This window comes from Sminthopsis crassicaudata, chromosome 4, assembly GCF_048593235.1.
Source record: "Sminthopsis crassicaudata isolate SCR6 chromosome 4, ASM4859323v1, whole genome shotgun sequence".
Lineage (NCBI taxonomy): Eukaryota > Metazoa > Chordata > Mammalia > Dasyuromorphia > Dasyuridae > Sminthopsis > Sminthopsis crassicaudata.
In genome coordinates, this window is record NC_133620.1 from 352,276,507 (window position 1) to 352,348,595 (window position 72,089).

Sequence of the window (72,089 nt, forward strand, 5' to 3'; positions counted from 1 at the left end):
ATCAGTTATTGGACAATTATCCCACCTACTTCCTTTAAGGTGACTCCAAAGTAAATTCCAGAACAATTATGGTCAACTTAGTTTGTAACCAAGGAAGCAGTGCTCTTTCCTTCTGGGCCTCAGATCCATTTCCTTGGCTGAAACACAAAACCTCTGTGTCATCAACCACTTGTGCCATTACTAGCAAGTTTTCCTGTTCTTCATCTAATGAGAAAAATCTTCCTCAATTGGTCAGCCTTCTTATAGGCATCAACATACACACACACACACACACACACACAAACACACACAAACACACACACATATACACACAACAACAACAAGGAGGGGAATGTATTTCTCAATTTATTTCCCCAAGAAGGAAGCATTGACAATCCATGAGAAATCTCTTGGATGCTGAAGCAAACTGCCATTGTGAGGCTGGGAAGTAGGTTTGTTCTCCCTCGCCCCAGAGGCCAAAGCTAGGGGGATGAGCTTGAAGAGAGGCATCTTTAGGCTTTAGAGAGGGAAAAAGCTTCCCCAGGAGAGCTGTCCACATAAGGATGAAATGCTTTAAGGAGCATATCACAGAGGAGGGGTGACTCAGCAATAAACCATACCTTGGAAAATCATTATGTGGAAAGTCATTACCTTTAAAACATTTCAGGTAAAATTTGGCACTTACTAATATGGTCATCACGTTTTCTTCAAAAAACAAGGAAATAAATAGGACCTGGCACCAGCAACTGCTGAGAAGGTGGGTATAAAAGAGGTCTCTGAGACCAGAGAACATCCAAACTCAAGAACCTCCCTCAGCTGCAAACCAACCCAGAACCTCAATCCACCAACACCATGGTCAGCTCCTGTTGTGGCTCCACCTGCAGTGGCCAAGGCTGTGGCTCTGGCTGCTGTGGCTCCCGCTGCTGCTGCCAGCCTTGCTGCCGCCCCAGCTGCTGCATTTCTAGCTGCTGTCAGCCATGCTGCTGCCGCCCCAGCTGCTGTACTTCTAGCTGCTGCCAGCCCTGCTGCCGCCCCAGCTGCTGCATTTCTAGCTGCTGCCGCCCCTGCTGTTGCCGCCCCAGCTGCTGTACTTCTAGCTGCTGCCAGCCCTGCTGCCGCCCCAGCTGCTGCATTTCTAGCTGCTGCCGCCCCTGCTGTTGCCGCCCCAGCTGCTGTACTTCTAGCTGCTGCCACCCCTGCTGCCGCCCATCTTGTTGCCAGCCATGCTGCCGCCCCATCTGCTGCCAGACCACTTGCTGCAGAACCACCTGCTGCCGCCCAACCTGCTGTGGCTCTTGCTGCTGAGCTCTGCTGACCTCTCACACCATTCTGCATAGGCCCAGCCTCCCCATACACTCTCAGACAGACAGCACAGCTTTTCTTCCACTGATTTCCTTCCCAAAGACCTTCTTAAGGACAAACAGAATTACACCTTCTGTCTGAAGGGACCATTCCCAGAGATCACTACCTACTCAACATCCAACTGCCATCTTTCTCTTGCCTTCTTCCTCTTACAAAGATACCAAATTCCCATTTGATTATATCTATGCAACACCATGTTTCACAATTCCCCCGAACCTCCTTGTCTTCCTCACTGACTTTGGTCACAAAGTGTTGCTCCTTGAGAAGAACAAAATCCACCATGGGTTTAGCTCACAATGAGCTTTTCTTACTGAGCTTGCAATAGTATTTCTGATTAGTCTTTGTCTTAATGTTTGTGCAATTCCAAATAAAGTTTCCTGGAAATGAAAGGATTCCAATGCCTTGGTGAATTCTCTTTCTCTCTTTGTCTTCTTGGTCAATGAAAGGGCAACTCTCAAAATCACAGAATTGCACATTTCTAAGGGTCTCCCACTGCCTTTCTCTTCAGCCACTACCCCAACAGAATATTCCCTGTATTCACCACTTCATAAGTGGTCATCCTGCCTTTGCATCCTATCACGTGTTTTTTATAAAGACACCAAAATTCCACTTTGTTTTTGTTCTAGCCTACTCATTCCAATACAAAGAAATATGTTTTGGGAATCCCTTTTGATTCTACTCAGGACGTGAGCTAGATGGATGATTGAGTGACTTATAATCTTCCATGGATCATTTCCTCTTGCTTTTGCATCAGTCAGCCAGGGAGAGAGTAGATGAATGTTCACTGTGGGTTGAAGTTCCTTGATATAATCAGGGAGGCAAGTGGATCATTTCAGAATGACAAAATTCTGATGTGTGTAGGAGAATTGATATTCTCCTTCAATTATGAACGGTGCTTGAGAGTGCAGCTTCAAATATGATCAACAGAGTATGGAGAATCAGGAAATCAGAATTCATTACACATTCAAGAGGTTAGGCTTAATTGCTAATTCCTTCCAGTGCATACCTTGAAAATGTTGTCAAGGAATCAGTATTGCTTCAGAGCAGGGCTTAAACTTGTGTAGAGAACACAAGTGATCTCCCAAGGAACAACTTTTAGGTGGGATGTGAGAATATGGATTTATATAAATTTAAGGTAGACAAGTTCACCCTTCATGCTGTGCAGATATTTGTTGGGTACCATTCACATTGCATGGGTTGTCTATCAGATTAGGGACAGAGGTGAACAGAGACAGAAGGGAAACATGGTTGATTAGAAATCCTATATCTGTTGAATCCTCAACCAAGTTGGAATTGCTATAGAGGTTTCTATGACTGATTGTTTCTTACCATCAGAGATACATGGAAGATCAAGTAGACCTCCCTGCTTCTCCCTGTAATCCTTGCCATGACTTCAACCCCAAATTGAGCTCTAGCCTGAAGAGACCTGTTGTTTCTCTACTGGTCCAGGGACTGTTCTCTGTCTTCAGGAACGTGTGGCTTTCCATGAGGATAGTGCCAAAGTTTCCCTTCACTACCCTTCGGGGAATGATTAGATCCAATGGGAGTCCACCAGAACTTTGTTCCCCTCTCCCCATTCCTAGTGGCTGCATCCCAGTTGAGTTCCTCCCCATCCCAACTCTACCAGGCTCTTCTTCTCTCTACTACCACACCCTTAACTCCTTAGAAAATAGCTTCTTTCTATCTGCTGACTCCACCACACAGGGGCAAGTATTTCATGATTTTAATCTTTTCTGCAACAGTTTCCATGTGGTCTTGTTCCATGGTGTTTTTCACCCTAGGGTAAAGGATGCACAAAAATGTAAGATGCTCTCTGGGTTTGCAAGGCATTTTGTCAATGTATGAGCCATGGGATTGGGGAGGGTCCTGATGAGTTCTTAACACTTATGCCCTTACTAGGAAGGTTTCCTGTTCTTCATCCAATGAGAAAAATCTTCCTCAATTAGTCAGCCTTCTTGTGGGCAAGACCCAGAAACACAAGAAGGAGAGGAATGTATTGTTCAATTTATTTACCCAACAGAAGGCATTGACAATCCATGAGAAATCTCTTCAAAGCTGAAGCACACTCCCACTATGAATGATGCCTATGTACCCTGGTTGCAAGCCAGTCTACTAACAGAATAGTTATAAGACATCCAACACACATACACTCTTCAAATAGTGATCTCCTAATGCCAAAATTTCAAGGGACATGGTCTTGTCCATCCAGCACAGGAAGTTAATCAGCCCTGACCTAGAGCATCTTTTGCTGCTTGTACAGAAAGCTTGGACAATCTCCACCCTTCCCCAAAAGCACATTTCATGCCCCCAAAATCAGCAAAGAACACAGAAAGATCTCTGCGCATAGATATTTTCATGTGGAAAGAGAAGAACAGATTTCAAAACCTGAGGTCACCCAAAGCAGCTCATCTTCAGGTGAACCCTCAAAGGGTGATTTAAATTGGTCTCCATCTCACAAGACTTTCTTGAAAGAAATTAAAAAGCAACAACACAGAGATGGACAGAGACAGGAAGTGAGACACAAAGGGAATCATGGTTTACCAGAAATCCTGAATCTGTTGAATCCTAAACCAAAACGGAACTGATGCAAGGGTTTCTATGACTGATGGAGTCTTATCATCAGAGACACATGCAAGGTCAACTTGACTCTGTCCTCTCTCCAAGGACATTGAAATTGTCATAGCATTGGCAGAAGGAGAAATAATTTTACTAGTAATGAAGGAATTGTTAATCGTTGCTGTGATTCCAACCCCAATTAAATCTCTAACCGGAAGAGATCTGATGTGTTCATTACTGGTCCATGGACTGCTCTGTGTCCCCAGGTGCCTGTGGCTTTCCATGAAGACAATTCAAAAGTTTTCAGGGATTCCTGAATCTTGCTAAAGTACTCAGTTTCTGGAAATACCAATTTTGTTATTTTTTAACATTTATTTATTTATTTTTGTGATTTGGAGGTGATCCAGGCTGTGTAAAATTTATGCTAGTGGAGTATCTAGCTTAGTCAGGTCTAGCACTCTGCATTGGACTTGTCGGGCTTACCTGAACTTTTTTCTTTTTCCCGCTGGCCCCAAAGTAGCTCAGGAAGGAATAGGGAGTGTACCACCTTGCCTCAAGTCTTGAAGCAAATCCCTCTGCTTATTCAACTTCCAGGCAATATGGCCCTATCCTGTACTCAACATGAGACTCAACATACATCCCTGTTTCCTGTTCATCACTCTGCTATCCGAGAAATTCCTTTATTCACAAGACTTAAGGATGCTTTCAGAGCAGTAGTAAGAAACTCTAAACTGAGAGATATACAATACCAATAGAATAAGTGACTAGAGTCTATGGTGTTATCTCTAAAAGGAGAACATAGAACAGTGGCTGCCTTCCATGAATCATGACACAGCCTACTTAAGTCCTAGGGGAGTTTGCTAGGAAGGAACAAAATGCCTCCTGAGGCCTCCTGAGTTTTTGATATAATTCAGCCACCTCTCAGGTGGGAAATGGCACCCAAGAAAACAGAAAATATTTCAAGGATTCGAGGATCCAGATTAAGAATTAGCCAGGACCAAATAGTTTTGATGATCATTGCTTCATAATATAGTTTTAGATGTGATACAGCTAGGCCATCTCCATTTGCTTTTCATTAATTCTTTTGAAATTCTTGGCATTTTTTTCTTCCAGATGAATTTTGATGTTATTTTTCTAGGTCATTTAAAAAAGTTTCTTGGTAGTTTGATTGGTATAACATTAAATAAATATATAAGTTTAGGGAGTATTGTCATTGTTATTATATTTGTTCAACCTATCCATGAGCACTTGCTATTTTTCCAATTGCTTAGATCTGACTTTATTTGTGTGGAAAATGTTTTGTAGTTTTGTTTATATAGATCCTAACTTTCCCTTAGCAGATAAATTCCCAAATATTTTCTATTATCAACTGTTATTTTAAATGGAATTTCTTTTTGTATCACTTGCTATTGAATTTTGCATGTGATGTGTAAGAATGCTGATAATTTATGTGGATTTATTTTGTATGCTGCAACTTTCCTAAAGTTAAGGATTATCTCTAGTAGCTTTTTAGTTGATTCTCTGGGGTTCTCTAAGTATACCATCATATCATCTTCAATGAGTGGCAATTTGGTTTCCTCATTACATACTCTAATTCTTTTAATCTCTTTTTCTTCTCTTATTGCCAAGGGTAATATTTCTAATGCAATATTGAATAGCAATGATGATAATGGGCAACCTTTTTCACCCCTCGTCTTATTGGGAATAGCTCTAGTTTGTCATCATTACATATAATGCCTGCTGATGCTTTTAAATAGATGGCACCATTTTAAGGAAAAGTTCATTTATTCCTATGTAAATAGGAATTTTAATAGGAATGGGTTTTGGATTTCTGCATATATTGAGAAAATCATATGGGTTTTGTTAATTTGGTTATTGATATAGTCAATTATGCTAATAATGAACCAAGCCTGCATTCCTGGCATAAATCTTACTTGGTCATGGTGTATTATCCTGGGGGGTGATTATCTGCAATTTCTTTGCTAATATTTTATTTAAGATTTTTGCATCACTATTCATTAGGGAGATTGGTTTATAATTTTTTTTTTGTTTTCATTCTACCTGATTTAGGTATCAGTACAATGTGTATGTCATAAAAAGAATTTGCTAGGAGTCCTTCATTCCCTATTTTTTCAAATAGTTTATATAATATTGGAGTTAATTGTTCTTTAAATGTTTGATAGAATTCACATGTAAATCCATCTGATCCTGGGGATTTTTTTTTTTAGGGAGTTGATTAATAGTTTGTTTTATTTATTTTTCTAAAATGGGACTGTTTGACTAATTAATTTCCTCTTCTGTTAATTTGGGCAATCTATATTTTTCTAGGTATTCCTCCATTTTATGTAGGTTATCAAATTTATTGGCATAAAGTTGGGCAAAGTAGCTCTTGATAATTGCTCTAGTTTCCTCTTTATTGATGGATAGCTCTTCCTTTTCATTTTAAAGACTAACAATTTGATTTTACTCTTTCCTTTTTCTAATCAAATTAACTAAAGATTTAAGTATTTTGTTGATTTTTTTCATAAAACTAACTCTTAGTTTTATTTATTGATTCAATAGTGTTTTTTTTTTTTTGCTTTCAATTGTATTTTTAAAATTTCAAGTTTGTTATTTAGTTTGGGGTTTTTAATTTGTTCTTTTTGTAGCTTTTTTTAGGTGCAAGACCAATTTATTTATCTTCTCTCTCTATTTTATGCAAGTAAGCAGCTAGAGATATAAAATTTCCCATTATTAATGCTTTGGCTGCATCTCACAAATTTTGCTATGTTGTTCCATTATTGCCATTCTCTTGGATGAAATTATTGATTGTGTCTATGATTTGCTGTTTCACCCATTCATTCTTTAGGATGAGATTACTTAGTTTCTAACTACTTCTTGGTCTATTTTCCCCTGGCCCTATATTGAATGTAATGTTTATTGCATCATGATCTGAAAAAAATGCATTTACTATTCTGCCTTTCTGCATTTGATTTGGGAGGGGGGGTTATGCCCTAACACATAGTCCACTTTTGTATAAGTTCCATGAACTGCTGAGAAAAAAGTAACCTTTCTGTCTTCATTTAATTTTCTCCAAATATATAACATACTTAACTTGTTTAACATTGTGTTTACCTCCTTAATTTCTTTCTTATTTATTTTGTGGTTTGATTTATCTAGTTCTGAGAGAGCAAGGCTGAGATCCCCCACTAGTATAGTTTTGCTGTCTATTTCTTCTTGCATCTCTGTTAACTTCTCCTCTAGGAATTTCCATGCTATACCACTTGGTGCATATATGTTTAGGTTTGATATTGCTTCATTTTTAATGGTACCCTTTAGTAAGATATAGTTTTCTTCCTTATCTCTTTTAATTAGATCTATCTTTGCTTTTAATTGATCTGAGATCAAGATTGCTACCCCTGATTTTTTTCTTCACCTGAAGAATAATATATTCTACTCTAGCTCTTTACCTTTACTCTGTATGTATCACAATGCTTTAAATGTGTTTCTTGTAAACAACATGTCCAGTCCATTATCCACTTCCATTTTGTAGGGGAGTTCATCCCATTCACTTTCACAATTAAAATGACTAATTCTGTATTGCCTGCCATCTTATTTACCCTAGATTAAGCTTTTCTCTTTCCTATTCCTCTTCTTTTTCCCCCAGTATTTTGTTTTTGATGACCACCTTTCTCAAACAATCCTCCCCCTTTAGAGTCCCTCCCCCTTTTTTACATCTTTCCCCTAATTCTTCTGTTTTTCCTTCTATTAGTCTTTCCCTTTCTTTACCTCTTTTCACTCCTACTTCTCTATAAGGTGAGATAAATTTCTTTGTGATATAAAATATGTCTGATATTCTCTCTTAGAGTCAAATCTGATGAGAGTAAGATTCACACAGTGTTCACCCCCTTCCTTCTTTCCCTCAATTACCATAGGTTTTCTTTGCCTCTTTCTGAGATGTAATTTCCCTTATTATACCTCCTTTTTCCTCTTCTTCTAATATGATCTCCTTTCCACGTCTAGTTTCTTTTTTATATTATCATAATGAAATCAAATTATACCCACATTCTCTAAATACATCCATAACAGAAATATAGTTCTCAAGAGTTTTTTTTCCTTTTTTCCTTTTTTTATGTTTCTCTTGAGTTCTATGTTTGAAGACCTAATTTTTTTTTGTTTGTTTAGTACTGGTCTTTTCATTAGAAATAGGTTAAATTCACCTATATCATTTAATGTTCAACTTTTTCCCTGAAAGATAATACTCATTTTAGCTTATTCTTGGCTGTAATCCCAATTTATTTGCTTTTCAGAATATCAGATTCCAGGCCCTTTAATCCTTTAAGATGGAAGCTGCTAGGTCCTAGGTAATTCTTATTGTGGTTCTGCAGTATTTTAATTGTTTCTTCTTGGCTGCTTGCAATATCTTTTCCTTGGTATGATAGCTTTGAAATTTAGTGATGATATTCCTTGGGGATTTAATTTTGGGGTCTCTTTCAGGAGGTGATTGGTGCATTCCTTTGATTTTATTTTGCCTTCTAATTCTAAAATATCAGGGCATTTTAAAAATTATTTCCTGTAAGATAATGTCCAAGTTCTTCTTCTTTTCAGGAAGCCCAATAATCCTTAGATTATCTCTCCCAGATCTATTTTTCAGGTCAGTTGTTTTTCCTAAGAGCTATTTCATATTTTCTTCTATTTCTTTCATTTTTTATTTTTTTTTTAGTTTTTGCTTGACTGATTCTTGAAGTCTTATTGAGCCATTCACTTCCACTTGTTCAATTCTAATTTTTAGTGTATTGTTTTCTTCAGTTTCCTTTTTTAGCTCCTTTTGCAATTGGCCAATTAAATTTTTTTTGTTCATTGCAAGCATTTTCCATTTTTTTCATTCCTTCTTGCAATGGTCTTATTTCATTTCTCCATTTTTCTTCAAAACATACAATATAAACACACTTCAAACATACAATATAATTCAACTGACTTTAGGAAATTATATAAATTATAGAATAAGGAAAAAGAAGAAGGAGCAAAATGGGGAGGTGTCAACTAAACTAGGTGAAAACAGTGAATCAGATAACAATGGAGTTAAGTATAATTCTGAGCAACAGGAGCATTTCCCATCTCCTCCCTCAATTAACCCTTCAGGGATGGAGGAAGAAGGAGGAGGGGAAGAATCACCTGTGAAGCAGCCTATGAAAGATTAGAAAACTCATTGATTAAGGCTAAGAGAGAGGGATAGGATGTAAGTGACTTTATACATGCATATCCTGTGATTGAATAGATTGGCTCTTTAGGTCAAAAAAAGAGAAGATATACACTTTTAGATTTGAATAAAATTAAGGATTTGAAAAATGGTTGAACCCTTTATGGAGCTACATCCTCTTATGTTAAAATGTTACTAGATGGTTTGTCTTATGAAATCCTAACCCCAAATGATTAAAAATCTATAGCTAGGGCATGTTTAGAACCTAGACAAAACCTGTTGTGGCTTTCGGAGTTTCATGAATTATGTAAGATCCAAGTCAGATGCAATATGGAAACAGGAGTTAACACACAATTCACTTTTGAGCAATTAGCTGGTGAAGGTCAGTATGGAGAGAATTCAGAACAGATTAATTATCCCATGAGAGTGTATGAGCAAATTTCTAAGGCTGCAATAAGAGCTTGGGGTTCCTTCCCTGGACAGAAAGATCGAGGGGAGGCTTTCACTAAAATAGAGCAAGGTCCCAATGAACCTTTTGTGGATTTTGTGGGACATCTGCAAACTTCTGTCAAAAGAACTATTGAAGAAAATGCAGCTACAGAAATAATGACCAGACATTTGGCTATGGAAAATGCCAATGAGGTTTGCAAGAGAATTATATGGGGTCTAGACAAAGATGCTTCTTTAGAGGAGATCATAAAATTCTGTGCTACAGTGGGAACAAATACTTTTTACACCCAGACTATGATGAACATGGAAAGACAGGGTCCCTCCTGGCAAGGAACTTCTAGAGAAACTCGTCGATGTTTTCAACGTGGAAAAGATGGACATCTAAGAGCTCAATATAGATATGGAGATAGAGTGAGAAGACAGGATGAGAGAAGACCTAAAATTCCATGTCCAAAATGTCACAAGGGCTTCCATTGGGCCTCTGAATGTAGATTGATCCAGGGAAATGAGAGGTGGAGCCCAGCTCCAAAATATAAATCAAAAGATAGGTGGAGCATGATGGCAACTGAGGTTATACCCAAAGAGCCTTTAGAAGGTCAGGACTCTGATTTGATCAACCAGCTGAAAAGTAATCACATGGCAGAAAGGGATTACCTGATAAGTCAGCCAAAAAGCAATCAGATAGCAGAAATGGATTACACTTTGGGAGAATACAGGCCTTTTAAACCAACAGGGCAGTATCCAGTGCAAACAGCTCCAAGGTAATTACCAGATTATAAGAAGAGTTTAGAAAGTGGTAAATAGAGGGAAATTAGATAGGTTAACTGCATGGGAGAGAGGGTTTGCTTGTATTTGAACAGACAGAAGGAAACAGATGGAGAAGGAAACAGATGGGTGGCAACAAGCACCTGGAGAGAGACAGAAAAAGAGAACAACCTCAAAACAAAGGAGAAGATCTAAGAAACATCTGACACTGAAAAAGCATGCAGATAAGGAGACTGTTAAAGAACTTTAAAACCAGCAGGAATCATTGGATTTCCTAACACAAGATGAGACTATTGTAAGACTTTAAAACTTGCAGGAATTATTGGATTTCTGGCACATGAACTAATGGACAATGGACTTATGGACATGTATAAATTCTCAATTTATGATTATTTGATCATGTTATTTATTACATCACTTCTAGCATGTGTTATGTTACTATGTGTTTATGTAATTTATGTAATTATGTTTAATACCTCCCATATTGATGGATTTATGTTTCAAGGTCATAACCACCCTATGTTCTAAATCAAAAGAAAGGGGAAGATGTTAGGTTCTTACTAAGTTGGTAATGAACAATTCTCTAGCTCAGAATTCACAGCTTTAGTTCACACCTTTTAAAGGAGTATACACCTTTAAACTCTGAAAAGAGTTTACACATTTAAAGGAGTTTACACCTTTAAAAGGAGCTTGCTCATTGGTCAGTAAGTAGTTCCCATAAGCCCCTGGGTGTACCCACAAGCCCATTCTCTGGGAGGATATAAGGAGCGACCAAGGCTACTTCCCAGGACATTGAGTTTGGAAGGCAATCTGAAAGGAACAGTCGGGATTGGGGAAGGACAAGACTTAGAGAGAAAACTTCAGGGAAGCTGGAGGAGATTCAAAGCCAGGATTCAGGAAGAAGAGGATTTGAGATTCTACCTTCACTCTGGCTGGAGGCTCAGAAGCCTCCCAAAGAAACCTACTCATAGAGAAAAGGATTTAGGGAAAATAAAACTCCTCCCAGAGAAGGATTACAGTTGAGAGACAACAGAATATTTACACTCTCTTTTAAGATCCTTTATGCAATCTTCGAAAAAAGCCATGTGATAAAGAAGATCCAAATCACTTCCAGTTGATCAATGATGGACAGAGGTAGCTACACCCAGAGAAGAAACACTGGGAAGTGAATGTAAATTGTTAGCACTAATATCTGTCTGCCCAGGTTGCATGTACCTTTGGATTCTAATGTTTATTGTGTAACAAGAAAATGATATTCACACACATGTATTGTACCTAGACTATATTGTAACACATGTAAAATGTATGGGATTGCCTGTCATCGGGGGAGAGGGAATAGAGGGAGGGGGGGTAATTTGGAAAAATGAATACAAGGGATAATATTATAAAAATATATATATATATAATAAAAAAAATAATATTAAAAAAAAAAAAGAAAAAAGCCATGTGAAATGAGGAACAGCTCATATCTCTTTTGGGGGCTTCTTCTGGAAGCTTGTCTTGTCTTGCTTTGTCTTTAGAAACCTCAGAATTTGAGGTTGTTCTTTATATGTATAAAAGCTGTCTATGGTAGGACTCTTTTTTGTTTTTTATTCATTTTTTGAAGGTTTGATGTCTATTTAATGGCAAAGGAGCAACAGCTGTTTTAATTTTCCTGGGGTAGTTCTGCTCATTGATTTCCAGTGCTGGGTAATGTCCAGTTACATTTCTATGGGACTCAGTGGTTTATAATTTGTCTTTTACAAAAGGCAAATCTGCCAAACTACCTGCTTACAACTAGAACAGAGTGGCTTAAGAAACTCACAAAAGTTTTCCAGGTTCATGGAAGCTACAACACTCTGACTCCCACCCCACGCTTCTTCCCCCTGTCACCTTATGCTGTGGTCTGGGTTCGGCAGACTGTCCCCCTGCCCAATTGAAACGAACCAGCTCTGAAGTTCTTCCAAGGTATCTTCTTCTAGAAATGTCTTGTACTCCAAATATTTATTGATTCGTTGACTTCAAAACCAGTTTTGAGGCTTAATCTGCTGTTGTTTTGAGAGAAGTTAGAGGAGGCTACAGAGAGTCTTGCTTGCTATCCGCCATCTGGGGTTGGCCCCTAGAAGACCCCAACTTCTTATTTCTTCTCTTACATATCTTTCCATTCCCTGCAAATCTTCTCCCTTCCATTACCTAATCTTCGTTTTACTCCTTTCCTTTCAGTGCTATCAGCTTCCTTTCCCACATTTCCAGCGGTTCCCCTGTCTTGACTTTCCTATCTCCTCTTTTCTCCTCTACTCTGCTCAGCTCTTCTGTTCTTTCATCTGCTCTTCTATTTTCTTTTCTCTCACACAACTCCCTCTATTTTGGCATATCTTAAGACCATAATCAATCTTTGGACAATTATATCTCTCACTTCCCTGATATTGACTACAAAGTAAGTTCCAGACGAATTATGTTCAATTCAATTTGTAACCAGAAACCACTACTCATTCATTCTGTTCCTTCAGTCCATTTCCTTGTTTGGAGCACAAAACTTCTCTGTCATCAACCACTTGTGCCCTTATTAGGAAGTTTTCCTGTTTTTCATCCAATGAGAAAAATCTTCCTCAATTGGTCAGCCTTCTTGTGGGCATCAACCCAAAAACACAAAAAGGAGAGAAATGTGTTCTTTCTTTTTTTTTAATTTTATTTATAAATTTTTTTGACATTATATATGTGTGAGTAATTTTTTTAATAACATTATCCCTTTTATTCATTTTTCCAAATTATCCCCTCCCTCCCTCTACTTCCTCCCCTTGATGACAGGCCATCCCATATATTTTACATGTGTTACAATATAACCTAGATACAATATATGTGTGTAAATACCATTTTCTTGTTGCACATTAAGTATTAGATTCCTAAGGTATAAATAACCTGGGTAGATAGACAGTAGTTCTAACAGTTTACATTCACTTCCCAGTGTTCCTTCTCTGGGTGTAGTTGTTTCTGTCCATCATTGATCAACTGGAAGTGAGTTGGATCTTCTTAATGTTGAAGATATCCACTTCCATCAGAATACATCTTCATACAACATTGAAGTGTACAGAAATCTTCTGGTTCTATTCATTTCACTCAGCATCAGTTGATGTAAGTCTCTCCAAGCCTCTCTGTATTGGTTCTGCTGGTCATTTCTTACAGAGCAATAATATTCTATAACCTTCATATACCATAATTTACCCAACCATTCTCCAATTGATGGACATCCATTCATCTTCCAGTTTCTGGCCACTACGAAAAGAGCTGCCACAAACATTTTGGCACATAAAGGTCCCTTTCCCCTCCTCAGTATTTCTTTGGGATATAAGCCCAATAGCAGCAATGCTGGATCAAAGGGTATGCACAGTTTGATAACTTTTGGGGCATAGTTCCAAATTGCTCTCCAGAATGGTTGGATTCTTTCACAACTCCACCAATAATGCATTAGTGTCCCAGTTTTCCCACATCCCCTCCAACATTCATCATTATTTGTTCCTGTCATCTTAGCCAATCTGACAGGTGTGTAGTGGTATCTCAGAGTTGTCTTAATTTGCATTTTTCTGATCAGTAGTGATTTGGAACACTTTCATATGAGTGGATATAATTTCAATATCATCATCTGAGAATTGTCTGTTCATATCCTTTGACCATTTATAAATTGGAGAATGGTTTGATTTCTTATAAATTAGGGTCAGTTCTCTATATATTTTGGAAATGAGACCTTTGTCAGAAACTTTAACTTTAAAAATATTTTCCCGATTTGTTACTTCCCTTCTAATCTTGTTTGCAATAGTATTGTTTATACAGAAACTTTTTAGTTTGATGTAATCGAAATCTTCTATTTGGTGATCAATAATGATCTCTAGTTCTCCTCTGGTCATAAATTCCTTCCTCTTCCACAGGTCTGAGAGGTAGACTATTCTCTGTTCCTCTAATCTATTATCTCATTCTTTATACCTAAATCATGGACCCATTTTGATCTTATCTTGGTATATGGTGTTAAGTGTGGATCCATATCTAATTTCTGCCATACTAATTTCCAGTTTTCCCAACAGTTTTTTCCAAATAATGAATTTTTATCCCTAATGTTGGTATCTTTGGGTTTGTCAAAGACTAGATTGCTATAGATGTACCCTTTTTTGTCCTTTGTATCTAATCTGTTCCACTGATCGACTGGTCTATTTCTTAGCCAATACCAAATGGTTTTGGTGCCTGCTGCTATATAATATAGCTTTAGATCAGGTACACCTAGACCACCTTCATCTGACTTTTTTTTCATTAGTTCCCTTGCAATTCTCGACCTTTTATTCTTCCATATGAATTTTGTTGTTATTTTTCTAGGTCATTAAAATAGTTTATTGGGAGTCTGATTGGTATAGCACTAAATAAATAGATTAGTTTGGGGAGTATTGTCATCTTTATTATATTCACTCGGCCTATCCAAGAGCACTGAATGTCTTTCCAATTATTTAAATCTGACTTTATTTTTGTGGCAAGTGTTTCGTAATTTTTCTCATATAATTCCTGACTATTCTTTGGTAGATGGATTCCCAAATATTTTATACTCTCAACATTTGCTTGAAATGGAATTTCTCTTTGTATTTCTTGCTGTTTCATTTTGTTGGTGGTATAAAAAAATGCTGAGGATTTATGTGGATTTATTTTGTATCCTGCAACTTTGCTAAAATTCTGAATTATTTCTGATAGCTTTTTTAGCAGAGTCTTTGGGGTTGAGAGAAATGTTTTCATCAATTTCATTACCCAAGAGAAAGCATTGATGATCCACGAGAAATATCTTGGATGCTGAAGCCAACTGATATGCTGAGGCTGGGAAATAGGTTCATTTTTGCTGGCCCAAGAGGACAGAGCCAGGGGGATGAGCTCCAAGAGAAGCATCTTTAGGCTTCAGAGAAGGAAAAAGGTCCCAAGGAGAGCTGTCCAAATAAGGATGAAATGCTTTAAGGTGAACATCATACAAGAGGGGTGACTCAGCAATAAAACATACATTGGAAAATCATAATGGAAAAAGTCATTACAATAAAAATTTATGAAGTCTGTGATAGTGAATATTCTATTGGGATCATGGTTAAACTGAAAAAAAGGGTCTCCAATAGCCTATCAGTTTAACCATGATCCCAATAGAATATTCACTATCACAGACTTCATAAATGCTCATCCTGCCTTTGCATTGTATAAGGAAACCAAAATTCTTTTTTTTCCCTGTTTTCCCTTACTCATTCCAACATATAGGAATCTTCTTCAGACACCCATTATGATTCTTCTCAGGCAGAAAGTTAGCCAAGTGATTGAGTGACTTACAGTCTTCCCATGGATCATTTCCTCGTGTTTTCATGTCAGTCAGTTAGGGATAAATTTGGTAAATAGTCATTGTTTATCAAAGACCCTTGCTATGATCAAGGAGGGGAGAGGATCATTTCAGAATGACAAAATTCTGATGTGTGTAGGACAGAAAAGAATAGGTTATTCTGCTTCACTGATGAACAATGGATGAGAGTCTAGCTCCAACAGAGAATGGAGAATCAGGGAATCAGAATTCACAGGACATTCCAAGTGGGCTTGATTGCAAATTCCCTGCAATGCTTGCCTAGAAAATGTTGTCAAGGTATTATTATTGCTTTAGAACAGGGCTTAGACTCTGTGTAGAGAACACAAGTGATCTCCTAAAGAACAATATTTATGGTGAGTTTGTGAAAATATCAATTCACATCATTTTAAGAAAAGACAAGTTCTCATTTTGTGCCATGCAGATATTTGTTGGGTAACAATCACTTTTTATAGACTGCCTTTGGGATTTGGGACAGAGATGGACAGGGACAGGATTGAGACCTGAAGGGAAATATAGTTGATTAGAAACCTGTTGATGGAAATTAAATTGATGCAAAGGTTTCTGTGATTCTTGTTTGCTTACCTTCAGAGTCACAAGAATGGTCAACTAGACCTATCCCCCCTTTCGAAAGAACTCTGAAAGTGCCATGGTTTTTTGCAGCAGCAAAAATACTTTTGCCTATACCAACAAATGACTTCACCCCCAAATTCAGTTCTAGCCTAAAGAGATCTGATATTTCTCTTCTGGTCCGTGGACCATTCTGTGTCCTCAAGTACTTGTGCATTGCCATGAGGATAATGCAAATGTTGCCCCATAACCACCCCTCAGAGAATTATTAGAAAAAATGGAATCCACCAGAAGGAAGCTCCACTCCACCAACTCCCATGACTGACTTCCAGTTGAGTTCCTCCCCAAATGATTCTGAATTACCCTTCTTCTCCTTACCACTACACATTATTCTCCTTAGAAATAGTTTCCTACTATCTGCTGGCTCCACCCAAAAGGGGCAAGGGGCAAATGTCTAAAGAGTTTTTTTTTTTCTTTCCTGAAACAGTTTCCACATGGTCTTCTCCCATGGACTTGAGGGCATATATGTTACTCACCCTGTGGGAATGGATGTTATGAAGCTATCTCTCTGTTATGTTAGCTTATGTTATGAAGCTTATGAAGCTATCTCTCTGTTTGCAAGGCATTTTCTCAATGTATGAGCAATGGGAGCAGAGAAGGTACAGATATACTCGTTAGTCAACTAATGTGAGTTCAGATCACAGGGCAGACATTAAATCAGTGAACAAGGCACATTGCCTTCAGGGAAGAAACACATCTTCACACTATTTTTTTTTTCTGGACGAGTATGATATCTTTGCAGATTGATGTAATTCAGGCAAGAGGTGTTAGACACTGAGCCACTACATTCATGCCTCTGCATTAAATACCACACTGCCTGTGAATCTGGCCTTTCAAAGACAAAAAAAAATCTGCAATGAAAGTTTTATATCTGCATCATTATTGGAAAACAGATGATTCGAATGATAAGCCCCATTAAAATAATCCTTGAACCACTGACAAAACAATGACCAAAAACCACCAGAGACATCATAAAAGGAAGAGTGGAAATAAAACAGCAAAATTCATTTTTACTGTCAACAGGAGAATATCATGACTGGTCATAAATTCTTCAGGCACCAAAATGGTTAGGCCTTGCTTTGGAGATGGCCATAGTTTCAAGAACATAAACCACTTTCAGTACTGCAAAAAAGGAAGATAATGTGAAAGAAGTATTATGGTCTTTTTCATGGCCAAATATATATCCTAAGTTCCCAAGGGGCTTTAGCAAAGCATTTTGTGGCATGAATTCTGACAGAAATGAACCTAAAAGCCAGTGAATCATTAGGATTGATACATCAGTGGCAGATATGAATTGCTGAAAAGAAAACTAAAGGAAAACAAGTGAAGTACAATTGAAGTACTTATATTCCATCAACCAATGGTCATCATGTCTTTCCCAACCTCTGCTATACAACTTTTGCCATGCAAGATTCATCGCTTCCATCTATACTACTAAAAAGGAGAATTAGTTGCCCAGTTTCTAAATTGAAGAAAAGTTGTTCAATAGAAAACTTGTGGTACAGGGATTTCAAGTGAGTTCACCAAAGGGAAGTAACAAAGCTTTTCCAGGGATTCTGGAATCTTGGCAGAGAACTCTGTGCATGGAAATATCCATTTCATTGTTTTTAAATGTCCATTATTTGTGATTTGGAGGAAATTCAGGCTATGTAAAGGCTCCTGGAATTTCAAATTTACTAAGATTTATCACTAGGATTGGCCTGGTCAGTCTTATCTGGACTTTTTTCTTTTTCCCATTGGCCAAAGTGGGTGGGGAAGGAATAGGGAGTGTACCACCTTGCCTTAAGCACTGAAGCAAATTCCTCTGCTTGTTCAACTTCCAAGCAATCTGGCCACATCTTATCCTCAACATTAGAGTCCTTATACATAAACATAAAACCATAAACTTATACATAAACATAGAACATAAAACCTCTCTGTCATCAATCACTTGTGCCCTTCCTCACTAAGAAGTTTTCCTGTTATTCATCCAATTTGAAAAATCTTCCTGAATTGGTCAGGCTTCTTGTAGCCATAGACCCAAAAACACAAGAAGGAGAAAAATCTTTGCATTCCATCCCAAAGCTTTCAAATCTAGGCTAAAGTGGGACTTTTCCAGCAGAGTGGAACAGGCACCCTTCTGATTTTCAGAATTTGGGGGGTGATTCTTTTTTAAGCCATGTCCTTGGACCTGCAAGTACCTGGTCCTTGCAAGGTGGTATGATTTCAGGAAAGCCATGTTTATGGCTCTCAGGTACTGTGCTCTGGTCTGTGAGTTGCCGCAAGCACTGTTACACACCTTACAACTAACTATGTGCAGGCTCCCAGTTCCCTTGAGGGCACATGTTATACTACACTAATGCTCCACATTGTCCTGAGCCTGAGGCCCAAGAGTGATACCCAAATCCCAGGATTGGTGCTGAAATGGACTCCTGCCCTAAGGGTCAGCAAATGGCTCCTCATCATCTCTTTCTACCTATTTGTCTGGATCCTCTTACTGTGCCTTAGAAGTCCAAGAATTGCCACTTCTACCCCAGATGCAATTGATCCCAAGGACGACCACCATCTTGCTAGGGCACAGCCAGTCCTGGATTGTAATCTTCTTTTGCTTGGGTTCCAAATATTTTTCTTCTCACCCTTCAAAATTGTCTTGGGTGGGAAACTATGTTTTTCCCTTCCTCTGGTAGGTTCCTCCATTTCACAGTTGGTGTAGCAGCATTACTGGAAACAGATTGCAGGGCTGTAGGGCAGAACTCAGGGGGCACCCTGCTTTGTCTCCAGCAACATGCCAGAACTTAAAAGTTCACAAATTTATCTTGATATCATTTGGATCAACATCACTCATAAATGGACTTCCCTCTTTTTGTATATAATTGACCAACTCAAGGAATACAAATGAAAAGCAAAAGGACAGTGGTCATCAAAATTAGGACACCTTGTAATCAGTTTAAAAGCCATATTCAGTCCTTCTGAGCCTTTGGTCCATTTCCCTGGTTGGAGCACAAAACTGCTCTATCATCAACCACTTGTATCTTTACTAGGTAGTTTTCCTGTTCTTCATCCAATGAGAAAAATCTTCCTCAATCAATGTGGGCATCCTCCCAAAAACAAAAGGAGAGAAGTATTCTCATCAATTTCTTTACCAAAGAGAAGGCATTGATGATCCATAAGAAATTTCTTCCATGCTGAAGCAAACTGCCATTGTGAGGCTGGGAAGTAGGTTTGTTCTCCGTGGCCTCAGAGGACAAAACCAGAGGAAGGAGGTTCAGGAGAGGTATCTTTAGGCTTCAGAGGAGGAAAAAGCTTCCCAAGGAGAGCTGTCCAAATAATGAAGAAATGCTTTAAAGTGCACATCACAGAGGAGGGGTGACTCAGCAACAAACCATACATTGGAAAATCATAACGGGAAAAGTCATTACAATAAAAACATTTCAGGTAAAAATTGCACTGACTAATTTGGTGATCACATTTTCATCTAACAAAAAAAAAAAAAAAAAAAAAAAAAAAAGGAAATGAACAGGACCTGGCACCAGCAACTGCTGAGAATGTGGGTATAAAAGAGATCTCTAAGATCAGGGGACATCCAAACTCAAGAACCTCCCTCACTTGAAAACCAACCCAGAACCTCAATCCACCAACACCATAGTCAGCTCCTGTTGTGGCTCCACCTGCAGTGGCCAAGGCTGTGGCTCTGGCTGTTTTGGCTCCCATTGCTACTGTCAGCCCTACTGCTGCATTTCTAGTTGCTGTCAGCCATGCTACTTCTGCCGCAGCTGCTGTACTAGCTGCTGCCGCCCCTGTTGCTGCCAGCCATGCTGCTGCCGCCCCATCTGCTTCCAGACCACTTGCTGCAGAACTACCTGCTGCCGCACAACCTGCTATGGCTCTTGCTGCTGAGCCCTGCTGACCTCTCACCCTGATCTACAAATGCCCAGCCTCCCCATGCTCTCTCTCAGACAGGCACCACATGTTTTCTTCCACTGATTTCATTAAAATCCTTCTTCGGGGCAAACCAAATCACACATTCATCCACACGAGACTATTTCCAATGAACACTACCTACTCAACATCCCACTGTCATCTTTCTCTTGCCTTCATCCTCTTACATGAACACCAAATGCTTATTTAATTTATATCCATCCAATATGATTCATCACAATTCCCCCACATCCTCATTGTCACTGAAGAAGACAATATCGACCATGTGCTTAGCTCACAATTGGCTTAGCTTGCAATGAGGTTTCTTTCTCAATTGGCCAATCATACAGATTTGTCTTTGTCTTAGTGTTTGTCCAATTCCAAATAAAACTTCCTGGCAATTAAAGGAATCCAATTCCTTGGTGAATTCTCTTTCTTTTTGTTTTCTTTGTCAATGTTAGAGCACTTCTCACAATCACAGAATCACCCATTTCAAAGGGTCTCCCACTGCCTTTCCCTTTAATCACTGCCCCACCGGAATGTACACTAGAATAGACTTCATAAATGGTCATCCTACTTTTGCATCCTATCACATGTTTTGTACACTAAAATTCAATTTTTTCCCCTCTTCTCCCCTACTCATTCCAGCACATAGGAACCTTCTTCAGGTACCCTTTAGGATTCTTCTAAGGCAGAGAGCTAGCCAGATGATTGAGTGATTTACAGCCTTCCATGCATTATTTCCTCTTATCTTTGTGTCAGTTAGTCAGGGATGGACTTGATGAGTTGTCATTGTGAACTGAAGATCCTTGCTATGATCAAAGAGGGGAGAGGATCCTTTCAGAATAACAAAATTCTGATGTATGTGGGACAGAAAAGAATATAGCTTATTCTGCTTCACTAAGGAACACTGGATGAGAGTCTAGCTCCCACAGAATATGGAGAATAAGGGAATCAGAATTCACAGGATATTCCAAGTTGGCTTGATTGCTAATTCCCTCTAATATTTGCCTTGAAAATGTTGTAAGTGAATCACTCTTGCTTCAGAACAGGGCTTTGACCCTGTGTAGAGAACACAAGGGATATCCTAAAGCACAAGACTTAGGTTGGGTTTATGAGAATGTCACTTCACATCATTTTAAGAGTAGACAAGGTCACCCTTTGTGCCATGTGGATATTTGTTGTATAACAATCACTATTCATAGGCTGCCTTTGGTATCCAGGAGAGAAAAGGACAGAGAGAGAATCTGAGATATGAAGGGAAATGTGTTTTATCAGAAACCCAGCATCTGTTGATGAAAATTGAATTGATGCAGGAGTTTCTATGATTTATGTTTGCTTACCACCAGAGATACCAGGATGACCTACTAGAACTCTCAACCTCCCTTCTGAAGAACTCTGAAAGTCTTAGGGCATTGGCAGCAGTAGGGGCTTCAGCAGAACTTTTGGTGGCATGAATTTGGACAGAAATGAACCTAAAAGCTAGTGAATCATTCAGCTTGGCTCATCAGTGGCAGGAAAGAATTGCTGAAGAAGAAGGTAAAGGGAAACAAGTGGAGGATAATTGAAGTACTTATGTTTCATCAACCAAAAGTAGTCATGCCCTTCCCAACCTCTACTACACAACTTTTGTCATATCATATTCATCACCTCCATCTACACTACTCAAAATGAGAATGATTTCCCGAGTATCTATGTTGGAAAAGAAATCATTCCATAGAAGACTTATGGTACAGAGATGTCAAGAGAGTTCCCCAAAGAGAAGCTAAAAAGGCTTTTCAGGGATTCTGGGATCTTGGCAGAGAACTCTGTGCATGGAAATGTCCATTTCATTATTTTTAAACTCCTATTTTTCATGATTTGGAAGTCATCTAGGCTACATAAAGGTTATGCTAGTGGAGTATCAGGCTTAGAAGGTCTATCACTATGGATTGGCCTTGTCAGACTTACCTGGACTTTTTCTTTTTCCTGTTGGCCAAAGTGGGTAGGGAAGGAATAGGGAGTGTACCATCTTGCCTTAAATACTGAAGCAAATGCCTCTGCTTGTTCAACTTTCAAACAATCTGACCATATCCTGTGCTCAACATTAGAGTCCTTATACATCCATGTTTCCTGTAGATCATTCTGCAATCCATGACATTCATTTATTCACAAGACATAAGGATTTTTTCAAGAGTTTGTGTTGGAAACTCTAAACTGAGAGATATGCGGTATTTATCATTGTCACTCTAAGACTAATAGTCTCAATGGTAGTACATATAATTTAACTTGCTACTTCACAAATAACTGCTTGGCACAGAAAATGAACTTGTCTAGTGTTAAAAAATATATGCATTATTATTCGCACATCTCCCATATACTTCTTGCCTCAGGAGATCCCTTGTCTTATTTATGGAAGGTATAATCTCTGCTCAGAAGAGCAGACAACATCCTCAACTACAGTTGATGGCAAGAATGGGAAGAAATTGTCAGTGAAGTCCAACTTGGAATGTCTTATGAGTTTTTATTCCTTGATTCTCAATACTCTGTTGATCATATATGGGCTACAATTTGTTTCATTGTTCATAAGTGAACCTTAATAATTTATTTTTTCTGTCATTTCCATATCAGAATACTGTCTTTCTGAAATGATCTTTCGCCTCCTTGATAATAGCAAGGAGGTTCAATACATAATGATCATTAACTAGCTCTATCCATGAGATGACACAAAGACATGACAAAATGATCCATGGAAGACTGAAAGTCACACAATTAAATGGATAGCTCTATGAATAAGAAAGCATGTTTAGTATAGTTTTGTATGGGAATGAGTTGCAGGCAAAAGAAAAAATGTTGAAAATTTTTGACTTTATACAAAAGACCTTGTAGTATGCAGAGGCAGGATGAACACCTACCAAGCTTGTGAAAGTATTCTGTTGGGGCATGGGTTAAACTGAAGGGCAACTGAAGAAGAATATACAATTCTGTGATTTCCCGACTTGCTCTAGCATTGGCAAAGAAGACAAAAAGAGAAATAATTCATCAAGCTGGTGAATTCATTTAATTGTCAGGAGGTTTTATTTGGAATTGAAGGAACACTAAATCAAAGAGAAATCCATGTGATGGAAACTTGAGAAAGAAACATCATTGCAACCTCATTGTTAACATCTCAATGTGAACTAAACCCATGTTCAGTATTGTTTTTCTCAAAAGAGCAAAACTTGGTAATGGAAGGTCAGGAAGAAAGACAGAGAAAGTATAGAGGGGAAGGTTGTCCAGTTTTATTTAATGGATTCAAATTAAATAAAAACTTGGTGTCCGAATAAGAGAATGAAGGCAACAAAAAAATGATAGTTGGATGTTGAGTTGCTGGTGATCACTTCAAAATGGGTCTCACGCAGATGAATTTGTTACTGTTTGTTGTGAATAAAGTCTTCCTCTACTTCAGTAGAGGAAGAAAAGATCTTCTGCCTGACTTCGACAGCATGTGAATGGTAGGCATTTGCAGACAGGTGTGAGAGTTCAGTAAAACTCAGCAGCAAGAGCCACAGCAGGTTGGGCGGCAGCAGTTGGTTCTACAGCAAGTTGTATAGCAGCAAGGATGGCAGCAGCAGGGGGCGGCAGCAGGGCTGGCAGCAGCTAGAAGTACAGCAGCTGGGGCGGCAGCAGGGCTGGCAGCAGCTGGAAATGCAGCAGCTGGGGCGGCAGCAGGGCTGGCAGCAGCTGGAAATGCAGCAGCTGGGGCGGCAGCAGGGCTGGCAGCAGCTGGAAATGCAGCAGCTGGGGCGGCAGCAGGACTGGCAGCAGCTAGAAGTACAGCAGCTGGGGCGGCAGCAGCATGGCTGACAGCAGCTGGAAATGCAGCAGCTGGGGCGGCAGCAAGGCTGGCAGCAGCAGCGGGAGACACAGCAGCCAGAGCCACAGCCTTGGCCACCACAGGTGGAGCCACAACAGGAGCTGACCATGGTGTTGATGGATTGAGGTTCTGGGTTGGTTTGCAGGTGAGGGAAGTTCTTAAGTTTGGTTGCCCCCTGGTCTCAGAGACCTCTTTTATATCCACCTTCACAGCAGTGCTGTGCCAGGTACTATTTATTTCCTTATTTTTTTAAAGAAGAAAATGTGATAATCAAATTAGTCAGTGCAATTTTTACTTGAATTGGTTTTTAGTTATAATTACTTTTCCTGTTATTATTTTCCAATGCATTTTTTATTCCTGAGTCACTGCTTGTCTCTTTTCCATTTATTATTTCCACCTTAAAGCATTCCATCCTATATGGACAGTTCCAATTGGGAATATTTTCCTTCTCTCAAGTCTAAATCTGCCTCTCTTCAATATATTCCCAAAACTTCTCTTTCTGGCCTCTTTGGCTAAGTAGAATCAACAGAGTTCTGGCTTCAACATGTTAATGTTTTTCAGCATTGAATCCTTTTCATGAATTCCCCAGTGCTATTCTCTTCTTACATATTGTTTGTAATTAATTTTCTTGTATGATATATGCCAGAAAGCACTTGATCAATTGATGAAAAAAAAATTGTCAATCCATGGAGAATAGGAAAACTTCCTAGTTAAGGTACAAGTAGTCCATGACTGAATGCTTTTGCCCAGTAATGAAGGAAATGGTCATGAGGTTCAGAAGGAAGGAGCACCATTTCCTTCATTTCAAATGGAATTGAAATAATTAGTCTAGTTCTTATTTTGGTAACAACAAAATAGAAGTGAGAGAGATAATTATCTAAATTCCTATTATAGTGTTAAGATGTGCTAAATCAAAATGAGCAATATGTTTTTATTCATAACTAACTCCCTTCATAGTGTTTGTTTCAGGTTCTCCAAAGAGGTCACAATAGTTTTTGTTTGAATGAATCATTTGTGGACTCCTATGTGACTCCTTTAGATGCATGGTTATTTCTGGTTTAATCATGAGAAATATTATAAGGCTTTGGAGGTGATTGCTCTTAATTTCAAGAACACAAGAAATTTGTCTAAGTAATTGGGACAACCTTCTGTTTGGATCTACTTGGCCTTACATAGACATTGGTATGAATTATAGTCTTTGAAAATTCTGTAATTAAAGAGTTCCCAAGGTGCAGCCAAGATGGCAAAGTCAGGAAACTGCTCAATCTCTCCCAGTTTCCCTTAAAAACCACATGAAACTAAGCCCCTGAACAGGATCTGATGGAATGAAAGGATTCTCCAGCTCAAAATAGACTGAAAAGAAAACCTCAAGAAATGTCAGTTTCACCAGGGTGAAAAGGATGTTCAGCCAGGTCAGATAGGCTCTAGAAAGCTGGTAAGAGGGTCTTAATCACAGCCAATCAGTAATTAAGACCCCTCCTCCTGGCTCAGAAGAGGAGCAAATAAGGGGGAACAGCATCCAGTCCCAGCTCAGAAGGCAAACTCTTGGAAACCAGGCTGTTTCCTGAAAAGAAGAGCAAAGCAACACCCCTCCCAGACACAATTGGTCCTTTTGCTCAAAGCCAAGGTGCAAAGCTGAATAGGAAGCTTGGGACAGTGCCAACTTTACCCCAGGAGCAGAGGTCTATCTTAAAAGTAAAAAAGAGGAAATACCAAAAGAAAAGGAAAGAAAATGAGCAAGCAAGGAAAAAAGAACCTTCACCATAGAAAACTACTATAGTGAAAGAATAGATCAAATTACAAACTTGGAGGCAGACAGTGTGTCCATAGAAAAAAATCTCAAAGAATGAGGTAAATTGGTCTCAAACCCAAAGAGCCCTCTTGGAAATGCTAATGAAAGACTTCAAAATGCAAATGAGAGAAGTAAAAGAAAAAAATTAGAAAAGAAATTAGAGGTATCCATGAGAGAGTGAACAATTTGAAAATTTAAGGAAAACAATTGTCTGAAGAGAACAGCTCTTTAAAAAGCAGAATAAGCTGAATGGAAAAACAAATACAAAAGCTGACTGAAGAAAATCTCACATTAAATACTAGAAAAGGCCATATGGAAGCTAATGACTTTGTGACATAGCAAGAATCAATCAAACCACTACAATGAATGAAAAAGTGGAAGAAAATATGAACTACCTCATTGGAAAAAAAATAGTCCACCTGGAAATTAGATCCAGAAAAGATAATTTTAAAAGTACTGGCCTATCTGAAGGCCATGACCAAAAAAAAAAGAGTTTTGATGTCATTCTGCAAGAGGTCTTTAAGGAAAACTGCCCCAGTATTTTAGAAAAGGAGGGGGAATATTTATTGAAAAGATCCATTGATCACTTCTGTAAAGACCCCAAGGAACATTTTTATGAAATTCCAAAAGCATAATCGCAAAGAAAACATATAACAAGCTGCCAGACAAAATATATTCAAATATCAAGGGGAATAGTGAGAATCACTCAGCATCTGGCAGCTACTATCATAAAGGATTGGAGGGCCTGGAATAACATATTCTGGGAGGCAAAGGAACTGGGGTTACAACAAAGAATTAACTATCCAGAAGGACTCATCACCATCTTTCAGGGGAGAAAAATGTATCTTCACTGAAGTAAGAGACTTTCAATCAATTCTCTTGTAAAAACAATATCCAAGCAGGAAATTTAATCTAAAAAAACAGGACTCAAGAGAAACATAGAAAGGTAAACATGGAAAAAAATATATATATATAAAAGTTAAACTGTTTACATCCCTATATTTACATCCCTATCTGACACTGTGATCGACAAAGGGGGCTAATGGACTCTGATGTGATGACATCAAATAAGAAGACATTAAGGGGTGGAAAAGTGTCTGTACTGGAAAAAGAGAAAAGAGGAGATATAATGGGACAAAATGTTCACATGACAAGGTGCAAAAGACCTATTACAATGGAAACAAATAAGGGAGAGGGATGAGCATTATCTGAAGCTTGATCTCCTCAGTTTGAGCTTTAAAAGGGAATAACTTAATCATTCAGTTGGGTATAGAAATTTATTTAACTCTATAAAGAAATGAGAAGATGAAACACTAGGGTAAAAGGTAGGTGAATTCCGGGGGCAGAGCCAAGATAGCGGAGAAGATACCCATTTCTTTCTGACCTTCTCCTACAATTCTCAGAGTAGTTAGCAAAACCAGCCTCTGAATTAGCTCTGGAGCAGAAGAACCCATGAATCTTGGGAGTGCAACAAATTACCAACAGAAGATAATTTTGAAGATTGCCAGAAAAGGTCTGTTTCAATTGGAAATAGTAGGGAGGCAGTCAAGCACAAGCAGCTGAGCACAAATGCCAGCATAGACAGAATAGAGTCACAAGGCAGTACAGACTCTGTGGTGCAGACTCCATGTGGTGGAGAATCTACAGGGAAGAATCTATAGGAATGTACAGCAGTGTCGACCACTCTGCCTTGGTTGTAAGCCAGTAGATCAACAGAGAAGTTATAAAACATCCAACATAAACTCCAAAGGTAAATAGTGAATCCCAAAATTTCAGAATCTCATAAGGACCTGGCCATGCCCACCCAGCACCAGGACTGAGTCAGAATTGACTTATAGAGTGAGCTACTGGGTGTAAAGGAAGCTTGGAAAACCTCCTTTGCCCTAAAAGAAGACCTTAATTAAAAAAAAAAATAAGTAAAAAAGTAAAGATAACTCTGATGATAGACAGCTTTTATGGTGAAAGAGAAGAACAAATTTCAAACCCTGAGGAGACAAAAGGCAGACTGTCTCCAAATGAAGCCCCAAAAGGTTATATATCCTGGTCCTCATCCACAAGGCTCTCCTAGAAAAAATTTAAAAGAATCTTAAAAGAGAGTTAAAAGAAAAATGGGAAAAGGAAATTAAAACTTTAAAAAAAAGATTTGGAAAAGGCATATAACTCATTAAAAGATAGATTTGATTAAATAGCAAAAGAAAACAACTCCCAGACAAACAGAATTGGTGAAACATAAAAAGAAAATAACTCCTTAAAAATAGAATTTGTGAAATGGAAAAAGAAAATAACTCTTTAAAAAACAGAATTTGTGAAATGAAAAAAAAAATTCCATAGAACAATATAACTTATTTAAAAATTCAAAAATATAAAAAATACAAAAATAACTAAAAAGAAGTAAATGAAGAAAATAATTCACTAAAAATTAGAACTGAACAAATGTAAATGAATGACTCAATGAGACAATAAGAATAAGTCAAATAAAACCAAAACAATGATAAAATAGAAAAAATGTAAAATACCTAATTGGGAAAACAACCAGCCTGGAAAATAGATTTAGGAGAGATAATCTAAGGATTATTGGCCTCCCTAAAATCCATGATAAAAAAGAGCCTAGACACTATTTTTCAGGAAATAATCAAAGAGAACTCCCCAGATGTCATAGAATCAGAAGGTAAAATGACCATTGAAAGAGTTCACCAGACACCTCCTGAAAGACATTCCAAAATTAAAACCCTAAGGAATATCATGGCTAAATTTCAGAACTATCAGACAAAGGAAAAAATATTATAAGCAGTCAGAAAGAAACAATTCAAATACAGATGAGCCACAATAAGGATTACTCAGGGCCTAGCAGTTGTCACTTTAAAGGATAGAAGGCCTGGAATGTGATATTCTGAATGGTGAAGGAATTTGGAATGCAGCCAAGAATAAATGCTAAACTGCTAAACTGAGCATTTTCTTTCAGGGAAGAAAATGGACATTCAATGAAACTGGTGAATTCCACTTATTTTTAATGAAAAGACTTGAGCTAAACAAAAAAATTGACTTCCAAATATAGAACTCAAGAAAAGCATAAAAAAGCAAAAAGAAAAAAGAAAAGAAAAAACCTCTTGAGGACCATTATGGGTATACATAGAGAATACATGCATAATCTGAATTTACTATTATAATATATAAAAGAGACTAGAGTTGGAAAGGGGATTGTAACAGAAAAAAAGGCGGAAAGGAGTGGTAAAGTGAGGGAAATTATATCTCAGGAAGAGATAAAGAAAACCTATTATAATTGAGGAAAAGAAGAGAGAGTGAGGAAGATTATGTGAATCTTACTCTCATCAGATTTGGCTCAAAGAAAGAATATTAGATATATTAGGTTTCACCAAAAAACTTCTTTCACTTTATAGAAAAGTGAGAGGTGAAAGGGGAAAAGGGAAGGGGTAAGCTAAACAGAAGGGAAAACAGAAAAAGTAGGGGAAAGGTATAAGAAAGGGAGAGGGTCTATAAAAGGAGAGGAGTGCTTGAGGCAAGTAGTGCTCATAAGTAAAAAATTGGGCAGGAAGGAAAGGTGAAAAGGAAAAAGAAAAGTATAATTAAAATAGTAGTAAGAGAAGTAAGGAAGGAGTGATAGGAGAGAAGGTAATGGGTGGATTGGGTAAAAAAACATAAGACTAAGGACAGAGTAGAATGAGAAAACAAAAGTATATACAAGGGAGAAAATAGGATTCAGGAAAATACAGAGCTAGTAATCATAATTGTGAATGACAATGGGATGATCTCTCCCAAAAAAGTGAAGCAAATAGCAGAGTGAATTAGAAAACAGAATCCTACATTATGTTGTATACAGGAAACAGACTTGACACAGAGAGACACACACAGAGTAAAAGTTTAAAAAAAAATGGAACAGAATTTATTTTGCTTTAGCTGAAGTAAAAAACAAAAAAACAAAAAATAGGGATAGCAATTCTGATCTCTAATAAAGCAAAACTAAAAATTCATCTTATTAAAAGAGATAAGGATGGAACATACATCTTGGTAAATGGTACTGTAAATAATAAAGTAGTAATGATACTAAATTTGTATGCACCAAATGGGAGAGCAGGCAAATTCCTAGGGAAGGTTTTAAGCCAGTTACAGTAAGCAATAGCAAAGCTATTCTAGTGGGGTACCTCAACATTTTTCTCTCAGAATCAGAAAAATCTAACCACAAAATAAGCAAGAAAGAAACTAGGGAGGTTAATAAGATTCTAGAAAACCCAGATATGATAGATATTTGGAGAAAACTGAATAGGGACCGAAAGGAATGCAACTTTTTTCTAGGCAGTAAATGGCACCTACACAAAAACTGACCATATGTTAGTGCATAAAAATTACACATTCAAATGCAAAAAGGCAGAAATACTAAATGCTTCCTTTTCAATTGGAAATTAAATAACATAATTCTAAAGAACCACAGGGTCAAACAACAGATCACTGGAACAATCTATAATTTCATCCAAGAAAATGGCAATAATAAGACAACATACCAAAACCTATAAGATGCAACCAAGGTAGTTCTTAGAAGAAAGTTTATATCTCTAAGTAGCTACATAAATAAATTAGAGAAAGAGATCAATGAATTAGGCATAAAACTAAAAAAATAAAATAAAATAAAAAATAAAATAAAGAAACCTAGAAAAAGGTAAAATTAAAAACCTTCAATTAAATACAAAATTATAAATTTATAAACTCAAAGGAGAGATTAATAAAATTGAAACTAGGAAATGAAACTAAGACTTGGCTTTATGAAAAAAATAGATAAACCTTTGTTTTAATTTGGTTAATTTGATCAGAAAAAAACCGTCAAACATGAAAGGAGGAAAGTTATCACCAGTGAAAAAGAAACTATAGAAGAAATTAGGAGATATTTTGTCCAATCTATGGCAGCAATTCTGAAAATCTAACCAAAATGGATGAATATTTACAAAAATATAAATTGCCCAGTTTAACAGAAAAGGAAATAAAATACTTAAATAGTCTGATTTTTAAAAAAGAAATTAAACAAATAATCAATGAACTCCCTAAGAAAAAATCTCCTTGACTAAATGGATTCAGAAGAGAATTGTAGCAAACATTTAAAGAACAATTAATTCTTTTTTTTTGTTTGTTTGGTTTTGTTTGTTTGTTTGTTTTTTTGTTTTGTTTTTCCTGAGGCTAGGGTTAAGTGACTTGCCCAGAGTCACACAGCTAGGATGTGTTAAGTGTCTGAGACCATATTTGAACTTGGATCCTCCTGAATTCATGGCTGGTGCTCTATCCACTGTGCCACCTAGCTTCCCCAAGAACAATTAATTCTAATACTATGTAAACTATATGGAAAAATAAGTAAAGAAAGAGTACTGCCAAATTGCTTCTATGACACAAATATGGCACTGATACCTAAATCAGGAGGGACCAAAACAGAGAAAGAAAATTGCACTCTAATCTCTGTAATGAACATTGGTGCAAAAATTTTAAATAAAATGCTAGCAAGGAGATTATAGCAATTGATCAGGAAGAAAATACACTATGACCAAGTGAGATTTGTTCTAGGAATGCAGAGCTGGTTCAATATCAGGAAAACTATTACCACAATTACCAACATAAATTATATTCTAATCTCAATAGATGCAGAAAAATCTTTTGACAAAATACAGCACCCATGCTTAAAAAAAAACACTAGAGAGCATAGGGATAATGGAGTTTTCCTTAAATAATAAGCAGTATCTATCTAAAACCTGTAGCAAGCATTACTTGTAATAGAAGCTGGACACATTCCTAATAAGATCAGGACTGAAACATTATCATCATTATTATTCAGCATTCTACTAGAAATGCTGGCTTTAGTAATAAGAAAAGAAAAAGAAATTAAAAGAATTAGAATAGGCAATGAGCAGATGATATGATGATATACTTAGAGAATTCTAGAAAATCATCCAAAATCTATTGGAAGAAATTCATAGCTTTAGCAAAGTTTCAGGATATAAAATAAAGTCTCACAAACCATCAGCATTTCTATGTTACTGACAAACATTTGAGCAAAGAGATACAAAGAGAAATTCCATTTAAAATTATACGATAATGATTATAAAATATTTCTCACATCATCTGTGAACAATTGGAAAAACATAAATTGTTCATGGTTAGGATGAGATAATATAATAAAAATGACAATTCTACCTAAATTGACCTACTTCTTTAGTGCCATGCCAATCAATCTGTAAAACATTATTTTATAAAACTAGAAAAAATCATAACAAAATTCATCTTGAAGAACAAAAGGTCAAGAATATCAAGGAAATTAATGAAAAAAAAAATACAAAGGATAGTGTCTTTGTAATACCAGACCTAAAACTCTATTATAAAGCAGCAGTCATCAAAACCATTTGATAGTGGCTAAAAAATAGAATGGAGGATCAGTGGGATAGATTAGATACACATGACACAAAAAGCAAGGTCTACAATAATCTAGTATTCAGTAAATTCCCAGACTCCAGCTTCTGGAACAAGAACTCACTATTTGACAAAAATTGCTAAAAAAAACTTGAAAATAATGTTAGAAACTCGGCATAGATCTTCATCTCATACCTCCTGCCAAAATAAGATCAAAGTGGACACATAATTTGAGCATAAAGTGTGATACCTTAACCAAATTAGGAGAACAAGGGATAATTTACCCATGCGTTCTTTGGGAAAAGAAAAAAAAAATTGTGACCAAAGAATAACTAGAGATTATTATAAAAGGCAAAATGGACAACTGTGATTACATTAAATTAAAAAGGTTTTGAAGAAAGAAAAGCAACAGAAACAAGTTTAAAAGGGAAAATTTACAAAGGTGGGAAAATATCTTTATAGCCAATATTTCAGGTAAAGTTCACATTTCTAAAATATTCAAAGAAATGTATCAAATTTATAAGAATACATGTCATTCCCCACTTGATAAATGATGAAAGGATATGAACAGATAATTTCAGATGATGAAATTAATAAGCCATTTATAGTTATATGAATGAATGCTCTAAATCAGTATTGATTAGAGAAATGAAAATGAAACCAATTCTGAGTTTCCACTTCATACCTATTAGATTGACCAATATGAAAAGAAAAGATAATGATAAATATTGGAGAGGATGTAGAAAAACAGGGATAGTAATGCATTGTTGGTGGAGTCGTGAAATGATCCAACCATTCTGGAGAGCAATCTGGAACTATAGCTGAAGGTTTATAAAACTCTGCATACCCTTTGACCTAGCAATGCCACTACGGGGTCTTTATCCCAAGGAAATCACAAATGAGAAAAAAGAACCCACATGTGCAAAAATGTTTGTAGCAGCTCTTTTTGTGATAGCAAACAACTGGAAAAGGAGTGGATACTCATCAGCTGGGGAACAGCTGAAAAAGTTGTAGTACATGAAGGTAATGGATTATTATTGTTCTATAAAAATGATGAACAAACTGATTATATAAAGACCTCGAAAGATGTACATGAATGGATACTGAGTGAACCAAGCAGAACCAGGAATACCACAGTAACAACAAGAATTTGCTATGATCAACTTTGAATGGCTTGGTTTTTCTCAATAATTCAGGAATCCTAATAGATACAAAGGAATTCTAATAGACTTTGGACAGAAATTTCATCTGTACCTATTGAAAGAACTTAGGAGACTGAATGTAAATTAATACATTCTATGTTCACTTCTTTTTTCTTTTTTTTTTTGTCTCTCCTATGCTATTTCTCATTTGCTCTGATTTTTGTTTCCCAACATGATTCAAAAACAATGTGTATTAAAAATAAACTAAAAGAAAAAAAAAGAAAACTCTTTGTATAATCACATTTATTTCATTTGGTTTCTATTGATGTGGATTTCCATCAGATTTGGATTAGATTTTGTAGTATCCTGGTTAGCTATCTGGAGGTCTTGGGACCAGCCTTATTTTCAGCAGAATAATCATCATGAAAATAGCCAGGAATAAAGTCTTTATTGTCTTCTTCACATTCTGTCTCCTTTGCCTGGTGCTCAGCTAGCTTTTTCTTGGGCCTTGGTCTCAGTGGAGAAATGAAGGAGGACAGGCCAGCAACCACTATGGTGGGAGATGGAATGTCCTTCTCCCAGTCCTTGTTAGCTCTTATATACTCTATTATAAGTACATCATTGTAGGTGTCAATCTTGTAGAACTATACTAAGTACTAAATACATGTAAACTAGAGAATCATTGTCTCATCAATTATTCTGAATTAACACCTTATTTCAAGTATACTTCTCTAGAGTTCTGGCTCTCTACAAGACTTTATGATCTGAAATTTCCTATCCGAGGGAAATCCAGATTTCCACCATCCCCACTAAAGCAGTTCAACACCAAAGGGGTAAATTGATATTGAAAAAAGAGACTATGAGCTATAATATGATTCACAAAATCCTTTTTCATAACGGGTTATTTATATAGAGACTGGCTGGGGTAGTAGGCAGAATATTCAGTGTATCCCCATAACAGACTCCCCAAAATATCCATTATAATTACAGAACTCAGTCAAAATGAGGAGTATCTGTAGTACGTGATGCATACATTGAGATAGTTTGACTAATAGATAAGTTTATTACATGGAAATTTGGTTAGATTTCTAGGACCCGAGTGAAAGGTCAGTTCAAGTGATCAAATCTTCAGACACAGAAGGCCAGGTAAGGGTCAGTTTGAATAAGTTCATAGATATACATAGTTTTCTGTTTGACACAGAACCCTGGGAATGGCTTTTACTCCCTTGTTTTTGCTTTCACCTCCTTTACTAAAGCTTTCACTTTCACCCTATAGGGACCACATATGCCACCTGTGAAACCCTCTTTTCAGGCTATCTCCAATGGGATCCACAGAGTGGCATTCTCAAACAGTTTTGCCTGAAAAGGTAGGAGAAAAAGAGCATGACAAGTTTACTATCTTTTGTCAATAAATACAGCACCTTAAAGCATGATAAAAATGGTGACTTTGTACAAAACACCATGTAGTATACAGAGGCAGGATGAGCACCTACTGAGCTTGTGAAAGTACTCTGTTGGAGCATGAGTTAAACCAAAGGGAAACTGAAGAGGAAATATGCAATTCTGTGATTTTCTGAATAGTTCTAGCTTTAATGAAGAAGACAAAAAGAAAGAATTCACCAAGCCGGTAAATTTGTTTCATTGTCAGGAAGTTTTGTTTGGAATTGAAGGAACGCTAAGACAAACAGAAATCCATGTGATGGAAAATTGAGAAAGAGACATCATTGCAACCTCATGGTTAATATCTCAATGTGAACTAAACCCATGGTCAATATTGTTGTTCTCAAAGCACAAAATGTGGTGATGGAAGGTCAGGAAGAAAGACAGAGAAAATGTGGGGGAATATTGTGCAGTTTTATTTCATGGATTCAAATTAAATAAAAACTTGGTGTCCACATAAGAGAATGGAGGCAACAAAAAAAAACGATAGTTGGATGTTGAATTGCTGGCGATCACTTCAAAATGGGTTTCAGGCGGATAAATTTGTTACTGTTTGTTGTGAACAATGTCTCCCTCTATTTCAGCAGAGAAAGAAAAGATCTTTTGCCTGACTGAGAGAGCATGGGGTTGGTGGGCATTTGCAGACATGTGTGAGAGTTCAGTAGAGCTCAGCAGCAAGAGCCACAGCAGGCTGGGCGGCAGCAGTTGGTTCTACAGCAAGTTGTGTAGCAGCAGGGACGGCAGCAGCAGGGGCGGCAGCAGGGCTGGCAGCAGCAGGGTTGGCAGCAGGGTTGGCAGCAGCTAGAAGTACAGCAGCAGGGGCGGCAGCAGCAAGGCTGGCAGCAGCTAGAAGTACAGCAGCTGGGGCGGCAGCAGCTAGTACAGCAGCTGGGGCGGCAGCAGCTAGTACAGCAGCTGGGGCGGCAGCAGCTAGTACAGCAGCTGGGGCGGCAGCAGCTAGTACAGCAGCTGGGGCGGCAGCAGCATGGCTGGCAGCAGCTAGAAATACAGCAGCAGGGACGGCAGCAAGGCTGGCAGCAGCAACGGGAGCCACAACAGCCAGAGCCACAGCTTTGGCCACAGCAGGTAGAGCCACAACAAGAGCTGACCATGGTGATAGTGGGTTGAGCTTCTGGGTTGGTTTTGCAGGGGAGTGGTTTCTTGAGTTTGGATGCCCCCTGGTCTCAGAGACCTCTTTTATACCCACCTTCTCAGCAGATGCTGTTACCAGCTACCATTTATTTCCTTATTTTTTTCCAGAAGAAAACCTGATAATCAAATTAGTCAGTGCAATTTTTTTACTTACAATGAGTTTTAGTTATAATTACTTTTCCAGTTATTATTTTCCAATGAATTTTTTACTGCTGAGTCACTACTTGTCTCTTGTCCATTTATTACTTCTACCTTAAAACATTCCATCATAAAAGACAAACAAACAAATAAATAAATAAAGCATACCATCACCAAATGGACAGCTCCAATTGAGAAGATTTTCCTTCTTTCAAGCCTAAATATGCCTCTCTTTACATCTTCCCACTATTCCTGCTTTTGGCCTCTGGGTCAAGTAGACTCACCCAAATTCCTGCTCTCAACTTGTCAGGGTCTTTTTAAAAGCATGGAACCCTTTCCATTGATTCCCCAGTGCTGTTCTCTTCTTTCATGTTGCTTATATTTAATGTTGTTGTATGATTTATGCCAGGAAAGCACTTGATCAGTTGAGGTAAATTTTTGTCAATCCATGGAGAATAGAAAAACTTCCTAGTTAGGGTATAAGTGGTTCATGACAGAGTGCTTGTATCCTATAATCTAGGAAATGGTCATGTGATTCAAAAGGTACAAGCACCATTTCCTTCTTTTCAAATAGATTTGAAATAGTTAGTCTTGTACTTTTTTTGATGAAAACATAAGGGAAGTAAGAGAGATAATTGTCCAAATTCTCATTGTGGTGTTAAGATGTACCATATTAAAATATGGTTGTATTCAGAACTAAATCCTTCCATAGTGTTTAGGTATTCTTCACAAAGGATACAGTTTTTGTTTAAAGCAACCTGCTGAGATCTCCTGGTTGGCTCCTTTTTTAGATGCATGGTTATTTCTAGGTTTGTAAGGAGAAATTATAAGGCTTTGGAGGGATTACTTTTAATTCCATTTGATAATAACAGAACAACTTTCTGTTTGCATCTACTTGGCCTTACTCAAACATTGAGTTATCATAGTCTTTGAAAATTATTTTTGTAATCAAGTTAATTTCAATTTCTTTCTATTGATGTGGCTTTCCATTTGATTTTGGTTGATGGAATCAAGCTTCCTCACAATATAACCATCCTTGAACTTTAAAACTCAAGGAACAAAGTCATTGACAAAGAAAGTATTTTCTCTAAGAATATGCCCCTGGAAAATGTAAGTATTGTAGCAAATAATTCTCCATAATTATGAAAATCATGTTTCTCCCTGCAAGAAGACAAGAAAAGGAAAGAGAAGGGAAGAGAAAGAAAAGGAAGGAAAATGAAAAGAGGAGATGGGAAGTGTGTAAAAAGAAAAAGTAACAAGAAAAAGAGTCTATGTAAGTGTGGGAAAGGAAAGTAGGAAGTTAAAGAAATTGATTAGAAAGGCAGATTAGGGAATGTAAGGGAAGGAGAAGGAAGGGAATGTGGGCGTATTTGGGGACCAAAGGAAATATATGTGAGAAAAGGTAAGGGAAGAAATAAGTGGGAAAGAAAAGGCAGATATGAAAAGGAGAGGGAAGAGAAATCAAAAATTTATCTCCTTCCTCTCTTTGTAGATGTGAAGGAATATGGCTGTGGAACTGATCAAAATGTTTCCAAATTTTGATAAATTTCTTTTTTTTTTCTTTTTCTTTTTTTTTTAAAGAGATGGCTAAATTTAGCATAGAAAGAGTAGAGTCCATTTATAAATTATGCTGATCAAAAATATATCAAAATAAATTTGTAAAAAGTTAAGTTCTGGCATGATTATGCAGATCAGGCAGAGTCATTGCTGAACTCTTCCCTAAACTTCCACAAGCAGCTTTCAATATTGCCTCAAGATAAATTCATATATGACAGAACCCAGAAAAGGAGAGGAAGATAGAATTTTGCTGCCAAAGACAATTTTGAAGGTTGACAAAAAAATAGTCTACTCAATCCTGGTGAAAGTAGACTATGGTCCAGCATTCCTATTGCTGAACAAGCTAGCAATAGGCCACCAATAGTTGTGGCAGTACTGGCTTCTGGGCTTCTTAGGCACAGAGGAAAAGAGCATCCAGGCAACAAGTAAAAAGAAGATGACAATGGTCTATCTGCTAACACCTAGGAAAAGACTGTATTTCATGACCCATTCTCAGATCTGAGTCACAGTTTGGGCCTCAGTCTCATGGTAATGTGGAACATTTGATATGCACAATGTGGTAAACCTTAACTTAGGAACCAAGGGCACTGGGATGGTGGACTCAGTTGTACCTAGAAAAAGTGCTGGTGGTAATTTACAAATCACAGCATAATGCATGAGAACACAGCAAATACAGTTCTCCATAAATCATACAATCTGGAAAGAACTAAAAATTTAGAACCAGAAAAATAAAACAAAGAAAAGAAAGATTTAGAGAATATAAGCTCCTACTGGGCATGTAACTTACTGGTTTAAAGAAAATATTTTATTTGATAAAATAAAATTCATCCCAGAAAAAATTTTGTTAATTTTTTTTTCTTTTCCAGAATGTTCACTTCAAGCTGTTAGTTGGAGATGGATGTCAGTAGATCAGGAAAGATATTATAGATGGATTAGAAAATCTGTGCTTCATCAGAGTGGAGAATCAGACTATTGAATCCATAGGAGATGAGGTAGTCAATTTGGCAAATCTGATAGAAGTTTATATCTCAGTGCAAAAGGATCATTGTCTATCTAAGGCTATTAGTCTTTTTAATGAAAGATTGTTATTTACAAAGCATATGCATGGGTAATTTTTACAACATTGACCCTTGCAAAACCTTTTCCTTCAAATTTTCCCCTACTTCCTCCGACCCCCTCCCCTAGCTGGCAGATAGTCCAATACATGCTAAATATGTTGAAATACATGTTAAATCCAACATATGTATACATATTTATACAGTTATGTAGCTGCACAAGAAAAATCAGATCAACAAAGAAGAAAAAAAAAAACTGAGAAAGAAAAGAAAATGTAAGCAAATAACAACAGAGAAAGTGAGAATACTATGTTGTGTTCCACACTCTGTTCCCATGGTTCTGTCTCTGGGTGTAGATGGCTCTCTTCATCACCGAACAAGTGGAACTGCTTTGAATTATCTCAATGTTGAAGAGAGCCACATTCATCAGACTTGATCGGCATATAGTCTTGTTGTTGCCGTGTATAATGATCTCCTGATTCTGCTCATTTCACTTACCATCAATTCATGTAGGTCTCTTCAAGCCTCTCTGAAATCATCCTGCAGGTCATTTCTTACAGAACAGTAGTATTGTTTATATACCATATATTTATTCAGTCATTCTCCAATTGATGGACATCCACTCAATTTCCAGTTTCTTGCCAATACAAAGAGAGCTGCCACAACCATTTTTGCACATGTGGGTCCCCTTCCCTCTTTTAATAACTCTTTGCAGTATGATCCTAGAAGAATCATTGCTGAATCAAAGGATATGCACAGTTTGATAACTTTTTGAGCATAGTTTCAAATTGCTCTCCAAAGTGGTTGGATCCATTCATAGTTCCTCCAGCAATGTATCAGTATCCCAATTTTTCCACATCCCCTCCAACATTTGTCATTACCTTTTCCTATCATCTTAGCCAATCTGACAGGTGTGTAGTTGTAGAGGGCAGAAACTCTGAAAAGGTGTATTTGAAATTGAGACAGCAGAACACTTAAGTCTAATGATCTATTTGGTGTGAGATAATGGTTCTCTGTGCATATATTTAGATGAGATGGTGATGTGATGGCTCTCCTCACAATTGGTCCTGGCTGAATGTGTGGTAGGGAGATAATTGTAGGCAAGGATGGTGGGCTGAGGGAGAGAGGTCAGAGTTGCTCTGCCACAGGATGAGGAAGGCTCTAGACTCCAGAGTCCAGGATTCATCTTTGGCAAGCCACATGTCAGTTTGCCTGCCTCCTTCACTTCTCCCCTAAAGACCAAGGACATTGATTGATCTTGACTCTGACTGATCCTGAGGCCTTTCAGAGAGCTAGCCTGGACATAATATGTAATGGTATGTCAGAGTTTTCTTAATTTGCATTTCTCTGATCAATAGTGATTTGGAACACCTTTTCATGTGGCTACAAATAGTGTCAATTTCTTCCTCTAAAAATTGTCCGTTCATATCCTTTGGCCACTTATCAAATGGAAAATGCCTTGAACTATTGTAAATTTGAGTCCATTCTCTATATGTTTTAGAAATGAGGCCTTGATCAGATCCTTTGGCTATAAAAATGTTTTTCCAGTTTATTGCTTCCCTTCTGATCTTGTCTCCATGAGTGTTATTTGTACAAAAGCTTTTCAATTTAATATAATCAAAAGTATGTATTTTATGGTCAATAATGATCTCTATTTCTTCGTTGGTCACAAATTCCTTCCCCATCCACAAATCTGAGAGATAAACTATCCTATGTTCTTTCTGTCTAGATCTTGAATCCATTTTGACCTTATCTTGGTAGTTGGTGTTAGATGTGGGTCTATGGCTACTTTCTGCCATACAAGTTTCCAATTTTGCCAGCAGTTTTTGTCAAATAGGGAATTCTTATCCCAAGATAAGTTTCTCAAATAATAGATTGCTATAGTCATTGACTATTTTGTTTTGTGAACCTAACCTATTCCACTGATCAACTTCTCTATTTCTTAGCCAGTACCAAATGGTTTTGATGACTGCTGCTTTATAGTATAGCTATAGAACTGGTATACCTGGGCCATCTTCAGTTGCTTGTCTCTTCATTAGTTCTTTTGAAATTCTTGACCTTTTGGGGGCAGCTAGGTGGCGCAGTGGATAGAGCACCAGACTTGAATTCAGGAGGACGAGAGTTCAAATCTGGTCTCAGACACTTAACACTGCCTAGCTGTGTGACCCTGGGCAAGTCACTTAACCCCAGCCTCAAAAAAAAAAAAAAAAAGAAAGAAAGAAATTCTTGACCTTTTGTTCTTCCAAATGAAATTTGTTGTGATTTTTTCTAGGTCAGTAAAAAAGTTTCTTGGGAATTTTATTGGGATAGCACTAAATAAATAGAGTAGTTTAGACAGAATGGTCATGTTTATTATATTCGTTCGACCTATCCATGAGCATTTGATATTTCTCCAATTGTTTAGATCTGACTTTATTTGTGTGGAAAGTGTTTTGTAATTTTGCTCATATAGTTCCTAAGTTTCCCTTGGCAGAAGGATTCCCAAATATTTTATACTATCAACAGTTATTTCAAATAGAATTACTCTTTGTATCTCTAGCTATTGGATTTTATTACTGATGTATAAGAATGCTGATGATTTTTGTGGATTTATTTTATATATTTCAACTTTGCTAGATTTGTGGATTGTTTCTCATAGTTTGTTAATTGATTCTCTAGGGTTCTCTAAGTATACAATCATATCATTTGCAAAGAGTTTTGTTTCCTCATTGCCTACTCTAATTCCTTTAATCTCATTTTCTTCTCTTATTCCCAAACATCACATTTCTAATGCAATATTAAATAGTATTAGTGATAGTGAGCAGCCTTGTTTCACTCTTGATGTTCTTGGGAATGGTTCCAGGTTATCCTCATATACATATGATGTTTAGTGGTGATTTTAAATAGATGCTACTGACTATTTTAAGGAAAAGTCCATTTATTCCTGTGTTCTCTAGTGTTCTTATTAGGAATGGTGTTTGATTTCATCAAATGCATTTTTTGCATCTATTGAGATAATCATATGCTTTTTGTTAATTTGGTTATTGACATAGTCAATTATGCTAATAATTTTCCTAATATTGAACCCACCCTGAATTCCTGGCATAAATACTACTTGGTTGTGATATATTATCCTGGGGATGATTTCCTGTAATCTCCTTTGCTAATATTTTGTATTTAAGATTTTTGCATCACTATTCATTAGTGAGATTGGTCTATAATTTTCTTTCTCTGTTTTTGTCCTAACTGGTTCAGGTATGAGTACCATGTCTGTGACATAAAAAAGAATTTGGTAGGAGTATTTCATTTCCTATTTTTTCAAATAGTTTATATAGTGTTGGAGTTAATTGTTCTTTAAATGGTTAGTAGAGTTTACATCTGGTCCTAGGGATTTTTTTCCTTAGGGATTTGATTACTAGCTTGTTCTATTTCTTTTTCTAAACTGGGAATGTTCGTGTAATTTATTTCTTCTTCTGTTAATCTGGACAATCTACATTTTTGTAGGTATTCCTCCATTTCACTTAGGTTGTCAAATTTATTGGCATAAAGTTGGGCAAAGTAACTCTTGATAACTGCTCTAGTTTCCTCTTCATTGGTGGATACTTCTCCCTTTTCCTTTTTGAGACTAACAATTTGATTTTCCTCTTTCCTTTTTCTAATCAAATTAAATAAAGGTTTATCAATTTTGTTGGTGTTTTTCATAAAACTAACTTTTAATTTTATTAATTCAATAGTTTTTTTAGTTTCAATTTTATTGATCTCTCCTTTTATTTTTAGAATTTCAAGTTTGGTATTTGATTGGGGAGTGAGCCTCAATTTGTTCTTTTTCTAGTTTGTTTAGTTGCAAGCCCAATTTGTTGATCTTCTCTTTCTCTATTTTATGCAAGTAGGCATCTAGAGATAGAAAATTTCCTCTTATTGCAGCTTTGGCTGCATGCCACAGATTTGGTATGTTGTGTCATTATTGTCATTCTCTTGAATGAACTTATTGATTGTGTCTCTGATTTGCTCATTCTTTAGGATGAGATTATGTAGTTTCCACTTTCTTTTTGATCTATTTTCCCCTGGCCTTTTATTGAATGTAATTTATAGTGCATCATGATCTGAAAAAAAAAAGTGCATTTACTATTTCTGCCTTTCTGCATTTGATTTTGAGGTCTTCATGTCCTAAACATATGGTTATTTTTTAATATAAGTTCCATGAACTTCTGAGAAGAAAATGTACCCCTTTCTGTCTTTATTCAATTTTCTCCAAAGATATATCACATCTAGCTTTTCTAGTATTCTATTTATCTCTTTAACTTTTTTCTTATTTATTTTGTGGCTTGATTTATCTAGTTCTGAGAGAGCAAAGTTGAGGCCTCCCATTATTATAATTTTGCTGTCTATTTCTTCTTGCAACTCTCTTAACTTCACCTTTAGGAATTTAGATGTTACACCACTTCGAGCATATATGTTTAGTATTGATACCGCTTCATTATCTGTGGTACTCTTTAGCAAGATATAGTTTTCTTCCTTATCTCTTTTAATTAGATCAGTTTTTGCTTTTGCTTGATCTGAGATCAGCATAGCAGCCCCTGCTATTTTTACTTCAACTGAAGCATAATAGATTCTGCTCCAGCCTTTTATCTTTACTCTGTAAGTATTGCTCTGCTTTAAATGTGTTTCTTGTAAACAACATATTACAGGACTCTGGTTTTTAATCCAGTCTGCTATCTGTTTACATTTTGTGGGAGAGTTCACCCCATTCACATTTACAGTTAAAAGTACTAATTCTATATTTCCTGCCATCTTATTAACCCCAAATGATACTTTTCTCTTTCCTTTTCCCTTTTCCCTCCTTGCCAGCATTTTGCTTATGAGCACTACTTGCCTCAAGCAGTCCTCCCCATTTAGAGACACTTCCCCTTTCTTATACCTTTACCCTACTATTTCTGTTTCCCCTTCTATTTAGCATGCCCCTTCCCTTTTCCCCTTTCCCCTCCTACGTTTCTATAAAATGAGAGATGTTTCTCGGTGAAACCAAATATATCTAATATTCTTTCGTTGAGCCAAATCTGATGAGAGTAACATTCACACAATATTCCTCACCCTTCTTCCTTTCCCTCAATTATAATATGTTTTCTTTGCCTCTTCCTGAGATGTAATTACCCTAATTTTAACCTCCAGTTTCCCCTTTTTTTTATAGTACAATCTCCTTTCCAACTCTAGTTTCTTTTTTATATTATAATAGGAATATCAGATTATACATGTACTCTTTATTTATACCCATAAGGGAAACACAGTTCTCAAGAGTTTTTTTTTTCTTTTTGCCTTTTTATGCTTCCCTTAAGTTTTAAATTTGGAGGTCAAATTTTTTGTTTAGCTTGAATCTTTCCATCAAAAATAAATGGAATTCACCAGTTTCATTGAATGTCCATCTTCTTCCTTTAAAGAAAATGCTCAGTTTAGCAGGGCAATTTATTCTTAGCTGCATTCCAAGTTCCTTTGCCTTTGTGGGTTCTGCTGGTACAGCTAATTCAGATGCTAGATTTGCTAATTAGTCTGAGGGTTGTAGGAGAAGGTCAGAAAGGAATGTATGTCATCTCTGCCATCTTGGCTCTGCCCCAAGGCTTTTAGTCTTAATGGTAGCATATACAATCTAACTTACTACTTAACAAATAACCACTTGGCACAGAAAGTGAACGTGTCTAGTCTTAAAAATATGTGCGTTAATATTGCATATTTTACATATAGATCTTGCCTCAGGAGTTCACTTGTCTTATTTATGGAAAGTGTGAACTCTGCTCAGAAGGGCAGATAACATACTCAATTACATTTGATGGCAAGAATGAGAAGAAATTGTCAATGAAACCCATCTTGGAATGTCTTGTGAATTTTTATTCCTTGATTCTCCATACTCTGTTGACCACATATAGAGCTACCCTTTGCTTCATTATTCAAAAGTGAACCTTAATAATCTATTTTTTTCTGTCATTTCCATATCAGAATACTGTCTTTCTCTTCCTTGATAGTAGCAAGGAGGTTCAACACAACGATCATGAACTAGCTCTATCCATGGGGTGACACAAAGACATGACAAAACGATCAGTGGAAGACTGCAAGTCACACAATTAAATGGCTAGCTCACTGCATAAGAAAGCATGTTTAGGATAAATTTTGTATGGGAATGATTTACAGGCAAAAGAAAAAAAAGTTATAAATTCTTGACTTTGTACAAAACACCTTGTAGTATGCAGAGGCAGGATGAGCATCTTCTAAGCTTGTGAAAGCATTCTGTTGAGGTATGGGTTAAACTGAAGGGCAACTGAAGAGAAAATATGCAATTCTGTGATTTTTCTGAATTGCACTAGCATTGGCAAAAAAGACAAAAAGAGAAAGAATTCATCAAGCCAGTGAATTTATTTAATTGCCAGAAAGTTTTATTTGAAATTAGTAGACAAAGAGAAATCCACGTGATGGAAAGTTGGGAAAGAAACATTATTGCAACTTTATTGTTAATACTCAATGTGAACTAAACCCATGGTCGATATTGCTGCGCTCAAAGAGCAAAATTTGGTGATGGAAAGTCAAGAAGAAAGACAAAGAGGGTGTATGGAAATCTCATGCATAGTTTTATTTGATAGATTCAAATTAAATAAAAATTTGATGTTCACATAAGAGTATGAAGGTACCAAAAAATGATAGTTTGATATTGAGCTGCTGGCAATCACATCAAAATAGGTCTTATGTGGACAAATTCATTACTGTTTGCTGTTTAACAACGTCTTCCTCTACTTCAGCAGAGGAAGAAAAGATGTTTTGCCTGACTGAGATAGCATGTAGGTGGTGGGCATTTGCAGACAGGTGTGAGAGCTCAGTAGAGCTCAACAGCAAGAACCACAGCAGGTTGGGCGGCAGCAGTTGGTTCTACAGCAAGTTGTGTAGCAGCAGGGACGGCAGCAGCAGGGGCGGCAACATGGCTGGCAGCAGCAGGGGCGGCAGCAGGGCTGGCAGCAGCATGGGCGGCAGCAGGGTTGGCAGCAGCTGGAAGTACAGCAGCTGGGGCGGCAACAGCATGGCTGGCAGCAGCTGGAAATGCAGCAGCGGGGCTGGCAGCAGCTAGAAGTACAACAGCTGGGGCGGCAGCAGCATGGCTGACAGCAGCTGGAAATGCAGCAGCTGGGGCGGCAGCAGGGCTGGCAGCAGCATGGGCGGCAGCATGGCTGACAGCAGCTGGAAATGCAGCAGCTGGGGCGGCAGCATGGCTGGCAGCAGCGGGAGCCACAACAGCCAGAGCCACAGCTTTGGCCACAGCAGGTGGAGCCACAACAGGAGCTGACCATGGTGTTGGTGGGTTGAGGTTCTGGGTTGGTTTGCAGGTGAGGGAGGTACTTGAGTTTAGTTGCCCCCTGGTCCCAGAGACCTCTTTTATACCCACCTTCTCAACAGTTGCTGGTGCCAGGTCCTATTTATTTCCTTATTTTTTTAAAGAAGAAAACATGATAATCAAATTAGTCAGTGCAATCTTTACTTGAATTGGTTTTTAGTTATAATTACTTTTCCTGTTTTTATTTTCCAACATATATTTTATTGCTTAGTCACTGCTTGCCCCTTGTCCATTTATAATGGATTTTAAAGCATTCCATCATTATATGGAGAGCTCCAATTGGGAAGAATTTCCTTCATTCAAGCCTAAATATGCCTCTCTTTTCATTTTCCCACTGCTCCTCGTTCTGGCCTCTAGGGCCAAGTAGAATTAACTGAGTTCTGTCTCAACATGTCAGCTGTTTTCACCATGGAGCCATTTTCATGAATCCACAGTGCCATTCTCTTTCTACACGTCTCCTGTAATTAATTTTGTTCTAAGATGTATGCCAGAACAGCACTTGATCAACTGAGGAAAATTTTTGTCAATCCATTCAGAAGAGAAAAACTTCCTAGTTAGGCTACAAGTGGTTCATGACAAAGTGCTTTTGTCCTCTAACCAAAGAAATGGTCATGAGGTTCAGAAGGTACAAGGGGCATTTCCTCCTTTTCAAATAGACTTGAAATAATCAGTCTAGCTATTGTTGTCATAACAACATAAGGTCAGTGAGAGTAATAATTGTCCAATTACATTATAGTGTTAAGATGTGCCAAATTAAAATGCACAATATAGTTGTATTCACAACTAAGTCCCTCCCATGTATTTCTTTCAAGTATTCCTCACAGAGGCCACAGTAGTTTTATTGTGTTCTCCTGGGTGGGTCCTTTGGTTATATATCTGGTTTTGCAAGGCAAAATATTATAAGCCTTTGGAGATGATAGTTCTTAATTTCATTTGATGATAACACAAGAATTTTTTCTAAGAAACTTATATAGAGTCATGTTATTCTCCTGTTGACAGTAAAAAAAAAAAAAGAACTATGCTGGTTTATTTTTTTAATTAATTATTTTATTTTATTTTTAAATTTTTTTTAATTTTATAATTATAATTTTTTGACAGTATATATACATGAGTAATTTTTTATAACATTATCCCTTGTATTCATTTTTCCAAATTTTCCCCTCCCTTCCTCTACTCCCTCCCCTACATGACAGGCAATCCCATACTTTTTACATGTGTTACAGTATAACCTAGATACAATATATGTGTGTAAATCCAATTTTCTTGTTGCACGTTAAGTATTAGATTCCGAAGGTATAAGTAACCTGGGTAGATAGACAGTAGTGCTAACAATTTACATTCACTTCCCAGTGTTCCTTTTCTGGATGTAGTTGTTTCTGTCCATCATTGATCAACTGGAAGTGAGTTGGATCTTCTTTATGATGAAGATATCCACTTCCATCAGAATACATTTTCATACAGCATTGTTGTTGAAGTGTACAGCGATCTTCTGGTTCTGTTCATTTCACTCGGCATCAGTTCATGTAAGTCTTTCCAAACCTCTCTGTATTCATCCTGCTGGTCATTTCTTACAGAGCAATAATATTCCATAACCTTCATATACCATAATTTACCCAACCATCCTCCAATTGATGGACATCCATTCATCTTCCAGTTTCCAGCCACTACAAAAAGGGCTGCCACAAACATTTTGGCACATACAAGTCCCTTTTCCCTCTTTAGTATTTCTTTAGGATATAAGCCCAATAGCAGCACTGCTGGATCAAAGGGTATGCACAGTTTGATAACTTTTTGGGCATAGTTCCAGATTGCTCTCCAGAATGGCTGGATTCTTTCACAGCTCCACCAACAATGTATTAGTGTCCCAGTTTTCCCACATCCCCTCTAACATTCATCATTATTTGCTCCTGTCATCTTAGCCAATCTGACAGGTGTGTAGTGGTATCTCAGAGTTGTCTTAATTTGCATTTCTCTGATCAGTAGTGATTTGGAACACTCTTTCATATGAGTGGATATAATTTCAATATCATCATCTGAGGATTGTCTGTTCATATCCTTTGAACATTTATCAATTGGAGAATGGTTTGATTTCTTATAAATTAGGGTCAGTTCTCTATATATTTTGGAAATGAGACCTTTATCAGAACCTTTAACTGTAAAAATATTTTCCTGATTTGTTACTTCCCTTCTAATCTTGTTTGCAACAGTATTGTTTGTACAGAAACTTTTTAGTTTGATGTAATCAAAATCTTCTATTTTGTGATCAATAATGATCTCTAGTTCACCTCTGGTCATAAATTCCTTCCTCCTCCACAGGTCTGATAGGTAGACTATTCTCTGTTCCTCTAATCTATTTATGATCTCATTCTTTATGCCTAAATCATGGACCCATTTTGATCTTATCTTGGTATATAGTGTTGAGTGTGGGTCCATATCTAATTTTTGCCATACTAATTTCCAGTTTTCCCAACAGTTTTTTTCAAATGAATTTTTAGCCCAAATGTTGGTATCTTTGGGTTTGTCAAACACTAGATTGCTATAGATGTAACCTTTTTTGTCCTTTGTACCTAATCTGTTCCACTGATAGACTGGTCTATTTCTTAGCCAATACCAAATGGTTTTGGTGACTGCTGCTATGTAATATAGCTTTAGATCAGGTACACCTAGACCACCTTCATTTGTTTTTTTTTTTTTTTGTTTTTGTTTTTGTTTTTTTTTTCATTAGTTCCCTTGAAATTCTTGACCTTTTATTCTCCCATATGAATTTTGTTGTTATTTTTTCTAGGTCATTAAAATAGTTTGTTGGGAGTCTGATTGGGATAGCACTAAATAAATAGATTAGTTTGGGGAGTATTGTCATCTTTATTATATTCGCTCGGCCTATCCAAGAGCACTGAATGTCTTTCCAATTATTCAAATCTGACTTTATTTTTGTGGCAAGTGTTTTGTAATTTTGCTCATATAATTCCTGACTTTTCTTTGGTGGATGGATTCCCAAATATTTTATACCCTCAACATTTGTTTGGAATGGAATTTCTCTTTGTATCTCTTGCTGTTGCATTTTGTTGGTGATGTATAAAAATGCTGAGGATTTATGTGGATTTATTTTATATTATGCTGGTTCATTTTCACTCCTCCTTTAATGACATCTGTGGTGGTTGAATGACCGTGGTACTGTCAATGATTCAAAGCATCTTTCGATGGAGTTTATCATTCTAATTATCTGATAATCCATAATACTCTGGAGTTAAAAACTTCAAGGAATATCTTTCCAGCTTTGAATGGCCAAGTTCAAAATCAGGATGTTATTTAATGCAGTGGTATGAATGTAAAGATTCAGAAGAGCTCTCATATACCTGTTGCCTGAAATATATTGTTTTGCAAAGATATAATACTTGTGAAGAAGAAAAATGTGAAAACATGTTTCTTCCCTGAAGTCAATGTGCTTTGTTCACTGATTTACTACCTATCCAGTGATCTGTACTCACAATGGAAGATTGTACATCTTCTTACATCTGTACCATCTCCACTCCCATGGCTCATACGTTGAGAAAATGTCTTGCAAACAGAGAGACAGCCTCATATTTTTGTGCAGTCATTCCCCTAGGGTGAGGAACAAGTGTGCCCTCAAGACCTTGAGACAAGATAATGGCAGGAAACAATTGCAGGAAAGCAGAAGGTCGTTAGGCACTTGCCCCTTTTGGTGGGAGTTATCAAGTAGGGGGGAAAACATCTCTAAGGAGAATAAAGTATAGTGGTAGGGAGAACAAGAGCCAGGTGAAAACAGGATAGGGAGGAACTCATCTGGGATGCAGCCAGTGGGAGTGGGTGAAGTGGGGCTACTTGAAGGTTGATTCTCATTTGATCTAATCAATCTCTGAGGGGTGGTTATGGGTCAACTTTTGCATTATCCTCATGGAAACCCAAAGGTACCTGAGGACAACGAACAGTCCATGGACAAGTAGAGAAACATGAGGTCTCTTCAGGCTAGAGAATTTGGGGTTTTGCGGTTGAAGTCATGGCAACAGTTAAAAATTCATTCAGGGGAAGTAAAATTATTTCTACTATGCCAAAACCATGACACTTTTACAGTTCGTTCAGAAGGGGAAGAGGTCTAGTTGACCATCCTTGTGTCTCTGATAATAAGTAAACATGAGTCACAGAAACCTTTGCATCAATTCAATTAGCAGCAATAGATGCAGGATTTCTGATCAACCATGCTTCCCTTTATGTCTCAGTTCCTGTTTCTGTCCATCTGTCCCGAAGCCCAAAGGCAGCCTATGAAAAGGGATGGTTACGCAACAAATATCTGCATGGCACAAAGGGTGAGTTTGTCTACTCTTAAAATTATGTGAATTGTTATTCTCACAGTCAATGTCAATACTGTGCTTTAGGAGATCCCTTGTGTTTTGTACACAGGGTTTAAGCCCTGTTCTAAAGCAAGAGTGATTCCTTGACAATGTTTTCAAGGCAAGTATTGCAGGGAATTAGATATCAAGCCCAATTTGGAACAACCTGTGTATTCTGCTTTCCTGATTCTCCATACTCTGTTGGAGCTAGACACTCATCCATTGTGGATAAGTGAAACAGAGTAACCTATTTTTTCTCTCCTACACACATCAGAATTTTGTCATTCTGAAATGATCCTCTTCTCTCCTTGATCACAGCAAGGATATTCAATTCACAATGACTATTCACCAAGTCTATCCCTGCCTGACTGAAAAAAGATATGAGGAAATGATCCATGAAAGATTGTAAGTCACTCAGTCACCTGGCTAGCTCTTTCCTGAGAAGAATCATAATGGGTGACTGAAGAAGATTCCTTTGTGTTGGAATGAGTAGGGGGAGGACAGGGGAAAAAAACAAAAACAAAAACAAAAACAAAAACAAACTAGAATTTTGGCGTATTTTTACAAAACATGTGACAGAACACAAAGTCAGGATGACCCCTTATGAAGTCTAAGATAGTGAATATTCAATTGGCATAGTGGTTAAAGTGAAAGAGAGTGGGAGAGACCCTTTGAAATTTGCAATTTTGTGAAGTTGAGAGCTGCTCTAACATTGAAAAAAGAAGACAAAAAGAGAGAGCACTGGATACCTCTCATTTCCAGGAAGCTTTATTTGGAATTGGACAAACATTAAGAAAAAACAAATGGATACAATGGGTAATTTGAGAAAGAAACATCATTGCAAGCTCAATAATAAAATCTGATGGAAAGCTAAACACATAGTCGATATTGTCCTGCTCAAAAAACAAAACTGGGTGACCAAAGTCAGAGAGGAAGACAATGAGGGTGTGGGGGAATTGTGAAGAATCATATTGGATGAATATAAATTGAATTAAATAAGAATTTGGTGCCCACATAAGAGGAGGAAGGAAACAGAAAGATGATACTGGGATGTTGAGTAAGTAGTGATCATGGGAAATGGTCTCATGGGGATGAATGTGTGATACTGTTTGCCCTGAAGAAGGCTTTTTTGAAGTGAATCAGTGGAAGAAAATATTTTCTGCTTGTCTGAGAGAACATGGAGATGGTGGGCATATGCAGACAGATATGAGAGGTCAGCAGAGCTCAGCAGCAAGAGCCACAGCAGGTTGGGCGGCAGCAGGTGGTTCTGCAGCAAGTGGTCTGGCAGCAGCAGGGGTGGCAGCAGCATGGCTGGCAGCAGCTAGAAATACAGCAGCTGGGGCGGCAGCAGCTAGTATAGCAGCTGGGGCGGCAGCAGCAGGGCTGGCAGCAGCTAGAAATGCAACAGCAGGGGCGGCAGCAGGGCTGGCAACAGCTAGAAATGCAACAGCAGGGGCGGCAGCAGGACTGGCAGCAGCAACGGGAGCCACAATAGCCAGAGCCACAGCCTTGGCCACCGCAGGTGGATCCACAACAGGAGCTGACCATGTTGATGGTGGATTGAGGTTCTGGGTTGGTTTGCAGGTGAGGGAGTTCTTGAATTTGGATGTCCCCTGGTCTTAGAAACCTCTTTTATACCCACTTTCTCAGCAGTTGCTGGTTCCAGGTCCTGTTTATTTCCTTATTTTTTTCCTCGATGAAAACGTGATCAGCAAATTAGTCAGTGCCAATTTTTACCTGAAATATTTTTATTGTAATGACTTTTCCTTTTCCCGTTATGATTTTTCAATGTATGGTTTATTGTTGAATCATCTCTCCTCCATGTTGTGTGTCTTAAAGCATTTCTTCATTATTTGCACAGCTCTCCTTGGGAAACTTTTTCCTCCTCTGAAGCCTAACTCTTGAACCTCTGATCCCTGGTTTTGGCCTCTTGGGCCAGGGAGAACAAACCTTCTTCCCTGCCTCAACAAGTCAGTCTGGTTCAGCATAGAAGAGAGTTCTCATGTGTGCTCCAACCAAGGAAATGGACCAGAGGCCCAGAAGGAATGACTTGTGGTTCCTTGGTTTCAAACTGAGTTGAACATAATTGTCCTAGAACTTACTTTGGAGTCAACATCAGGGAAGTGCGTGAGAGAATTGTCCCCAGACTGATTATGGTGTTATGATATGCCAAAATAAAGGAAGCCATAGGAGAGCAAAGAAGAGAAGAGCAGAAGAAGGAACAGAAGAGTAGAGCAGAGGAGATAGGAAAAGTCAAGGAAGACAAAGGGAAGAATGGGAAATGTGAGAAAGGGAGCTGGCAGAACTGAAAGGAATGGAGTAAAAGGAAGGCTAAGGAATGGAAGGGAGAAGATTTGCAGTGAAGGGGAATGTGTGTGAGGGAAGAAATATGAAGTAGGAGCAGGTGAAGGGAGTGAAGGGAAAGGCGATATAGGTTAGAAAAGGATAGCAAAGGGAAGACAAAAATTCACCTCCTTCTCTTTTTAGATATGATGAAATATGGCTTTGAAACTGATCACAAGGTTTCCTAATTTTGATAACAACTGTCTTTTTTATTTTCATTTTTATTCCTTGAGATGGCCAATTTTATATAGAAAGAGGGAAGTCCATTTATGAGTGATGTTGATCCAAATGATATCAAGACAAATTTGCAAACTTTTAAGTTATGGAATGTTGCTGGAGATAAAGCAGGGTGCCCCCTGAGCTCTGCCTACAGCCCTGCAATCAGTTTCCAGTAATGCTGCTAACACCAACTGAGAAATGGAGGAAACTACCAAAGGAAGGGAAAAAAACACAGTTTCCCACCCAAGACAATTTTGAAGGTTGAGAAGAAAAGTCTTTGGAACCCAAGAAAAAGAGGATTACAATCCAGGACTGGCTGTGCCCTAGCAAGCTGGTGGTCATCCTTGGGATCAACGGCATCTGGGGTAGAAGTGGCAGTTCTTGGACTTTTAAGGCACAGTAAGAGGATCCAGACAAATGGGCAGAAGGAGATGATGGGGAGCCATTTGCTGACCCTTAGGGCAGGAGTCCATTTCAGCACCAATCCTGGGATCTGGGTATCACTCTTGGACCTCAGGTTCAGGACAATGTGGAGCATTAGTGTAGTGTAACGTGTGCCCTCAGGGGAACCAGGAGCCTGCACATACATAGTTAGTTGTAGGATGTGTAACAGTGTTTGCGGCAACTCACAGACCAGAGCACAGTCCCTGAGAGCCATAAACATGGCTTTCCTGAAATCATACCACCTTGCAAGAACCAAGCAAGAACCAAGATCCCAGGAAGTGGCTCAGAAAAATGTCACCCCCCCCCCAAAAAAATGCTGAAAATTAGAAGGGTGCCCCTTCCACTCTGCTGGCAGAGTCCCACTTTAGCTTAGAATTAAAAGCTGTGGGATGGGATGGAGAAATGAGCAAACACAGAAAAAGAGCCTAACTATCGAAAGTTACTAGGGTGACAGACAAGATCAAAACTCAGAAGAAGACAACCAAATCAAAATGGCAATATCCAGAGCCTCACCGGAAAAGTTTTCCATTGGTCTCAGGCCATGGAAGAGCTCCAAAAGATTGAATGCACCTCTTTCTCCTCCTCCTGGAGCTCACCTATAGATATCTGAGACCTCTCACTAGCATTCCAAAGCTAGAGCAAAGTCGTGATGGAAAAGCTCAGAATAAGAAACCTTCTTCCCCAGATTTTAGAAGTCAGACACCAAACCAAGACTATCTGTGAAAGAGAAAGTAATCATTCTACATTTCTCCAAATCATACTTTGTCATAGCTTATGTGATTGTTAATTTTAAAAAATCTTTCACTTTCCATAAGAGACATACATGTATTGAGTTCTGAGTGTCTTCTTCTAATTTTGGGAAACAATTAACACTGCACACTCATTGCAAACCCTTTCAGGTGCTATTGTCTAGTTTCCTTGGTGTGGGAGAACAAAACCAGATTAGCAGAGGGTCCAACCAGCAGCTATTCTACCTGAGAAACAATATGATGGGGAAATTTGGCAATCTATGGGTCACTGCCCGTGACATGAGAAAAAAAGGAATTGCAGAAGAGTAAGTTTTCCTTGATTCCTTCCTGAAAAAAAAGAGTAAGTTTTCAAGATTTGATAGGTTGACTAATGGGTCAAGGGACAGATCCATTCATTCAAATCTTTTTGAAAGACAAACATAAACAAGCCATCCATGGTTGAAGTCCCTGCCATCAGTCATCAAGAAACATGGGATGCAATCATGGGAACAAGAGCAAATTCACCCAGAGACTTCTTGATCAGGATTCTGGAAAACCTGGAGATGCTTTCTGTTGCCTTGGGTGGTATTTTCCACATTACACCAGATGGAGTAGATCAGCACTCTTAGGTCTCAGAAGTCATTTTGTTCCTTCCCTAGTTAACAGCTCTGGGAAGAAAGCAGACTGTGTCCTGACTCATAGAAGGCAGCCATTGTGCTTTGTTCTCCTTTTTGGGATAACACCTTAGGGTCTAGTCACTTATTCTATGGGTACCACGTATCTCTTAGTTTAGAGTTTCCTACTCCAGCTCTGAAAAAATCCTTATGTCTTGTGAATAAATGAATTTCATGGATTGCAGAATGATGTACAGGAAACAGGGAGGTATAAGGACTCTTATGTTGAGCACAGGATGTGGCCAGATTGTTTGGAAGTTGAACAAGCAGAGGAATTTGCTTTAGTACTTAAGGCAAAGTGGTACACTCCCTATTCCTTCCCCGCCCACTTTGGCCAGTGAGAAAAAGAAAAAAGTCTAGGTATGGCTGACAAGACCCATCCATAGTGATATAGATCTTACTAAGCCTGATACTTCACTAGCATAACCTTTATGTAGCCTAGATCACCTCCAAATCATGAAAAATAGGAGTTTAAAAATAATGAAATGGACATTTTCATGCACAGAGTTCTCTGGCAAGATTCTGGAATCCTGGAAAGCCTTGTTAGCTTCCCTTTGGGGAACTCTCTTGACATTCCCTGTACCACCAGTCTTCTGTGGAACGATTTCTCTACAACTTAGAGACTCGGCAAATCTTTCTCATTTTCAGCAGTGTAGATGGAGGTGATGAATCTGGCATGACAAAAGTTGTGTAGTAGAGGTTGGGAAGGGCATGATGACCATTGGTTGATGGGATATAGGTACTTCAGTTGTCCTCCACTTGTTTCGCTTTAGTTTCCTCTTCAGCAATTCTTCCCTGCCCCTAATGAGCCAAGCTGAATGAATCACTAGCTTTTCTTTTCTGTCCAAATTCATGCCACAAAAGGCTCTGCTGAAGCCCTACTACTGCCAATGCCATAAGACTTTCAGAGTTCTTTCGAAAGGGAGGCTGGAAAGTCTACTTGACCATCCTGGTGTCTCTGATGGTAAGCAAACATGAGTCACAAAAACCTCTGCATCAATTCAATTTGTATCAACAGATGCTGGATTTCTGGTCAACTCTGTTTCCCTTCATGTCTCAGATCCTGTCTCCGTCCATCTCTGTCATGAATCCCAAAGGCAGCTTATGAAAAGTGATTGTTACCCAACAAATATCCACATGGCATGAAGGACAACCTTGTCTACTCTTAAAATTATGTGAATTGATATTCTCACAAACCCGACCTAAATCTTGTGCTTTAGGAGATCCATTGTGTTCTCTACACAGGGTCTAAGCCCTGTTCTGAAGCAAGAGTGATTCACTTACAACATTTTCAAGGCAAGCATTGCAGGGAATTAGCAATCAAGCCAACTTGGAATATCCTGGAAATTCTGATTCCCTGATTCTCCATACACTGTTGGAGCTAGACTCTCATCCAGTGTTCCTCAGTAAAGGAGAATAAACTATTCTTTTCTGTCCTACACACATCAGAACTTTGTCATTCTGAAATGATCCTCTCACAGCAAAGATCTTAATCCACAATGAACACTCACCAAGTCCACCCCTGACTGACTGACACAAAGACAAGAGGAAATGATCCATGGAAGGCTGTAAGTCACTCAATCATCTGGCTAGCTCTCTGTCTGAGAAGAATCACGATGGGTGCCTGATGAAGATTCATTTGTGTTGGAATGAGTAGGGGAGAAGTGGGGAAAAAATTGAATTTTGGTGTACAAAACACGTGATAGGATGCAAAAGTAGGATGACCACTTATGAAGTCTGTGATAGAGAATATTCAGGTGGGGTAGTGATTGAAAGGAAAGGCAGTGGGAGACCCTTTGAAATGGGCAATTCTGTGCTTGTGAGAGGTGCTCTAACATTGACAAAGAAAACAAAAAGAGAGAGAATTCACCAAGGCATTGGATTCCTTTAATTGCCAGGAAGCTTTATTTGGAATTGGACAAACACTAAGACAAAGACAAATCCAGAGGATGGGCAAATTGAGAAAGAAACTTCATTGCAAGCTGAGTAATAAAAGCCGATTGTGAGCTAAGCACATGGTCGATATTGTCTTCTTCAGTGACAATGAGGATGTGGTGGAATTGTGATGAATTATATTGGATAGATATAAATTAAATAAGCATTTGGTGTTCATGTAAGAGGATGAAGGCAAGAGAAAGATGACAATGGGATGTTGAGTAGGTAGTGTTCATTGCAAATGGTCTCATGTGGACGAATGTGTGATTTGGTGAAGAAGGTCTTTTTGAATGAAATCAGTGGAAGAAAGGCTGTGGTGCCTGTCTGAGAGAGAGCATGGGGAGGCTGGGCCTTTGCAGACTGGGGTGAGAGGTCAGCAGAACTCAGCAGCAAGAGCCACAGCAGGTTGGGCGGCAGCAGGTGGTTCTGCAGCAAGTGGTCTGGCAGCAGATCGGGCGGCAGCAGCAGGGCTGGCAGCAGCTAGAAGTACAGCAGCTGGGGCGGCAGCAGGGCTGGCAGCAGCTGGAAGTACAGCAGCTGGGGCGGCAGCAGGGCTGGCAGCAGCTGGAAGTACAGCAGCTGGGGCGGCAGCATGGCTGACAGCAGCTGGAAATGCAGCAACTGGGGCGGCAGCAGCATGGCTGACAGCAGCTGGAAATGCAGCAGCTGGGGCGGCAGCAGGGCTGGCAGCAGCTAGAAGTGCAGCAGCTGGGGCGGCAGCAGGGCTGGCAGCAGCTAGAAGTACAGCAGCTGGGGCGGCAGCAGCATGGCTGACAGCAGCTGGAAATGCAGCAGCAGGGGCGGCAGCAAGGCTGGCAGCAGCAGCGGGAAACACAGCAGCCAGAGCCACAGCCTTGGCCACCGCAGGTGGAGCCACAACAAGAGTTGACCATGGTGTTGGTGGATTGAGGTTCTGGGTTGGTTTGCAGGTGAGGGAGGAGGTTCTTGTGTTTGGATGTCCCCTCTTCTCAGAGGCCTCTTTTATACCCACCTTCTCAGCAGTTGCTGATGCCAGGTCCTGTTTATTTCCTTTTTTTTTTTTTTTTTTCCTCGATGAAAACATGATCACCAAATTAGTCAGTGCCAATTGTTACCTGAAATGTTTTTATTGTAATGGCTTTTCCCGTTATGATTTTCCAATGTATGGTTTATTGCTGAGTCACCCCTCCTCCATGATGTGTGCCTTAAAACATTTCTTCATTATTTGGACAGCTCTCCCAGGGAAGCTTTTTCCTCCTCTGAAGCCTAAAGATGGCTCTCCTGAACCTCCTCCCCCCGGTTTTGACCTCGGGGGCCAGGGAGAACAAACCTACTTCCCAGCCTCAACAAGTCGGTTTGCTTCAGCATGGAAGAGATTTCTCATGGATCGTCAATGCCTTCTCTTGGGTAAAGAAATGGACAAAAACATTTCTCTCTTTCTTGTGCTTTTGGGTCGATGCCCTTCACAAGAAGGCTGACCAATTGAGAAAGATTTTTCTCATTGGATGAAGAACAGGAAACTTCCTAATTAAGGATACAAGTGGTTGATGACAGAGAAGTTTTGTGCTCCAACCAAGGAAATGATCCAAAGGCCCAGAAGGGAATGAGTGGTGGTTCCTTGGTTACAAACTGAGTTGAACCTAATTGGTCTAGAACTTACTTTGGAGTCAACATCAGGGAAGTGAGAGAGAGAATTGTCCCAAGACTATTTGTGGTCTTAAGATATGCCAAAATAAAGGGAGCTATATGAGAGCAAAGAAGGGAATAGCAGAAGAAAGAACAGAAGAGCAGAGCAGAGGAAATAGAATTGGTCAAGGAAGACAAAGGGAAGAATGGGAAATGTGGGAAAGGGAGCTGACAGGAATGGAATAAAAGGAAGATTAGGGAATGGAAGGGAGATTTGCAGTGAAAGGGAACATACCTGAGGGACGAAAAACAAAGTAGGAACAGATGAAGGGAGTGAAGGGAAAGACAATAAAGGTAAGAAAAGGATAGCAAAGGGAAGACAAAAATGCATCTCCCTCTCCTCATGGTAGAGCTATTGGAATATAGCTTTGCAACTGATCCATCTCAATAGAAAGCAATTGAAATAAACTTGATTTTAAAAAGAATTTTCAAAGAATATGATGACTCAGTGTCTGAGTTAGCCTAAGTAGATGGAAACAGAAAGTTGTTCTTCTGTTATTATCAAATGGAATTACGACCACTCCCCTCTGAAGACTTATATTTCTCCTTACAAACCTGGAAATACATGCATCTAAAGGATCCACCCAGGAGAGCTCAGCAGGTTGTTTCAGACAAAAACTACTGTGTCCTTTGTGAAGAATAGCGGAAACACTATGGAAGGATTTAGTTCTGAATACAACCATATTTTAATATGGTACATCTTAACACCACAATGAGAATTTGGACAATTATCTCCTCTACTTCCCTTATGTTGTCACCAAAACAAGTACAAGACCAATTATTTCAAATCTATTTGAAAAGAAGGAAATGACCATTTCCTAGATTATAGGACACAAGCACTCTGTCATGAACCACTTATACCCTAACTAGGAAGTTTTTCTATTCTCCACTGACAAAAATTTACCTCAACTGATCAAGTGCTTTCCTGGCATAAATCATACAACAACATTAAATACAAGCAACATGAAAGAAGAGAACAGCACTTGGGAATCAATGGAAAGGGTTCCATGCTTTTAAAAAGACCCTGACAAGTTGAGAGCAGGAATTTGGGTGAGTCTACTTGACCCAGAGGCCAAAAGCAGGAATAGTGGGAAGATGTAAAGAGAGGCATATTTAGGCTTGAAAGAAGGAAAATCTTCTCAATTGGAGCTGTCCATTTGGTGATGGTATGCTTTATTTATTTATTTGTTTGTTTGTCTTTTATGATGGAATGTTTTAAGGTAGAAGTAATAAATGGACAAGAGACAAGTAGTGACTCAGCAATAAAAAATTCATTGGAAAATAATAACTGGAAAAGTAATTATAACTAAAACTCATTGTAAGTAAAAAATTGCACTGACTAATTTGATTATCAGGTTTTCTTCTGGAAAAAAATAAGGAAATAAATGGTAGCTGGTAACAGCATCTGCTGAGAAAGTGGGTATAAAAGAGGTCTCTGAGACCAGGGGGCATCCAAACTCAAGAAACCCACTCCCCTGCAAAACCAACCCAGAAGCTCAACCCACTATCACCATGGTCAGCTCTTGTTGTGGCTCTACCTGCTGTGGCCAAAGCTGTGGCTCTGGCTGTTGTGGCTCCCGTTGCTGCTGCCAGCCTTGCTGCCGTCCCTGCTGCTGTATTTCTAGCTGCTGCCAGCCATGCTGCTGCCGCCCCAGCTGCTGTACTAGCTGCTGCCGCCCCAGCTGCTGTACTAGCTGCTGCCGCCCCAGCTGCTGTACTAGCTGCTGCCGCCCCAGCTGCTGTACTTCTAGCTGCTGCCAGCCTTGCTGCTGCCGCCCCAGCTGCTGTACTTCTAGCTGCTGCCAACCCTGCTGCCACCCCTGCTGCTGCCAGCCCTGCTGCCGCCCCTGCTGCTGCCGTCCCTGCTGCTACACAACTTGCTGTAGAACCAACTGCTTCCGCCCAGCCTGCTGTGGCTCTTGCTGCTGAGCTCTACTGAACTCTCACACATGTCTGCAAATGCCCACCAACCCCATGCTCTCTCAGTCAGGCAAAAGATCTTTTCTTTCTCTGCTGAAATAGAGGGAGACATTGTTCACAACAAACAGTAACAAATTTATCCGCCTGAAACCCATTTTGAAGTGATCGCCAGCAATTCAACATCCAACTATCGTTTTTTTTTTGTTGCCTCCATTCTCTTATGTGGACACCAAGTTTTTATTTAATTTGAATCCATGAAATAAAACTGCACAATATTCCCCCACATTTTCTCTGTCTTTCTTCCTGACCTTCCATCACCACATTTTGTGCTTTGAGAACAACAATATTGACCATGGGTTTAGTTCACATTGAGATATTAACCATGAGGTTGCAATGATGTCTCTTTCTCAATTTTCCATCACATGGATTTCTGTTTGTCTTAGCGTTCCTTCAATTCCAAATAAAACTTCCTGGCAATTAAATAAAGCCAGAGCCATTCAGAAAATAATTTAACCCATGACCCAACAGAATACTTTCACAAGCTTAGTAGATGTTTATCGTCCTCTGCATACATACATTTCTACAAAGTCAAGAATTTTCAACTTTTTTTCTTTGCTTGCAACTCATTCCTACACAAAACTATGCTAAACATGCATCCTTAGGCAGAGAGCTAGCCATTGTGCGACTTGCAATTTTCCATGGATCATTTTGACGTATCTTTGTGCTAACTCATGGATAGAGCCAGTGTATGATCATTGTGCATTGATGCACCTTGCTGCTATCAAGGAGGAGAAAAGATCATTTCAGAAAGATGTTATTCTGATGTGGAAATGACAGAAAAATAGGTCATTAAGGCTCACCCATGAACAATGAAACAAAGTGTAACTCCATATGTGATCAATCAAGGACTAAAAATTCACAAGACTTTCCAAGTTGGGTTTTATTCCTCATTTCTTCTAATTATTGCTTTCAAATGATGTTAAGGCTGTTGTCTGCTCTTCAGAGCAGACCTTACACCTACCATAGATTAGATAAGCACTCTCCTAAGGCAAGACCTGTATGTGAGATGTGACAGTATCAATGCACATATTTTTAAGAGTAGGCAATTTCACCTTCTATTGTTAAGTAATTAGTTAAATTTCATCTGCTACCATTAAGCTTAATAGCCATAGATAGACAGTGATCCTTTTGAAGGAACTGAGACATGAAAGAAAATATACTTTATCAGAAATCCTTAATTTATGGAATATGAACAAATATACAACTGGTACAAAGATTTTTTTGGCCTCCTGGTTCCTTTTTAAAATTTTTCTTCTTATTTTATTTTTACATGTACATTTAATACACTTTTATTTATGAATCATGTTGGCTGAGAAAAATCAGAACAAAAGGGAAAACCACAAGAGGGAAAAAAAGAAAACAGAAGAAAAAAGGGGGAAAGTGAATATAATATGCAGTGATTTACATTAATTCTTCATATTTCTCTCTCTGGATACAGATAGCATTTTCTACCCAAAATTTAAAGGGATTGCTTTGGAGTAATGATGGTTCAATGATCCAAGGCAATCCAGAGATTGCAAACTCTCTGACACTGGGGTAGACAAAGGGGGCTAATGGACTCTGATGTGATGACGTCAAATAAAAAGATATTAAGGGATGGGAAAGTGTCTGTACTGGAAAAAGAGAAAAGGAGAGATATAATGGGATAAAATATTCACATGAAGAGGTGTAAAGGATCTAGTACAGTGGAGGCAAATAAGGGAGAGAAATAAGCATTATTTGAAGCTTGATTTCATCAGTTTGAGCTATAAAAGGGAATAAGTTAATCATTCAGTTGGGTATAGAAATTTATCTAACTCTATGAAGAAGTAAGTGGAGAAAGAGGAAAAGAAAAGTGAGAGACAGGATAGAAGGGATATCAGAAACACTAGGGAAAATATAAGAGAAAGTAGAAAGAGAAACTATTAGCCTAAGGACAGGGTGGAAAGAGAAAACAAAAGTATATGCAAGAGAGAAGATAGAATGCAATGAAATACAGAGCTGGTAATCATAATTGTGAATGCCAATAGGATGACCTGTCCCATAAAAATGAAGCAAACAACAAAGTGAATTAGAAAACAGAATCCTACATTATGTTGTTTACAAGAAACAGACTTGGCCCAGAGAGACACATACAGAGTAAAAGTAAAAGGCTGGAACAAAGTTTATTTTGATTCAGCTGATGTAAAAAAAAAAAAAAAATGCACAGTAATTCTGATCTCAGATGAAGCAAAAGTAAAAAGAGATCTTATTAAAAGAGAGAAAGATGGAAAGTACATCTTGGTAAATGGTACTGTAAATAATGAAGTAGTAATGATACTAAATTTGAATGTACCAAGTGGGAGAGATTCCCAAATTCTAGGGAAGGTTTTAAGAAATAGCAAAGCTATTCTAGTGGGGAACCTCAATCTTTCCCTCTCAGAATCAGAAAAGTTCAACCACAAAATAAGAAAGAAAGAAACTAGGGAGGTTAATGGGATCCTAGAAAACCTAGATATGACAGAAATTTTGGGGAAAAATGGAATAGAGATTGAAATGAATGCAACTTTTTCTAGGCAGTAATTGCACCTAAACAAAAATTGACAATGTATTAGTGCATAAAAACAACACAATCAAATGCAAAAAAAAAAAAAAAAAAAAAAAAAAAAAAAAAAAAAAAAAAAAAAAGGAAGAAATAGTAAATGCTTCCTTTTCCAATCTCAATGCATTATATTTAATAAAGGACCAGGGAAAGACAGACTAAAATCAATTGGAAATTAAATAATCTAATTCTAAAAAAAATCACTGGGCCAAACAACAAATCACTGTTTCATAGTTTCATCTAAGAAACAGACAATAATGAGACAACATACCAAAACCTATGAAATGCAGCCAAAGTAGTTCTTAGGGAAAGTTTGCATCTCTAAATAACTACATAAATAAAATAGAGAAAAAGGAGATCAATGAATTAGGCATAAAACTAAAAAAGCTAGAAAAAGAAAAAAAATTAAAAATCCAATTAAATACCAAATTAGAAATTTATAAACTCAAAGGAGAGATTAATAAAATAAAAACTAATAAATGAAACTAAGAGTTGGCTTTATGGAAAAAAACATACAAACAAAATAAATAAGTCTTGTTTTAATGTGGTTAGTTTGATCCGAAAGAGCATTAAAAATGAAAGGGGGAAAGTTATCATCAATGAAAAAAAAAGTATAGAAGAAATTAGGAAATATTTTGTCCCATCTATGGTAGCAAGTCTGACAATCTAACCAAAATGGATAAATATTTACAAAACTATAAATTTCCCAGTTCAACAGAGGAGAAAATAAAATACTTAAATAGTATGATTTTAGAAAAAGAAATTATACAAGTCATCAATGAACTCTATGAAAAAAATCTACTGGGCTAAATGGATTCAGAAGAGAATTGTAGCAAATATTTAAAGAACAATTAATTCTGTTTGTGGCAGCCCTCTTTGTAATCGCCAGAAATTGGAAACTGAGTGGATGCCCATCAATTGGAGAATGGCTGAATACACTGTGGTATATGAATATTATGGAATATTATTGTTCTGTAAGAAATGACCAGCAGGATGATTTCAGAAAGGCCTGGAGACACTTCATGAACTGATGCTGAGTGAAATGAGCAGGATCAGGAGATCATTATATATTTCAACAACAATACTATATGATGATCAGGTCTGATGGACGTGACCTTCTTCAACACTGAGATCAACCAAATCAGTTCCAATAGAGCAGTAATGAATTGAACCAGCTACACCCAGCGAAAGAACTCTGGGAGATGACAATGAACCACTACATAGAATTCCCAATCCCTCTATTTTTGTCCACCTATATTTTTGATTTCCATCACAGGCTAATTGTACATTATTCCAAAGTCTGATTCTTTTTGTACAGCAAAATAACTGTTTGGACATGTATACATATTTTGTATTTAAATTATACTTTAACATATTTAATATGTATTGGTCAACCTGCCATCTGGGGGAAAGGATGGGGGAAGGAGGGGAAAAGTTGGAACAAAAGGTTTTGCAATTGTCAATGCTGAAAAATTACCCATGCATATATCTTGTAAATAAAAAGCGATAATAAAAAAGAACAATTAATTCTAATATTATGTAAACTATTTGGAAAAATAAGTAAAGATATAAAATTTCCCCTTATTACCGCTTTAGCTGCATCCCACAGATTTTGGTATGATGTCTCATCATTGTCATTATCTTGGGTGAAATTATTAATTGTTTCTATAATTTCCTGTTTCACCCAGTCATTCTTTAAGATGATATTATTCAGTTTCCAATTACTTTTTGGTCTATTTACCCCTAACTTCTTACTGAATGTAGCTTTTATTGCACTGTGATCTGAGAAGAAGGCATTTATTATTTCTGCCTTCCTACATTTAATTTTGAGATCTTTATGTCCTAATAAATGGTCAATTTTTGTATAGGATCCATGAACTGCTGAGAAGAAAGTATATTCCTTTCTATCGCCATTCAGTTTTCTCCAAAGTTCTATCATACCTAGTTTTTCTAATGTTCTATTTATTTTTTAAATGTCTTTCTTATTTGTTTTGTGGTTTGATTTGTCTAAATCTGAGAGTGCAAGGTTGAGATCTCCCACTATTATCGTTTTACTGTCTATTTCTTCTTGCAATTCTCTTAACTTTTCCTTTAGAAAGTTATATGCTATACCACTTGGTGCATATATGTTTAGTATTGATATGGCTTCATTGTTTATGCTACCTTTTAGCAGGATATAGTTTCCTTCCTTATCTCTTTTAATTAGATCAACTTCTGCTTTTGCTTGATCTGAGATAAGGATGGCTACTCCTGCTTTTTTGGCTTTACCTGAAGCATAATAGATTCTGCTCCAACCTTTTACCTTTACTCTGTATGTATCTCCCTGTTTTAAGTGTGTTTCCTATAAACAACATATTGTAGGGTTCTGACTTTTGATCCAGTCTGCTATCCGTCTCCGCTTAATGGGAGAGTTCATCCCATTCACATTTACAGTTAAAATTACTAATTCTGTATGGAAAAAATAAGTAAAGAAAGAGTCCTGCCAAATTGCTTCTATGGCACAAATATGGCACTGATACCTAAACCAGGAGGGAACAAAACAGAGAAAGAAAATTACACTCCAATCTCTTTAATGAACAATGGTGCAAAAATTTTAAATAAAATACTAGCAAAGAGATTACAGCAATTGATCAGGAAGAAAATACACTATGACCAAATGGAATTTGTTCCAGGAATGCAGAGCTGGTTCAGTTTCAGGAAAAATATTATCATAATTGACCATATCAATAACAAAACAAACATAAACTATATGCTAATCTCAATAGATGCAGAAAATATTTTTTTCCCAAAATAAAGCAACAATACCTTTTAAAAAGACTAGAGAGGATAGGGATAAATGGAATTTTCCTTAAATAATAAGCAGCATCTATCGAAAACCTGTAGCAGGCATTATTTATAATGGAGAGAAGCTGGAAACATTGCCATTAAGAGCAGGGCGGAAATAAGGATGCCCATTATCATCAGCATTCTACTAGAAATTCTGGCTTTAGTAATAAGAAAAGAAAAAGAAATTAAAAGAATTAGAATAGACAATGAGCAGATGATATGATGATATACTTAGAGAATTCTAGAAAATCATTCAAAAATCTACTTGAAGAAATTCATAGCTTTAGCAAAGTTTCAGGATATAAAATAAAGTCACACAAATCATCAGCATTTCTATATGTTACTGACAAACTCTTGAGCAAAGAGATAGAAAGAGAAATTGCATTTAAAATTACATGATCATGATTATAAAATACTTCTCACACAAATAACATCATCTCTGAAAAATTGGAAAAATATAAATTGTTCATGGTTAGGATGAGCTAATATAATAAAAATGACAATTCTGCCTTAATTGTCCTGCTTATTCAGTGCCATACCAATCAACCTAGAAAAATTATTTTATAAAACTAGAAAAGGTCAAGAATATCAAGGAAATTAATGAAAAAAAAAATACAAAGGATAGTGTCTTTGTAGTACCAGATCTAAAAAGTATATTATAAAGCAGCAGTCATCAAAACCATTTGATAGTGGCTGAGAAATAGAATGGAGGATCAGTGGAATAGATCAGATATACATGACACAATAAGCAAGGCCTATAGAAATTTAGTACTCGCTAAATCCCCAAACTTCACCTTCTGGAATAAGAGCTCACTATTTGACAAAATTGCTGGGAAAACTGGAAAATAATGTCAGAAACTCAGCATAGAATTACATCTCATACCTCCTACCAAAATAAGGTCAAAGTGGAGATTTGGGCATAAAATATGATATCATAACCAAATTAGGAGAAAAAGAGATAATTAAATTACAAAAGTTCTGAGGTATCACCTCATATCTAATTTTTTTTATTTATTAATTTTATAATTATAATTTTTTTGTCAGCACATATGCATGGTTCTGCTCATTCCACACAGCATCAGTTCATGTAAGTCTCTCCAAGCCTCCCTGTATTCATCCTGCTAGTCATTTCTTTTCTTTTCTTTTTTTTTTGTTTTGTTTATTAATTTTATAATTATAAATTTTTTGACAGTACATATACATGAGTAATTTTTTAAGAACATTATCCTTTGTATTCATTTTTCCAAATTTTCCCCTCCCTCCCTCTACTCCCTCCCCTACATGACAGGCAATCCCATACTTTTTACATGTGTTACAGTATAACCTAGATACAATATATGTGTGTAAATCCAATTTTCTTGTTGCACGTTAAGTATTGGATTCCAAAGGTATAAGTAACCTTTAGGGTAGATAGACAGTAGTGCTAACAGTTTACATTCATTTCACAGTGTTCCTTCTCTGGGTGTAGTTGTTTCTGTCCATCATTGATCAACTGGAAGTGAGTTGGATCTTCTTTATGTTGAAGATATCCACTTCAATCAGAATATATCTTCATACAGTATTGTTGTTGAAGTGTACAGTGATTTTCTGGTTCTGCTCATTTCACTCAGCATCAGTTCATGTACGTCTCTCCAAACCTCTCTGTATTCATCCTGCTGGTCATTTCTTACAGAGCAACAATATTCCATAACCTTCATATACCATAATTTACCCAACCATTCTCCAATTGATGGACATCCATTCAACTTCCAGTTTCTAGCCACTACAAAAAGGGCTGCCACAAACATTTTGGCACATACAGGTCCCTTTCCCTTCTTTAGTATTTCTTTGGGATATAAGCCCAGTAGTAGGGCTGCTGGATCAAAGAGCATGCACAGTTTGATAACTTTTTGGGCATAGTTCCAAATTGCTCTCCAGAATGGCTCACAGGTATGTAGTGGTATCTCAGAGTTATCTTAATTTTATTTATTTAATTTATGCTGGTCATGCAGCCCGAGTACCGGATGCACCCCTATAATGTGCCCTGGGAGGTGAGGCTCATGAGGCATCCGCAAGTGGCCACCATCGGTGAGCACCTCCTAGACGCCCGGCAGTCCCGGACCCCGGACCCCGGAAGGGGCGACAAAAACGCCACCAGCCAGCAAGACCCCTCAGCCAGGGAAGGAGACAATTTGTTACTTCCCTTCTAATCTTCTTTGCCTTAGTTTTGTTTGTACAAAAGCTTTTTAATTTGACGTAATCAAAATCTTCTATTTTGTGATTAATAATGATCTCTAGTTCATCTTTGGCCATAAAGAATGAAATCATAAAAAGATTAGAGGAACATAGGATAGTTTACCTCTCAGACTTATGGAGGAGGAAGGAATTTATAAAGGGAAGTAACAAACTGGGAAAATATTTGTACAGTTAAAGGTTATGATAAAGGCCTCATTTCCAAAATATATAGAGAACAGACTCTAATTTATAAGAAATAAAACCATTATCCAGTTGATAAATGGTCAAAGGATATGAACAGACAATTTTCAGATTATGAAATTGAAACTATTTCCACTTGTATGAAAGTGTTCCAAATCCCTACTGCTCAGAGAAATGCAAATTAAGATAACTCTGAGATACCACTACATACCTGTGAGATTGGCTAAGATGACAGGAAAAAATAATGTTGAATGTTGGAGGGGATGTGGGAAAACTGGGATACTGATGCATTGTTGGTGGAGTTGTGAAAGAATCCAGCCATTCTGGAGAGCAATTTGGAACTATGCCCAAAAAGTTATCAAACTGTGCATGCTCTTTGATCCAGCAGCCCTACTACTGGGCTTATATCCCAAAGAAATACTAAAGAAGGGAAAGGGACCTGTATGTGCCAAAATGTTTGTGGCAGCCCTTTTTGTAGTGGCTAGAAACTGGAAGTTGAATGGATGTCCATCAATTGGAGAATGGTTGGGTAAATTATGGTATATGAAGGTTATGGAATATTGTTGCTCTGTAAGAAATGACCAGCAGGATGAATACAGAGAGGTTTGGAGAGACGTACATGAACTGATGCTGAGTGAAATGAGCAGAACCAGAAAATCACTGTACACTTCAACAACAATACTGTATGAAGATATATTCTGATTGAAGTGGATATCTTCAACATAAAGAAGATCCAACTCACTTCCAGTTGATCAATGATGGACAGAAACAACTACACCCAGAGAAGGAACACTGTGAAATGAATGTAAACTGTTAGCACTACTGTCTATCTACCCTAAAGGTTACTTATACCTTTGGAATCCAATACTTAACGTGCAACAAGAAAATTGGATTTACACACATATATTGTATCTAGGTTATACTGTAACACATGTAAAAAGTATGGGATTGCCTGTCATGTAGGGGAGGGAGTAGAGGGAGGGAGGGGAAAATTTGGAAAAATGAATACAAAGGATAATGTTCTTAAAAAATTACTCATGTATATGTACTGTCAAAAAATTTATAATTATAAAATTAATAAACAAAACAAAAAAAAAAGAAAAGAAAAGAAATGACTAGCAGGATGAATACAGGGAGGCTTGGAGAGACTTACATGAACTGATGCTGTGTGGAATGAGCAGAACCATGCATATGTGCTGACAAAAAAATTATAATTATAAAATTAATAAATAAAAAAAATTAGATATGAGGTGATACCTCAGAACTTTTGTAATTTAATTATCTCTTTTTCTCCTAATTTGGTTATGATATCATATTTTATGCCCAAATCTCCACTTTGACCTTATTTTGGTAGGAGGTATGAGATGTAATTCTATGCTGAGTTTCTGACATTATTTTCCAGTTTTCCCAGCAATTTTGTCAAATAGTGAGTTCTTATTCCAGAAGGTGAAGTTTGGGGATTTAGCGAGTACTAAATTTCTATAGGCCTTGCTTATTGTGTCATGTATATCTGATCTATTCCACTGATCCTCCATTCTATTTCTCAGCCACTATCAAATGGTTTTGATGACTGCTGCTTTATAATATACTTTTTAGATCTGGTACTACAAAGACACTATCCTTTGTATTTTTTTTTTCATTAATTTCCTTGATATTCTTGACCTTTTCTAGTTTTATAAAATAATTTTTCTAGGTTGATTGGTATGGCACTGAATAAGCAGGACAATTAAGGCAGAATTGTCATTTTTATTATATTAGCTCATCCTAACCATGAACAATTTATATTTTTCCAATTTTTCAGAGATGATGTTATTTGTGTGAGAAGTATTTTATAATCATGATCATGTAATTTTAAATGCAATTTCTCTTTCTATCTCTTTGCTCAAGAGTTTGTCAGTAACATATAGAAATGCTGATGATTTGTGTGACTTTATTTTATATCCTGAAACTTTGCTAAAGCTATGAATTTCTTCAAGTAGATTTTTGAATGATTTTCTAGAATTCTCTAAGTATATCATCATATCATCTGCTCATTGTCTATTCTAATTCTTTTAATTTCTTTTTCTTTTCTTATTACTAAAGCCAGAATTTCTAGTAGAATGCTGATGATAATGGGCATCCTTATTTCCGCCCTGCTCTTAATGGCAATGTTTCCAGCTTCTCTCCATTATAAATAATGCCTGCTACAGGTTTTCGATAGATGCTGCTTATTATTTAAGGAAAATTCCATTTATCCCTATCCTCTCTAGTCTTTTTAAAAGGTATTGTTGCTTTATTTTGGGAAAAAAATATTTTCTGCATCTATTGAGATTAGCATATAGTTTATGTTTGTTTTGTTATTGATATGGTCAATTATGATAATATTTTTCCTGAAACTGAACCAGCTCTGCATTCCTGGAACAAATTCCATTTGGTCATAGTGTATTTTCTTCCTGATCAATTGCTGTAATCTCTTTGCTAGTATTTTATTTAAAATTTTTGCACCATTGTTCATTAAAGAGATTGGAGTGTAATTTTCTTTCTCTGTTTTGTTCCCTCCTGGTTTAGGTATCAGTGCCATATTTGTGCCATAGAAGCAATTTGGCAGGACTCTTTCTTTACTTATTTTTTCCATACAGAATTAGTAATTTTAACTGTAAATGTGAATGGGATGAACTCTCCCATTAAGCGGAGACGGATAGCAGACTGGATCAAAAGTCAGAACCCTACAATATGTTGTTTATAGGAAACACACTTAAAACAGGGAGATACATACAGAGTAAAGGTAAAAGGTTGGAGCAGAATCTATTATGCTTCAGGTAAAGCCAAAAAAGCAGGAGTAGCCATCCTTATCTCAGATCAAGCAAAAGCAGAAGTTGATCTAATTAAAAGAGATAAGGAAGGAAACTATATCCTGCTAAAAGGTAGCATAAACAATGAAGCCATATCAATACTAAACATATATGCACCAAGTGGTATAGCATATAACTTTCTAAAGGAAAAGTTAAGAGAATTGCAAGAAGAAATAGACAGTAAAACGATAATAGTGGGAGATCTCAACCTTGCACTCTCAGATTTAGACAAATCAAACCACAAAACAAATAAGAAAGACATTTAAAAAATAAATAGAACATTAGAAAAACTAGGTATGATAGAACTTTGGAGAAAACTGAATGGCGATAGAAAGGAATATACTTTCTTCTCAGCAGTTCATGGATCCTATACAAAAATTGACCATTTATTAGGACATAAAGATCTCAAAATTAAATGTAGGAAGGCAGAAATAATAAATGCCTTCTTCTCAGATCACAGTGCAATAAAAGCTACATTCAGTAAGAAGTTAGGGGTAAATAGACCAAAAAGTAATTGGAAACTGAATAATATCATCTTAAAGAATGACTGGGTGAAACAGGAAATTATAGAAACAATTAATAATTTCACCCAAGATAATGACAATGATGAGACATCATACCAAAATCTGTGGGATGCAGCTAAAGCGGTAATAAGGGGAAATTTTATATCTTTACTTATTTTTCCAAATAGTTTACATAATATTAGAATTAATTGTTCTTTTTTATTATCGCTTTTTATTTACAAGATATATGCATGGGTAATTTTTCAGCATTGACAATTGCAAAACCTTTTGTTCCAACTTTTCCCCTCCTTCCCCCATCCTTTCCCCCAGATGGCAGGTTGACCAATACATATTAAATATGTTAAAGTATAATTTAAATACAAAATATGTATACATGTCCAAACAGTTATTTTGCTGTACAAAAAGAATCAGACTTTGGAATAATGTACAATTAGCCTGTGATGGAAATCAAAAATATAGGTGGACAAAAATAGAGGGATTGGGAATTCTATGTAGTGGTTCATTGTCATCTCCCAGAGTTCTTTCGCTGGGTGTAGCTGGTTCAATTCATTACTGCTCTATTGGAACTGATTT

The 72,089-nt window shown here is 37.5% G+C and overlaps 2 protein-coding genes across 2 annotated transcripts; one reads left to right on the forward strand and one right to left on the reverse strand.

Moving 5' to 3' along the window:
• The first annotated feature begins 18,423 nt into the window (after positions 1–18,423).
• LOC141540812 (uncharacterized) lies at positions 18,424–60,309 on the forward strand. Its single transcript, XM_074264763.1, has 3 exons — positions 18,424–18,462; positions 19,839–20,125; positions 59,952–60,309. Exons 1-3 carry the CDS (start codon positions 18,424–18,426, stop codon positions 60,307–60,309), a joined length of 684 nt encoding a protein of 227 aa, XP_074120864.1.
• Positions 35,432–57,608, reverse strand: LOC141538664 (uncharacterized). Its single transcript, XM_074260328.1, has 5 exons — positions 57,128–57,608; positions 54,250–54,257; positions 51,602–51,839; positions 45,535–46,059; positions 35,432–35,877 (listed from the first exon to the last, which is right to left on the reverse strand). Exons 1-5 carry the CDS (start codon positions 57,606–57,608, stop codon positions 35,432–35,434), a joined length of 1,698 nt encoding a protein of 565 aa, XP_074116429.1.
• Positions 60,310–72,089: the final 11,780 nt, after the last annotated feature.

Bases quoted from the DNA above. Each gene is read 5' to 3' on its own strand.
- LOC141540812 (XM_074264763.1), top strand. From the start codon at position 18,424: ATGTCCTTGGACCTGCAAGTACCTGGTCCTTGCAAGGTG. The intron at 18,463-19,838 runs GTATGATTTCAG...TCCAAACTCAAG, and splicing joins TACCTGGTCCTTGCAAGGTG to AACCTCCCTCACTTGAAAAC. The intron at 20,126-59,951 runs TGGCTCTTGCTG...CTCTGGCTGTTG, and splicing joins TGCTGCCGCACAACCTGCTA to TGGCTCCCGTTGCTGCTGCC.
- LOC141538664 (XM_074260328.1), bottom strand. From the start codon at position 57,608: ATGGTCAACTCTTGTTGTGGCTCCACCTGCGGTGGCCAAGGCTGTGGC. The intron at 46,060-51,601 runs GCTGAGCTCTGC...GGTATAAAAGAG, and splicing joins AACCTGCTGTGGCTCTTGCT to GTCTCTGGGACCAGGGGGCA. The intron at 35,878-45,534 runs GTTCTTGCTGTT...CACCATGGTCAG, and splicing joins CTGCCGCCCAACCTGCTGTG to CTCTTGTTGTGGCTCTACCT.